At 47.3% G+C, this 66,061-nt stretch overlaps 4 protein-coding genes across 9 annotated transcripts; 2 read left to right on the forward strand and 2 right to left on the reverse strand.

The window, feature by feature from the left end:
• The first annotated feature begins 7,745 nt into the window (after nucleotides 1–7,745).
• Nucleotides 7,746–8,584, forward strand: LOC140588164 (protein myomixer-like). Its single transcript, XM_072709480.1, has 2 exons — nucleotides 7,746–7,805; nucleotides 8,346–8,584. Exon 2 carries the CDS (start codon nucleotides 8,355–8,357, stop codon nucleotides 8,580–8,582), a length of 228 nt encoding a protein of 75 aa, XP_072565581.1. The 5' UTR covers nucleotides 7,746–7,805; nucleotides 8,346–8,354; the 3' UTR covers nucleotides 8,583–8,584.
• A 151-nt stretch (nucleotides 8,585–8,735) lies between these two features.
• Nucleotides 8,736–49,945, forward strand: mymx (myomixer). Of its 5 annotated transcripts, none has more exons than XM_023796247.2 (34): nucleotides 8,736–9,239; nucleotides 11,454–11,555; nucleotides 14,942–15,103; nucleotides 20,029–20,175; nucleotides 21,383–21,574; nucleotides 22,878–22,964; nucleotides 23,455–23,573; nucleotides 24,044–24,158; nucleotides 24,573–24,650; nucleotides 25,133–25,248; nucleotides 27,112–27,274; nucleotides 30,768–30,913; nucleotides 31,265–31,361; nucleotides 31,834–31,983; nucleotides 32,467–32,616; nucleotides 33,244–33,500; nucleotides 34,760–34,898; nucleotides 35,125–35,307; nucleotides 36,383–36,535; nucleotides 37,786–38,003; nucleotides 38,645–38,825; nucleotides 39,038–39,193; nucleotides 39,579–39,929; nucleotides 40,600–40,719; nucleotides 42,990–44,858; nucleotides 45,300–45,452; nucleotides 45,707–45,784; nucleotides 45,918–46,004; nucleotides 46,898–46,989; nucleotides 47,137–47,222; nucleotides 47,605–47,671; nucleotides 48,306–48,460; nucleotides 48,669–48,782; nucleotides 49,156–49,945. In XM_023796247.2, the coding sequence occupies exons 1-34, from the start codon at nucleotides 8,736–8,738 to the stop codon at nucleotides 49,407–49,409; spliced, it is 7,041 nt and encodes a 2,346-aa protein (XP_023652015.2). In that variant the 3' UTR covers nucleotides 49,410–49,945. The 5 variants fall into 5 exon arrangements, with proteins under 5 accessions (XP_023652015.2, XP_023652016.2, XP_023652017.2 ...); XM_023796248.2 differs by having other exon boundaries at nucleotides 45,324–45,452; XM_023796249.2 differs by lacking the exon at nucleotides 40,600–40,719.
• A 5,368-nt stretch (nucleotides 49,946–55,313) lies between these two features.
• ntpcr (nucleoside-triphosphatase, cancer-related) lies at nucleotides 55,314–61,591 on the reverse strand. 2 transcript variants are annotated; one of them, XM_023796231.2, is made up of 5 exons: nucleotides 61,487–61,591; nucleotides 59,085–59,247; nucleotides 58,889–58,991; nucleotides 57,702–57,869; nucleotides 55,314–56,418 (listed from the first exon to the last, which is right to left on the reverse strand). In XM_023796231.2, exons 1-5 carry the CDS (start codon nucleotides 61,518–61,520, stop codon nucleotides 56,341–56,343), a joined length of 546 nt encoding a protein of 181 aa, XP_023651999.1. In that variant the 5' UTR covers nucleotides 61,521–61,591; the 3' UTR covers nucleotides 55,314–56,340. The 2 variants fall into 2 exon arrangements, with proteins under 2 accessions (XP_023651999.1, XP_023651998.1); XM_023796230.2 differs by having other exon boundaries at nucleotides 57,669–57,869.
• Nucleotides 61,592–61,967: 376 nt separating this feature from the next.
• map10 (microtubule associated protein 10) lies at nucleotides 61,968–65,340 on the reverse strand. Its single transcript, XM_023796229.2, has one exon. It carries the CDS (start codon nucleotides 65,102–65,104, stop codon nucleotides 62,456–62,458), a length of 2,649 nt encoding a protein of 882 aa, XP_023651997.2. The 5' UTR covers nucleotides 65,105–65,340; the 3' UTR covers nucleotides 61,968–62,455.
• Nucleotides 65,341–66,061: the final 721 nt, after the last annotated feature.

A 66,061-nucleotide genomic window follows, 5' to 3' on the forward strand; every position in this document is an offset into this window, starting at 1 on the left:
GCTGCCTCGCCTCCTCAGATCAGCTTGCTAATGTAGTCTGAGACTCAGCCACCCAAAAGCAGATGCCCCCGCCCCCCCGCCAACGGTCTCATTATGCTGGTGCTGGTGCCCACCGAAGCCGGGAAATGTTAAATTATCAAGCCCGGTGGTCCCTCGTCATCACAAGGACAGGGTGGCCCTCACTGGCACATGCTGCCGCTGCCGATTCTCATGCGCTGGGGCCGCTGTAATCATGCTGACGGCCCCCAGTGCACTGTGGGCCGGTCTGGCTGTCCCCAGAGCGACTGGGCCGTAATGCCGACCTGACACTCGACCTGATGTACATTGTCCCTGATCCTGGCCTTTTCAACAGTCGGGTTTCTTGCTAAACAAAAAACATTAATATTGTTGCCCTGACTTAACACTTATAATTAACTGCATATCTATGTTACTGCTCCACAGAAATAACCAGTAATAGATAGATAGATACTTTATTGATCCAGAGGGAAATAACAGAGAAGAAAGCATCAAAATACAATGAAATTAATTAGCTTGACATTTATGCATAAATGGTCAATAATGTGAAAGACTTTGAATGTGAGATGTTAGATTTTTTTCCCCTTTATTTAAAATCCTAAATTTCAGTCTTTTGAGTGTGACTCAGGTTAGTACTTGAGCAAGGCAAGTTTTTTTGGGGTGTTTTTTTTGGGGGGGGGGGGTGGGGGTGGGACATCTGCATACAAATGAACCTGTACAGAAATCAGCACATTTTCTGTGCGTCTATACATACATACATACATACATACATACATACATACATACATACGTGTGCTCTATTTGCGATGTGTGTGGGTGCCTGTTAGTTTAACTTTTATCCAAGACACCTTGAAGCTGTGCTGTTCTGAATTGCTTGCATCCTCGTGCCCCCCCCCCCCAGAGTGCGGGGAGGTCTAAAGGCAGCTAAAATGGCGCAAGATGAATGCCGTGATGGGTTTACACTTCACTGATTCACGAGGCCCAGGCCAGGAAGGTGTCTCACTCAGCCATGCCTGTGAACAATAAGGTATTACAGAGTGCTGTGGTATTTCTCTGGTGGATGATGTCACCTCTGTGCCCCCCCTCCCCCCCCCCAAAAAAAAAAAACAAAGATAAGAAGAGCAGCCGTGTGAAATGAGATCCCACAGAGCTCGCACTACAGGTGCGTGACGACGTCAGCTATTGAGTATGCTGCCCCCCCCCCAACCCCAACCCACCCCATACTGCTGTACGGACCCCCAGACCCTCCTGCGCATGATCAAAGGGTGAGGTCATGGTGAAGGCGGTATGCGGAAACGGGACGGTGCACCCAGACTGTCCATCAGCATCTTCGATTCTCCTCCCTGTGAAATAACGTTCTCAGCTAGCTGGTATGAAATAAAGCCTTTTGTCCCTTTTCAGCAAAAATCATTCCTCCCTGTTTGACCACCGGCATATCAGATTGATGAATTCATGGCGGGAGTAAGTCACAGCATGAATTCATGGCGGGAGTAAGTCACAGCATGAATTCATAGCAGGGGTAAGTCACAGCATGAATTCATGGCGGGAGTAAGTCACAGCATGAATTCATAGCAGGGGTAAGTCACAGCATGAATTCATGGCGGGAGTAAGTCACAGCATGAATTCATGGCGGGAGTAAGTCACAGCATGAATTCATGGCGGGAGTAAGTCACAGCATGAATTCATAGCAGGGGTAAGTCACAGCATGAATTCATGGCGGGAGTAAGTCACAGCATGAATTCATAGCAGGGGTAAGTCACAGCATGAATTCATGGCGGGAGTAAGTCACAGCATGAATTCATGGCGGGAGTAAGTCACAGCATGAATTCATAGCAGGGGTAAGTCACAGCATGAATTCATGGCGGGAGTAAGTCACAGCATGAATTCATAGCAGGGGTAAGTCACAGCATGAATTCATGGCGGGAGTAAGTCACAGCATGAATTCATGGCGGGAGTAAGTCACAGCATGAATTCATGGCGGGAGTAAGTCACAGCATGAATTCATAGCAGGGGTAAGTCACAGCATGAATTCATGGCGGGAGTAAGTCACAGCATGAATTCATAGCTGGGGTAAGTCACAGCATGAATTCATGGCGGGAGTAAGTCACAGCATGAATTCATAGCTGGGGTAAGTCACAGCATGAATTCATGGCGGGAGTAAGTCACAGCATGAATTCATGGCGGGAGTAAGTCACAGCATGAATTCATGGCGGGAGTAAGTCTCAGCATGAATTCATAGCGGGAGTAACTCATGTTTATGCTCCACAGCCGCCCTCGCAGGCGGAGGAAAGAATGCTAACATTGGTGAGGATACTAGAGGGCTCTCAGGGTCCGGACACAGGGGCTGGACTGGGGAGTTTGGAATTCCAGATGATGTAGGTACTTGAGATGTTTCATCTGCAAACTACAGCCCAGTCCCTCCTTTCTCCGGCATGGCTGTACCCCTTGGCATCCTGTTTTTGCAAACGTCGCCTGGCTATACTGCTCACGCCCTTGACAGACCAAATGCCGCCCCCACGGCCCCGCATTGCGTGAGCACTTGCCGTTGGCAGGCAATACTTAAAGTCTGGCTCCTCGCCGTCTGAACGCCGAAATGAAAGGTTCCGAAACTGCCGGCTGCTTGTTTCTCGCCTTACTCTGTTTACACGGGTCCGTGGCCAGGCCGCACAAAGAAGATCACATGACCACACACGTGAAATATGACTTATATGTGTGTAATTCTCTACCACTGCAATGTAAATAGTGGCCCAATGCGTGTCTTTGTGACCAAGCACCGGTTCACTACCCACAAGATCGTTGGCTCCCAATTCAAGGCACTATGTGACTGTTATATTGACTATAAGTCTAGAAATTAATTTGTAAATCACAGTAGTTCTCGTTTTGAAACTGGATCAGGTTTTAGGGATTTTTATGGTAATTACTTAAAAAAATCTGGGCATTAAGAGGAATCATTTTCCACCATCTAATTTTCATTTGAAAATCCAGAGCTAAGAAGCCAATGATCTCCGAAATCACTGTGGTCACTTGTGGGAAGAGGTGACCACAACGGGGTGAGGCACAGGGGCCGGCACCGCTGGACTGAAATGCTTTTATTAATACAGCCATACATAAATCCTGGGCTGGACCTTTGCAGAAAGATTAACAAAGAGAACTTGTGAAAACAGAGAGCAGAACACAGCAGAAAAACCGCTGCAGAAACACAGCAATGCACTTCACAGCAGCTCATGGGAGTTTTACTGACATGTCTGAGGGCAGACAGGAACAACCAATCAGATGCCTTGGTCCTCCCTCCTCTAGTTGCTTGGACCCACCTCCTCTACAATCTGATTGGTTATCTCTCTGAATCAATCATTTTTCATTCTGCCCTCAATTTTTTTTTTTGTATAAGTAAAACTCCCATGAGCTTCACACACAAAGTGTCTTACTCTCCTTCTTCCTTTACCCATTTTAAATCTAAGTTGGACCAGCTGTCATTAACGGACAGTTTGCACAAGCTTCTACATGTTCTTAGTGGCAGGTCCCACTGCTTCAGACAGATAGACATCCTACCTTCTTCCCACCTATTGCTTTCAGGGAGACAGATGAGGAACAATCATGTGGGGGGGGGACTTGGGTGTCATTACAATAATCTTCATTCCAAAAAACACCCCCCACTTGGGAATTTTTTATCGGGAAATTCCAGAATAGTTGCTTTGTAAAATACCGCAAAAATACAGTGAATAGTGCTATAAAGTCTGAGCACTGTGATGGTATTAAAGATGACATGCTGGTCAAGCCCAGCGCTTTTTGACGGCCATTTTTACTGCCACTGAATAGTGGAACGATAGATTTGTGGAACATTGTGCATCTTCAGTGTCAAGAGGCCTGCTGTCAGTTTGTGGGAACTTTCGGAAGAGATGGGATATCTGCGTATGTGAGCGAACATCACAGGAATGTGTGGTCGGGGACCCCGGGCCGGGGGGGGGGGGGAGGGGGAGTTAGGATGACTCCAAGGGACCTTGAGTGACAAGGGTGCTAAATAATTTGGAACATAATCCTTAGTGGTACCCCTGTGTGTTGCTTGGCGGGTAGGAATGCTGTGCCTGTGATCAGATGGTCACCAGATCAAATCCCAGGGATGGCAGTGTGATGTCACCATTGGGCCCCCCCCCCCCCCCCCCCCAATAGCCTAACCCTGCTCTGAATAAAAGTTTCTGCTGGATAATGTAAACATAACAATATACTACAGACATGAGGTACTGGTGCCCTACAGCCATCTACATTATGGTTCCATTAGTGCTTCACTTGCACCTGTAGCAGTGCTGGGTCTTACTGGGACCCTAAGGAGCAGAGTCTGGGTGAAAACCATCACACCTCAGGGCCCCTGAGACCCAGAGATCCGCGTCCTTTGCAGAGACGGAAACCCGTCACTTTCACCACATATCCTCAGTTCCTGAGTGCGTTTAACCATAAGAACATGGAATCTATACCAAGGCTTCACACCCAAGAGTGAGAGCAAAAGGACTGGAATAAAAAAATGAAATAAAATGTTGACAAACTCACCCCCCTTTTCTCCATAATTTCGTTTTATGGGGGTCTTTCACCATGACATAATCACTTGTGCCGTGCGTACGATGGCTGCCCTTCAGAGCAGCTCCATAAAGCACATCTAACAGTGCCTACCGCCAGCCAGGCCTAGGGCTAGTTTACCGTGCTTTTACGACCGATCTGTGCCAGAGCCTGGCCGCGTTTCCGCCGTTTCCTTTCACTGGGAAAAGCGCGGCGTGTTTCCCCCATGGCCCCCTCTACCCAGAGACATAAATCCCCCCCCTAATTATCAAACGTCCTGCCCTCCTGACTCCTCCACCCACAGCCCACACCAGGTGCGTCATTTAAGATGCAGACTCGCACTAGCGCACTGGCATCATGTCCCGACCTCATCATCCCGCGCCACCGTAGGCGGGTGTGTCCTGTCCCGACCTCATCATCCCGCGCCACCGTAGGCGGGTGTGTCCTGTCCCGACCTCATCATCCCGCGCCACCGTAGGCGGGTGTGTCCTGTCCCGACCTCATCATCCCGCGCCACCGTAGGTGAGTGTGTCCTGTCCCGACCTCATCATCCCGCGCCACCGTAGGCGGGTGTGTCCTGCTTTTACATTTTTTTTAATTCTCTCCTATGGCGGACCACCTTGCGCACCTGTGTCATGTGACCTCAGGCTGACACAGGTAACCCCCCCCCCCCCCCTCTCCCCCAGCCATGGACTTAATAAAATCCATGCCGCCAGTGAATGGCGCCGAGACCAAGAGCTAAGGGTCACGCCTGGGCGGGGAAAAGGAGCAGGAATGCGAGGAAACACACTGTCTGGAAAAATCCGGAAGGTGTTACGGTGGTCCAGACCAGAGTTAGCGCTGGACTTTGGCACCTGGTTCGCATTAGGTGCTGTAATATCCTTGCAAGCTGTAGGAGTTTACCCTCCTGCTTTTCGCCAAATGTTTACGTGACAAATGTAAAAATAGATTCCCGCCTGTACTGAATAAATGAGGAAACACTGCTGGTTTATTTTAACACCACATTAAACCAGAGGGCCCCTAACTTTTCAGTCCACAACCCCCAAAATAACAGCGCCACAAACTTGTGACCCCCATTTTGTCAACTGGACATGGGCAGTGGGGGGGGGGGTCCTCTCGGTAGATTTATCGCAATCGACTGGCTGCGTTTATGGTTAAAATGACTGAGGAATGATGGTATTTTCTTTACACTTTTGAATATTTTATTAATTTATTCTGTAAATACTCTTGCGACCCCCTCCCACTTTGTCCAGCGGCACAGCAAAGAATAATGCAAGTAACATCACGATAACCATAAAGGTTACAGATTAAAGAACAAATTATACTACTTTACAATAAGACTGCCCTTATAAAGGGTTTATGAATGGTTTATAATCAAGTTATTAATTGGGTTATAACACTGTGTAAAACATTCATCAACAATTATAAACAGGTTATTTTTTTTTTTATTAATGAGTTACTCCCATTTATATGTGTAAAGTGGCACCGAATAGATAAGATAAACTGTGTGAAACAGTGTATCACTAAGGTAAGGCTCTAAGAATATTCATCCTTTCATTTTTGAGTATTGCTCAAATTAATTCACTGACTGATAAAACTGTAATGACAATACAACCAAAAACAGCAGTTTTACGGAGCAGCTCACACCTCTATTTTTATGTCAGTTTCAAATAACGATGATTATGGCGATGATGAGCAGCATTGTGTTTTAAAGCTCGCTTTATAATGCCAGAAAGTGAATTTTGTCACCTAGTCAGTGGGATTTGGATTATTTGATCAGCATAGTTTTCATCCTCCTCTGTTATGAGGGTCATATTAGTTTGTACGGATTTTAACTCTGCCTTGGATTTAGATTTGGGGGGCCTACGAGGAAGACATTCAGCCAACTTTGGTCAGATTGATGTTTGGGTTTGAATGAAAACAGACTTTATGCGTGTCTGGATTTGGCTATATGGTAACTGACAGAGTTGAAAATGGCCTCAGAGTCAGCACATGAAGTAAGAAGATGTGGTCTACAAACAGGGACCTAGGGTCCGTCTGTCTCACTACACGCACATACGCCCCGTAAATTAAGGCTGCGGATGACTCAACTCTGAAAGCAGAGCTCCTTGTAATGCCATCGCCAAGATGAACTCGATCACATGGTACATTGTGGTGTGATTCATCTCTCTGTGGCTCTAGCCATGCTGAGGGGGTCAACAGGTCCGAGCCCACAGGGCACCGCGGTGACTCTACCGCAGAGACAACTAATTTGGCACCAAGAAAGATCTGATCTGTGTGCATGTGTTTATTGCATTGAGTGAAATGGATTCACATGTTTTAAATGAAGACTGCTCTGTCTCCTTATAGACATGGCTGTCAGGGAATTAGGCTAATGGCCATAGAACCCTTTGAGAAAGTTCTAGTTACGCCCAAACTCGTGTGATTTCTCAAGAAGGCATTGGGCTCAAGTTGCCCTGTCAACTGTGGTCCACCTGTTCTGGTAACACAAACAGACCAGGTGCTCACACTGGGTTTGAAATGAAGCAATGCTTTATTTGCCATTTGCACCAGTCAGAATACAGTCACATACAGGTGCTTCTGGTTTTGTATATTGTTCTCCCTTTGAGACATACACACACACACACACACACACACAGCAAAGCTTGGGGGCCTGATTACAGGTTAAGTGCACCCTGGCTGGTTAAGGGCCTTGCTAAAGGGGCCAAGAGAGACATTACTCTTCTGCTATGGATGGGATTCAAACCAGTGACCTTCTGATGACATTTACAGAGGCTTAGCTCTCTGAGCCACCCAATAACAAGAAGAAACCTAATTAATGGATATTTTGAGGTTCTTTCCATACTATTTCCACCCTTGTATTCTCTCCTATGCAACCCCCACTCACCCCCCCCCCCCACCCAAACACACACACCCATCACCGCTGCCCCAGTTAAGTCCACAAGTGTTCTGGTGTGAGCTCGGCCGAAAGTGTCGTCATGTGGAAGGACAGCGGGGTCAAACCTATCGATTTCCCCCAACATTTGTCCTTCCAGGCAGCCTTTCACTTAAAGCTGCCAGCGGAGGGGGCTTCGATCTTACATTCGCCAGAAGCACTCGACAACTGCTCCAGGGTCGGGGGGGGGGGGGTTTCGCAGCTGGAGAAGGAGAAACCCCAAGAGCAGGACGCAATATTCTCCTACAGCCACAGAGCTTGCGCCCTCCCGCAGAAGCAAGACACGCTCTTCAGGAGCTCCTGTGCAGTGAGTTTTCTGCTGTTTTTTTTTTGTTCAATTATCATAAAGAAGACTTTTTTTTCCTTTTTAGAAGAAGCTGTTTCTTGCCTACAAAAAAATGAATAGCTTTCAAAAGATCGATTTGTGGCATTTTAAAGAGATTTAACAAGACATACTTTCCCAGCACATTTTATTCATTTAATTTTTCAGGAAACTTTCCACGGTGGCAGATTTCTTGCCGCTCAGTTTGCATAATGGCGTTGTTTTGTGTTTATTAGCTTGCCATTTTTCATTGTGTTCCTATTTTCATTCTTTTTTTTTTTTGGTGACACTGTTTAAGGCATTTACTTTATCAGTCACCATCCCTGCTCGCCTCTTGTCTTCTCTCCTTCTGTTCTTAGTTACCGAGGAAGTTTTGACAGGCAGAGTTTACAACCTCCTCTCCCTCAGTCACTTTGCACATGCTCTGACAGAAAACAGTGACTTAACTCCTCTCTCTCTCCACTCGAAACATCCCCCACCTCCCCCCCCCACCACGTTTTTTCCCTTTTTTTTCACCCTGCGCAGCCAGGAAGCATGCCAGCAGTCCTGCTCTTCGTCCGCTCCCTGCTTATCAGGCTGCTCAGTAGCAAATTAGCGAGCTCGGCCGCGCAGCTCATCCGGCGAATCCTGGCCGCTGCGGCCGCCCACCTCGGCTCCCTGCTGCGCCACATCTGGGACCGCGTCCGATCGCAGGAGTCGCGAGAGGCCATCCTGTCCTGCGTCCTCTGCATACTCAACATGAACAAGAAAGTGGATAACTGAGCCTCACGTCTTTCTCACCCCTCTGATCATCCACCCTCTGCTTGCTGTGGACTTTTGGAGGGAGAGTGAGAGGGAGGTGGACATTATTTTTTAAATTTGTTTTGTTTTTTTTTGTGTTCTTTTTCGGGGTGTCCGGAGGTGTGATTCAGAACCATGTCTGAGAGTATAGTGCGAAAGATCCAGCCCTTCACCATCGGGACCAAGTTATCCATCCCGGCCGTAGCCAAATGTCCAGAATTCGCTGATCCCTTTTTGCCGAGCCAGCCGCTGGATAACCGGAAACTTCCCCGCAACCTGAACGACCAGGTGTCTCTGTACCTGGGCCAGGCTCAGGCGCAGGGGCGCCACGCCGAGAGCCGCTTCTCGCCCGTGGCGGCCAGGGTGGCGCAGGTGGAGCGGCAGCGGGAAGAGCCGGCAGAGGAGGATGACCTCAACAGGAACGCCGTTTCTCCCACGGCCGCGTCCAGATCCATCCGAAAGATCACCATCTCGGGCAGCGGGGAGACGTCTAGGGATGTGGCCAAACTGCCAGGGGCGCGGGCGTCCCCAGAGCTGGAAAAAATCAACAACAACAACAACAACAACAACATCGGCGTGAAGGGCTTCCCCAGGATCATAGGGGTGACCTGTGAAAATAAACCTCATTCTCACTTCAAGGTACAGACATCACACCCTTGTTTTCTGCTGATTAATACCTGTTTTGCTGCTTCATCCCATTACCTTCTTCACACATAAACCACATAGCTCAACCTTGCCAGAAACTGAAGTATAGTATCCCAGAAAATATAAAAGATCAATAAAACGATATATGTGTTATATATGTTAAAAACGAAAAAGATGGATATTGCCATATTGCTCTAGAGTTGTTTTACAATAAAGTGGGAAAATATGCAACACGTACTATGACAATAAGGTCTATGTTAGGTTTATTTAGCTGGGTCCAGTATACTTTTATAACTGGGTGTAGAGTGCTTTTCTCTGTACTGTACCTGCCTGGTGGGAAAATCATTTTTGAATTATGGAGATAACAGGACTGTTTGGTATATGTGTGTGATGAACTTGTTCATGTTTTTTGGCTCGTTATGGAGATTTTGTGCGCAGCTGCGTAGTGATAGCAGAAAATCATTAAAGCTATTCGGAAATTGAGGATAATGCATTTCGACCTTTTTAAAAACGTACGGTGCTCAGCTTAATAAAATTACCGTTACGAAAAAAAATGACTGAAACAAGTGAGAAGCAATACCGTTCAATACATTAAATATGGTGCTGGAGAGCTACTTATTGTGGGAGCAGAGAGACGCCGGACCAGGGGCACCGTCTAACCCACTGCCCGCTGCTGACCCGGTGCCCGGTGCTACGGTTTATTAGGCTTGTTTTCTTCAAATTGCGGCGGGATATTTAATCGCTGCTTGTTTTCGGGTCCGCCGGAGGGATGAAAGCTTCCTGCGCGCAGATGGGCTCCAGAAAAGACGCGCACCTTTCGGTAAATCGCGCCTCACACGCCCAGGGTGCGCGATCTGTCCCGCCTTCCCCTCATCCAAGCCGGCTAGCAGACAGCGAGGGAAAGGCAGCGTCGAAATGCCGAGTTTCCCCGATGTTCACATTCAAAAACGATGAAATTGATATAATAATAATAGTTATTATTATTATAATAATTGTAATTATAATAAAAACAATAACAGAAAGATTAACGATAACTACGTTAATGTAAAACATGAATACTGTAAAGGATGAAATGATTACACTGATGTTATATAAACTAAAACAGACTCACACTTATTAATAAATACCATACATTACGACAAATTATAAATCAGTACAAACAACTATGAAAGTTCATTAATTAATATGTAACATTTTCCTAAAGGTGACCTTATTTAATGTAGAATGAAATTGGCGTTTAGACCTGTCCCTCGGGGATTTTGGAATCTGCGACATTTGGAATATCCTAGAAGCACAAATTTAACCTCATGCCTACATTTGATATCTTACATATTCTCAGGAAAACACATTTTTGCGTGGAGCAGTATCAGTTAGTTACAGAAGCCAGAAAACATTACATCCTTGCGGGCTTTGCTCTTTTTCGCCGAACTGTTTCCCACCAAGTTTCCCAAAGCAAAAAGAAGTAAACAGGAATAGAGAGGCAACTTTCCAAGAGCAGAAATGCAGCCACAGGAATACAGGGATCGTCGGAGCGAGTCGCATTATAAACAATGCTCTCATTTCGATGAGATCACCGGCAGATTCTGGATATTCAAGACAACGGCACATTTGAAATATGTGTAACAGCCTGTAACGCGCCATGACACAACGGCATAAAAGTTAAAATAATGACGAGAGCTTAACATGCAAAGAGAGATCACGCACGGCGCGTCTATGAACAGTAACGGCGAATTGATAATACGCAGTCGGATATTTCCCGAAGTTGTCAGTAAATGGGTAAAATTTCACAATTGGCTTTTTCTTTATTTTTGAGGACCCTTTCACCGAAACACACTTCTTGGAACGGTGCTCAAAGAATTAATTTTTGTCTTTTTCGGTACTCATCCAATTAGCATACGCAAAATACAGCTTTGTGTCCGATGTCGTATCATTAATAAAATAAATTAAACTGAATTACTACACGGGAAAGAAAGACTCAAAAGAAAAAAAAACATCTGAACTACTTTTGTATTTACTGAAACATCGATAATCACGTGTGTTTATATTGGTTTTTAAATTTTATTTTCTGCATATTGAAGAGAGCATTCTCCACAAAACAATTCCCTTAACATCTTCAGTTAAGTTATAGTCCTTTTCCATTGAATATAGTGACATCCACGGGACATTAATCAGTGAAGATGTCATGCTGAATGCGCTTTTGTTTCTCAGGTTTTACTCAGGAAAGACGCAAAAGATGAGCAACAGAGTCAGACAAGCCAAGGGAGACTTGGATTACAGCCCTCTGGGAATAAAGCTGGGACTGCCATTCAGGTACAGTACAGCAAAACTGCACTCGGGGCAGAAAGTGGCACAATATCATTTTCATCACTTTATTTCCTGTGACTTCCAAATAACCTCACAGTATTCAAATATATCTTTCATCTCTACCACAACTTTAACATTAGCTTTTGAAATATATACAAAAATGTTATATAAATATAAAATACTTTGAGAGGATAGTCATAATTTTGTAGGAAGCGACTCTCTTTTTGAAGTCGAAAGGGACAAGCTCTCTCCCATGTTTGCGGTGTTCTGGATCTTTCCGAAGGAAACATCTGTGGACTCAACCCTAACACAGCTTGCTTTGTGTGTGTGTTTTTTTTATTTTTCTTGATTAAACTCTTCATTATATTGTGGTCTTTGCAATCACAGAGGATCGAGGCGATACCTAATGTCTTGCACAGTGCCACGGGCTAGTTGGTTTTCGGCGAATCGTATTCGAAGCGAGCAGAGCGGAGAGGCTTAGTGGGCAGTACTGCTGTCTGACATCTCGAGGGTGAGGGGTGCAAATCTGTGCCCCACTCTGTTTGTGAGGTTTGCATCTCTCCATGTCATGTAGGTTGACTCCAGGTATTCAGACATCCACACAATCCAAAGGTGAGCGGTTATGTTACTTAGCATGTAATTGCCCATATTGAGTTCACCCTGTAATGAACTGGCCGATCTTATGGTCTGTGCTGCCTGGGATGGAATCCAGGCACTTCTGACCAAGATAAGGAGTTGGAAGGTGTGTGTTCAGTTATGGCCAGGTGTACATGTGACTGTGGCCTTTAGGAATTCAGGAAGTGATGTAATAGTTAGGATCACCTAGCAGGCTGAAGAAAAGGCAACTTTTCAAAGCTCTGAGAGAAGTGACTCTGTGGTAAACCAGTGGTGAATGTTTGTGGTGGTCTGGAGGCAGAATTAATTGAAAACAAACAGTTTGCCCTTTGATTGCTATGTGCTGTGGTTTGACCACCTGTGATGCCATCGGAAGAAGGGCCTTTGGCATGCAGAGTGTCAGAGGCAGGATGAACTCAACAGGACGCCGCTGTGAATCCGGGGCTTGAGTCATCAATCGAATGAGTGTTTCCCTTAAGCTTTACTGTGTGCCACACTTGGAATAGGGATGCCTTTCTTCCGTACGGAAAACATGATGTCAGGATGAGTGTCTAAGAAGGACAGGACACAGTGTGACTGTAAAGGAAGAAAAAGAGGGGGTCGGACCCAACTTTGTACAGAAGTGTGCTGTATGGCGGCACTGTAAAATGGTCAGATTCATCCTAGAACAAGAGGATCCATTTTCATTCCCCTAACACGCAAGGACGATGGGCGGGCACGTGTTCACCACCTGCATTATGGGTAAACGCTGAGAGGCAACCGCTGAGCCAAAATGCTGGATATGAAGTGGTGCTCTGAGATGTCGGACTTTGTGTCGTGGTGCCAGATCGCTGACAGGAATGTGCACGGTGCTGAACATCTCTGTAACCTGACTGCCACTCCGACCAGGTGCTTCCTGCATGAAAAAGCGAGACGAACTCAACAAAGGAAACGATATCGGCCCTGTTAGCTTGTCCCCAGCACATGGCGTTGACAGTAATTTCTCCTAAGTAGGACTTGAGGCCTATCTCACACATGTAAGCAATGGTGTCTGATTGTGTAAAAGGTGTAATTAAGGGTTTAAAGGGAAGTTTTAACATTCCCTCCCATCGAGGTGATTACGGCCGATGCCCGGCTGCCCTTCCTCCTTCCTGGGCCGGGACTCAGCTGAATATTAGCAGCCCTGGCTGGGCCCCCTCTGTGGAGAGGGAGGTCGGGGCCCATCTTGACCCGGCGTGTCCTCTCTCTCGCATTTCTCCATCCCGCGCAGTTGCCTGGGCGCAGATGTGCAGCTCTCACGGCTCAGAAATGCGCTCCTTTAATATTTGTGGAAACCATATGCGGAGTTTGACAAGGCGCTGGGGTGGTGCACAGAAAATCTGGAATCTCTCACCGGCCCCCGTCAGACGGACCGGCCCAGCCTCGGGCAGGAATGCCGTCGTGTGGGAGACGGGGGGATGTAGGAGAGGGTGTCCTGAACTTCTGGGGGGGGGGATTGCATACCCACAGTATAAATGGGGACATTCTGAAACCCGGCTAGGGGGTGGACTTGTTACTGTGACAGTCCCGCTGTGCTGCTCGTGATTTCCGGCCTGACTCGCATGCATCCATCCAAAGCCGCGACCGAAGAGACGGTCCTCAGTGCGGTTTGTCCGGCTGGGGTGGCCTGCTACCGCGGGCTGGAAGGATGCGAGACCTCAGGTTGGAAGAAATTCAAAAATAGAGTCAAAGGAAAATTAATAATAATAAAACAAACATTTTCCTTGCCGCTTCTCCGCAGCTGAATTAAGCAGCGAAGCGGCCTTTGGGTCTGCCGGACGGGGAACCATCGTGGTGGAAAGTCACTGGGTCCCGTGCTGCGTACCGGCGCCGCTGCGTACCGGCGCCCGCTGTGCCGAGCGCTCTCGGGCCCCCGTCCGAGCAGGGGGCACATCTGGAGAGGAGCTGGATCCAGCTCGCTTCCGGCCAGCTTGGAAGCCAGCGCTTTTCTGGTGTAAACGTTTGTCTGGCTAATCATGGGCGAGACACAAGCGGTGGCCGGGGGGGGCAGGTGTCAGTCTGGGCGTACGTGTGGCCTGACACCGCGATACCGGCCACCCCTGTCAGTCCCCCCTTGTCCAAAATTAATTTGCTGGACTCCTTCTTTTGGTGACTTTAAATGGGAGTTTCTCCATGGGGGAGCCCAGACATCCCAGCTGGGAGGAAGCAAAAATGTGGACTGTCTGTAGGTCCCCGTGGGCTGGGTTGAGAGACACTGATAGAGCCGACCCGCCCCCCCACAGACACCTGGCACTGCAGCCCACTCCCAGGCATGGCGGTATTCCCATGGTCTGGACAGGGATCCGTAACAGCGCCGAAAACCACACTGGCACCGTCGTGCAGCTGGTAACCGACCCAGATGATTAGCGAAGGCGGCGCGGCTTAGCCGGTAGCCGGCCGTGACATCATCAGGATGAGCCAATGGCGAGGGGGGGTCGCAGCGCTTTGGAAAAATTCCCTTTTCCCCCTTTCTCCTGCACGCAGAGCTTTCCTTCTCCCCCCCACTAATATCCCTTCTCACAAACCCCGGCTTGTCCCGTGCCGTATGACCTCATAGGTGTGTAACTGGATACGTAGCCGTCGGTCGTCCCGCTTTCCGCCGTGACATCACCGCACCCCTGTGGCTTTGACACAGCAAACTTATTCTCGAGCTCCTCTGCTCTTTGTCGCAATTTTCCACACCGCCCTTCAGCTGCGTCATGCATCATCATGATTGGCCAGGCTCGCCCCCGGTAACCCCACCTTCATTTTCCGAACAGGCCCCCGAGCCCAGGCCAGCATCACCCAGGAGATGCCCACCGAGGAGGGAGAGTCCAACCTCCAGAAACACAGCCGCCCTTTCCGGCGTCAAGCCTATCCCGGCCCAGAAGGCCTGCAGCTTCACCCAGCGCAATGCCCTCTTCAACAAAGAAGTCCTGCAGGTATTTGATGGATGGCACTCTCAGCCAATCAGCTGCATCCTGGGGTGGTCCTGAAGCCCTGGGGACCTCTGCATTGGGTATAGCATAGCATGTGTAAGTGGAAGGCTGACACACAGGCCTACTCATATGCATGATTGAGAGGATAATGAAAATACTTCTAGTCATCCATCCATCCATTTTTTGGTCCTATTCAGGGTTCAGGGGGTCTGGAGAGGCAGGGAACAACCCAGAATTGGGCGCCACCCATCACTGGGCACACTCACACACCATTCTCTCTCTGTCACATACACACACACACAGGTTTGTAATTATATCTTTGTGGGGACTCTCCATTCATTACTATGGGGAAAATGTTAATCCCAACATGACGACCTTAACCCCTACCCAGCCCTAACCTTAACTATAAGTAATCAAAATACAAAATACAAGACTTTTGGCACTGTAATTTTTTGATTCCATTCACAGATTTTTGTGGGGACCTGAAAATGGTCAAAATAACAGGTTTTCATCATAATGTGGGGGATATTTGGTCCCCACAATGTAATGTACACCTAATCCTCACCCCCCCCCCCCCCCCCCCCACAATCTGGTAACTTGAGTAAACCTCTCGACGACACAGGAAGTACATGCAAACTCCACACACGGAGCCCTAGCAGAGATCCCACCGGTGTGAGGCCGCTGTAGCGTCTCTATGCCACTGTCTTAGAAATAAATGTAGAACTCAGGAATACATTCATATGTACATATAAAAAGTGGTTTGCAATTTGAGTTTGTGGCCCCTTTTCATCAACTGAATAATAAATGTGCAGATAAATTAAAGCTACATCTGCCCGAATGTAAAGCCCCCCCCCCCCCAAGGGGGTCTACGTAACCCAACCAGCACATGACCATTCCATCACTTTTTATCGGAAATTGGGATGTGCTGCATCCTTTGGTGCGAAATATATGCCCCCGGAAAAGGGTGTACAAAGCTCATGCGCGTGGTAGAAAGAAATTCTCAACTGACCGCTCGTCGCACGACGGTTCCGCGTGTAACCCGGAGGAACATGGTGATGAAGGACACTATCCTGGTGTCCAGGGTAACGCCATGCGGCAGGCATGACAAAGCGCGCCGTCAGAGCTGGTCCTCAAAGCGACCACTGGCTGAAACCATAAACTTTTTAACAGACCTTCGCTTATTGACAAATGAGGCACAGCGGCAGAGGAAAACAGCGAAGGGAGATGAGCTGTTTCTAGAGCTTGACCCGGCGAAGAGTTTCACGTTTTTTTTTTGTTTTTTTTTTGTACTGAGCCTGTGAGCCGAGTTGGGGGCTGGGGGGAGGAGGGGGGGGGGGGTTTAGCCTCCAGAGGAGCAATTATTTGGGGATGAGATCATTGTTTGGCTCTGTCTCTTCAAGCCTGTGGCCCGCCAGAGACCAGCCCGTGCAGCACGAGGCTCGTGTTATCTCATCACAGCACACAGTCCCGTACGCAAGGACATTTTTTTTGTTGTTGCATGGGTTCGGATTGGGGACAGCAGGGCCAGCTGCCGGCGCGAACCCCCCCACCAGCCATCTCTCATTTCAAAGGATGATTTAAGTGGGTGCAAGATTGCAGCGATTATACAAAAACGGAGACAGTACAAGACAGTTTCTGAAGCACGGAAGCAAAAAAAAACAAAAATAGCCCAACACTTGCATCGATAGCACTGCCATGACGGTTTGTTATTGTCGAGACCAGCCGTCGGCCCGGACTGCATGCTTTGCACGCTAAAGCAGTCTGGGTTTTGGAAATAGTCGAACTGAATGTATTTGTTTTGTATGCACTTCAAACCACCAGCACGAACTGAGCACAAAAACTCCTTTACGGTGATATGGTCTGCTGATACAGCTGATGAAAATTTGTTTTTATAGCATTACATAGTAGGAAGAGGAAGCGATTGTAAAGGCTGGGCTTCTTTTCCAGTTATTTTGCAAACAGAGCAGGGAAGGTCAGCGACACAGTGTAAAATGACCGTTCACAAGCTCTTGCCCAGAGACTGTCTCGTGGCTCTGCTGTAAAACATCTCAGGTTCTCCATATCTCCGTCCCAGAGCGAACATCCTCCGTGACTCACAGAAACCGGACTGCTGTTAATACGGCTCCAGTCGTCAAAGACAGGATCTCCGACGGATCTTGATCTTTAATGGTCCCGAGTCGTACTCGTTGAATATCACCTCAGAGTTTGATTGGAAGCTCTCGTGTGAAGTTACTTTGCTCGATATCCATGCCAGGTCCAGTGATGCAGTTTCAGTGACTATGACCTGAGTTCAAAGCCAGTTTGGGACCTTCCACATCCTTCCTTCCACACGTTAGGGGTCACATCCTAGAAGATTGTGGTCTATGTCTAAAAGCAGAGACTATCAAACTACACTACTTTAGCTGAAAAACATCTGTCAGGGTGTATGTTCCATGTACAAACCAGCTTACATTTGGTGTTTTCCAAGAATGCCCCCAGTCGACGTCAAAATACATATAAAGACTTAATGACAATTTTGACGACCACTGGACACTTTTGCCCAAACCTGTCCATGAATGGGTAACTTTTGGAGCATCATTAAAAATGCATAGATGAACAATCACAAAAAATACCTTTAAATAATGTAATGCAAGCCAAAAAAAATTCTTACTAAAAGCTGTGCTATGTGCTTGTTTTTTTAAACAAAAATATGTATATTTTCCATATAATTTATTTTATTTATTAGGTTAGGTTATTTAATATATTTTCAGACGAGGCAAAAAGAAAATTGATATCTACAAATCAGCTGTATTTTTAGACTGTATCTGAGTTTTTCAAAAGCAAACTAACAAGTGGACATGAATCCCCCCCCCTTATGGGTTCAAACTGTTCAGATGCATTCCATGGTCCTTGGGTACGATGATGTATCACTGACAGCTGTAACGCTGCTCGTGTCAGTACTAGGTACTGGGACGATGTGAGGAAGCGGTGTTACCTGCTGTGGTACCATCAAGATATCTTGCATAAGAGCTCCGAACGTTCTTGTTGCTAGCTGAGCAGCGGAGACGGGGTGATGTCAGACGTTTACGGTAAGGTGTGTAGGGTTCCTGATGAACGGCCCATTGTTTTGAGGGACAGGAAGAAACAAAGGCACAGGGACTTCCCGTCTGAGGTCATCGGTACAGAGAGGGCACCATTGTCCCGGGAGCCGGTGTGGGCCGATAGGAGCAGCCTGTTTGTTCAGCAATGTTGTTTTTTTTCCTTCTGCTTTCAGAATCAGGAATACCACGGTGCCGGCGGGAGCCATTAACTCTAATGAGTGCTCTGAACAAACGAGATGACATCACGTTTTAATTTCATGCAAGGGCTGAAGTGTTTTACCCGGGGGGGGGGCTTCGTCTGGCACAGCGAGCGGTTTTAAGGAATCCTTCCTTCAGGGGGGCTGGGTTTTCTCAGTCAGGATTCATCTCACATAGTCCATCCCCGAGGAGGCTAGTAATGCACGTGTCATCACCGCAACGTGGCCAGAAACCTCAGGAACAACAGCAATCCCAGAATGCCCCTTGCCTAAATGGCACCAGGTCCTGTTCGTCTTGTCAGGTTCCCTTAAAGTTGGATGGCATGAGAGCTACATGGTGTAGATCGACGTGATGAGCGCTGATGCATAGACAGCCTTTGGCAAAGATCTGACACGTTCTGTGCTGCATGTGACCTTGCAGGCTGCAGCTAAGTTGTGGGAGGCTGCGCAGCTCGAGCAAACGGACCCGTGTGGGACTGGCTTCTATTTCATGCTGTCCCTTTATAGGCAACGAACGAAAACAAAAGCAAGGACACTTCACAGATCTTCCCGAGGAAATCAGCTTTGGCTGTTGAGAGAACAAATAAAACAAATCAGAGTTTAACGCTGTGACAGCCTCTGCAGGTCCATCTGTGGGTCTGGTCCCATTTACTGCCAAAACACACAACAGACGCACAGATAAAAACGCAGAGGCGAGGTGCAGGTGGTAGGAATCAAGCCAAACTGGGACAGTCTGCTGCCTCGTGATGGACGGTGACCTTCTGTCTCCCACACACACATTCAAACAGGCATAATTAAGAATTGCAACACATGTGGAAAAGTAGCACTTTCTGTCAGTCTACCTTGCTCTCCATGCATGATGGACTTTTCTACTGTATGTCTTCCTCGGCCCTGGAATGTACCACAAAATGTACTGTGGGGGCCCAGAATTATTTGCTATGCCACCACCTGATAAGCATCGGGGTAGTGTGATACGTGGGTTTTGTGCTTAACAGCAAACCTTGAGAGAAATGTTTAGCAAAACCTTTTCAGGAGACGGTCAACTGGGGGTCAGAGGGAAAATGAGATTCCCAGTACCCTTCCGCACTCTGAGGTGTTGCTACGGCGACACAGGTTGACTCGACCTCACGTCAGACGGGGCCGAGAGGCAGCTCGTCCACAGCTTGGAAGCCGCCTCGAGCGACAGGCCCTCTTAGCCAAGCCAAAAAGTAAATAGTGTCATGTGCTCGTGAAGCGGCCTGCGCTGGTTTCTATCATCTTGTCGTTGTATTTGTCCACTTGTCATGTTTGGACGTGCCCGTTCCATGGCTATTCTAGGGGTAGGAAGGATGGGGCCAGATGCTGGCTGAGTTCTTAGTGGTGTTGCCTCTGTTTCCATGCCAACAGTCTCACATGTGATCGTGTTATGCCGTTTCTTAAACAGACACTGAGCGCAACCGCCAATGAATGTGGTACATATGGGTAATATTGTGGTATACAACAATGGCATGATGGGTAATGTTCTGTAATGCAACAATGGCATGATGTCATAATAACTGAGAGATGAAGAAGTTGGCCTTCAACAAATTGTGCTCTTCTGTGGAGTTCCACCAAGTGTCCAGCATGCCCTGTACCTTCTCCCTGGGGGCTGACATGTCTCTCCCACCTACAGGCGGAGGAGTGGATCAAGGACAAGCTGAGGGACCTGAAAGATGGCTGCAGTGTACAAAGGTGTCCGTTGCAGGACTGGGAGGAGGTATCCCAGACCCTCCAGAGGGATCTCAAGGACTTTGAGAACAACCTCATACAGCTGAACCAGGTGAGCTCCCGTCCCCTTCCCTGCTGCACTTCTGCGTATGAAACTTTTAAAGTGACATTTAAGTAATTCTTCAAAATTATTCATTCATTCAAGTGTACTTTGCATAGTAGAAATAGAAATTTAAAACATTCTGCCATATTGTTCACAACAAAAATCAATTGCAACTTAAATGTTTATAGCTTAAAATCTCCATCAGACAGAATCCTCCAGTTGGACTGATTTGCCATGCAGAGCACTTTGGGTCAAAAACAAAGCTTCTCTTTCTTCATCAGCTAATGTGTGAATCAGAATGACATGCCTCTGCACCAAATTAATTTGGTGTGGCCAAGGTTTAGGCCTGGAAGGAGGGCTCCTCCCTGGGTGTGTATCAGAGGTAGAATGATTGAAGCCATTTAACCTTCTAGAACATTTTATGAATGGAGTCATTTTAGAAAGGCAGGCCCTGTCATTAGACCAATCTTCAAATATTACTAAAATAGTATGACAAAGAGCAGGACAAAAAGTCATGTGTGACACTTACTGTAAAATGAAGGACAAGGACTTAAACTGCAGAACTGATTGTGTAATAGCAAGTAACGTCAAGTGGGATCTATTGTCATACCAACCATCTGTAAGTATACAAGACAGTGGCCTGAGATAATGTTCCCCCAGGATCAGAGTGTGACATACAGACAGCATGTGGCAAAAGGAGGGATTGACAGTAACGGTAATGGGTGCAAAACCAGGAGGCCATGCAAGACTAGGGCGGCTGGACTTAAGGCTGTATATACATAGTGCCAAAGTCAATGGTAATAAATTAACAGCATATAACCGTAAAATAGATACAACAGTGTCAGGAAACTGACAATGCAAAATATTTTACTGCAAGTGCTTTGCGAGAACTGCATCTTTGCAGAACTGTAGATTTGCAGAACTGTAGATTTGTAGAAGTGTAGATTTGTAGAACTGTAGATTTGCAGAACTGTAGATTTGCAGAACTGCATATTTGTAGTACTGTAGATTTGTAGAAGTGTAGATTTGTAGAACTATAGATTTGTAGAACTGTAGATTTGCAAAACTGTAGATTTGCATAACTGCAGATTTGTAGTACTGTAGATTTGTAGAACTGTAGATTTGTACTGTAGAACTATAGATTTGTAGAACTGTAGATTTGCAGAACTGTAGGTTAGCAGAAGTGTAGATTGCTGATTATTCTGCTTCTCCTGAGATGGGGGAGCAGCTGGTCTGCTGGGCGAATCCCACCTCGGAGCTGGTGAAGAAGCAGCTTGCCCAGCTGCGGGAGCAGTGGCAGGCGCTGAAGCAGACGGCCGCTGGCCAGGCCAGGGCGCTGGGCGGGGCACGCAGCCTGCAGGAGTTCAACCAGAAGGTGGACCGACTGGAGGTCTGGATAAAGGAAAAGGTATTGCAGCTTCTGTCGGCACGGATCTAAATGTTCCAGGGGATGTACAAGAGCATATCCTCTCGGAGAGTGGCTCTCTCAGCTATGCTTGGTCACCCGGGGTTACGTAATGCGGAAAGAAAGCCGTGTTTTGGGTCTGTGAGCCGTCATAGAGCCTTGAAACCAAAATAAAATCCATCAGGAGATCTTCTCACAGTTTCCTTCCACTCTGTGCCGCAGTTGAAGCGGCAGAATCATTTTGGTTTTTCTTTTTTCACTCGAGTGCATGCATCCTGTCGGTACGGTCTGACTCATCATTTTTACGCCCGTGGAAATAAACGAGAGACAGAGAGGAAGGCGAGGATGAGAGAGGAAATGCGGGGCGTGAACCGCAAGGTGCGGCCCGGGAGATGTAGGTATTTTCCAGGGGATTTTTGCGAGAGAGAACGCGCCGGCCCTTTTTGACCCATGTACCCAGGCAGGCACCCAGTGCTGGAGACCACAGTCCCAGAGGAAAGGGTTACCTATCCTTGAGAGACAGCCTCACTCTCTCTGCTTATTTGGCCAACCTGTAGGTGGGTCTAAGTGACAGAATGCCTTCATGTCCTCTTAAAAGCAGAGGGTCCACGTGCTGATGCTTGCGGTTAGCATGCAGAGGGCCGTGTGTCTGGGATAAAGGGGCGGGGTCGGCACTTTTGTGAATGAACAAGGACGGCTATGTGACTTACCCATGATGCCTTGCAAATGAAATGAGATGATGCTGTATTTGCCATTTGCACAAGTACATAGGAATGCTTCTTTTTGCATATCCCATCATGCTCTCCTTCGACACACACACACACACACATTCAGGTGTGAGCAAAGCTTGGTGCCTGAGTACAGTGTCGGCCATTTATTCAACACCCCCAAACATTTCAGGGGATCAAGGGCCTTATTCAAGATGTGACTATTCTGCCAATCCTTGAAAGGGTGACCCTTTGATTACAGGGCTGACCCACTGAGCCACACACCACCCCCTAGTGGTAGTGCGAATTGTTGCATTTGTGCATTACAAAAATGACACAGTGCCAGCTTGCTTGTAAATACCCACAAACTGGGTACTCGTCCCATCTCCCTTCCTTATTTTGAATCTCTTAACGTCTCCATCTGGTCATGTGACCTGAATTTGATGCCCGTCATTCACTCATTGCCCCCTGCCTCCTGTTCCCTCTGACACCCCCTGGTAGCAGGGATAATTGAGAATAACAACCTCGCTAATGAAAAATTCATGTTCCCAGTTAAAATGGGCGACGGCTTTTAAGTCTTCCCTTTTATATGCGAGCAGCAGGAAGAGGAGCAGTCGCTGGTGAAAGACCTGGGGGAGAATATCGACAAAATGCAGCTGACGAGAAGAATCCTGGATTTGAAACAGGTGAGTGTCGTTAAAAGATGTTTGTTCCCCTCCTACTTCAGCGCTTGTCTCATTACCTTGTGTCTGGGCTTTTATGGAAGGGAACCGCAGTCCGTGTTTGTGTTTCCGCGTGATCTGTGAGGTCTGCAATTTTGAACAAGGCAGACTGACTAGATGATAAACATTTACACTTCGTTTTTAACAGAGAAATGACCTAGACGGTATTAAAACTTGAAAATCTACACAGTTCCATTTCAGCTGAAGCTGAATAAACTCGTATCATCTGAAATTTGTTTGTATAATCACGAGTAATATAATGATCTGATAAGATCTGCACTCCATCAGATTTTCTCACAAAATCCATCAGTTAGCTGTGATGCTTGTAGCACCTTCTGAGCTGTAATGTCCCAGTCTGGTCTAATTCACTGGCAGCCGATGGGGCAACCGAGTAGAAGGAAGTCGGAGCAGCTCCCCTGTGGTGGTTTTGAAGCTCTGTTAACATTTTCCACAGGATGAGCAGCATTACAGGGCTCTGCATGAGGAGATCAATCACTTGGCGTTAAAACTGGAGAAGCAAGGCAAGATGGAGAGCAAGAACATCTCTGTCAGGAGGAAGCTTATCAATAAAATGTATGTGCTGTCAACTATTATTATGTTGAACAAATTACTGGTAATTTTGCCAACAGTTTACAGGAGTGTCCCAAAAATACTGAGGGACGACATTTCCTAAAGATCAAGGCTCATTCGTCAAGGAGAGACTACTAGGAAAAGTGGGATGCCTGTATTGTATTATGCGTTATATTTTTTTGTATATTTTGAATTAGATGAAAACTTACTTCTCTTAATACCTCAAGGATGTGATCTTAGTGCCTCTCATAGGACTTGACCTAAAGGACCTGAAACCTTCTGGTGCAACTTACAGTTAAAATGGCACCTGACTCTCATACTGTATGCTGATTCTCCGCGAATGATCAGAGGCGGCCTCGTACCCTCTACTGGCAAAATAATTATGTCAAAGTAGATTAAGTAGATTGTTGTTCAGCTAGGCCAGTAAGCAGTAGGCCAGGGCACCTTCAGGACTTCATGATGTCTCCTCACAGGTGGCTAAAGGTTCAGACTCTTCTTAAAGACTACCATGAAAGTCTGCAGCTCGCCTTGGAGGTGTCTTCCATCTACCAACAGGCAGACAGCATCCTCTGTGCCATTAGCGATAAGGTAAAGACTGCAGCGGTTTCCTGACCCTGGACAGCTGTTGGTTTTCCCAGCACATGTGTTTGCAAGGGTTGGCAAATGCTCGTGCTAACAGTAGCCCATAAATAATTCACTCATACACTATGGCCAATTTAAAAAGCTTGGCATTTGTACTGAAGTTCTTCAGGATAGGTCAAGGGTGCAACGGTAGTTCCCCCGGTATAATGGTTTATGGGAACTGGATCCCAAGGATTCTTGGGATTTGACCCTACAACCTTTTGGTGTCCACTCACCTGGCCAGTACATACACCCATTTCCATCCTATCTGCAGCGCTGCTCCATCATTTGCTTTTGCCCAAAATGTCTGGAAACCCCCTGCATGTTGATAAGATTCTCTTCCTCATCTTATCTCCATCTGCCTTTTTGTCCTCCTTTCAGGGTAAGAGCACTTGTGCCCCCGATGAGCGTGGGAGCAGTGGAGACAGAGAGATCAGGGATATTGCCAGTCAAATCATGGTGAGTGACATGAGCAGTAACCACAATGAACCATAACAATCACTGATGAAAAGCGTAAGTAATAGGAATTTCCCTCTACTAGTCTCACTGAGCAGGTTGCATTTGCTAACATCCTCTGAAGGGTTTATGCTGGTTTGGAACATTCTGGAAAGTAAGCCAGGCAGGCTGAGAACACTCTGCTGTGGTCAGCTTATGGTTCAGCATGGCTGACTCCCAACCAGGAAAATCCAAACTTAATCTGGGCTTTGTGGGGTTTCCTCATGCCACAAGACTCCACTGTGGATATGTAAAAATGATTCTTTTCCATCTTCATAATAGCCGTGTTTGACCTAACGTTTTAAGAGCATAAAGTGTATCTTGTTCCAGGCCTATAAATCGACACCAAACGCGTTGAGTAATTTCCTTCCTTACGCCGCACCCCACACACACACCCCCGACACACACCATCCATCCTGTCTCTCCCCCCACCTTTTTTTTCACAGATGCTGGACGTGACCGTTTCTCAGTTGTCGAACCCGCACCCGGCCCTGGCGAAGAGGGTGGTACAGAGGCAGAGCAAGGTGAGGGAGGCCTGGGCCGCCCTCCAGAAGGCCATCAGGTAGGACTCTCCCTCTGCCTCGCGGTTCCCACACCGTGGACATGAACCATTTCACTCCCTAATGGAATCTTAGTGGTCTCGACAGACTGGGAAGTGCTTTTCAGTGTGGTTATTATTGTACTTCATCCCCTTCAACCGCCCACAGAGAGCCAAGGGGATCCTGTCCAAATAATAATTAGACCTCTATAAAAAAAAAAGTCTGTTTACTTTTTGACTGTTACCAATAACTTTCCATCCACGATTAGTTCTGTGTTTGGTTTGGGTTTTATTCAGAGAAACATATACAGCATTTATTATTTTTTTTGTGAGCTCCGTGAAGAGCACTGGGAAGAAAATCTGCCCTGAATTAAGTTATCGTTGATATATGAGCCTACTGATGTATTGATCCTTAGACCTTAGCACAGAAATCCTGCCTGAGTCTTAATGGAATTCTCTGCCCGCCTGATAGTAGATCATTATGGATCACTTTGTTAAACTTTCCCCCCACTTTTAAATACCACGGACGGGCAGAAATCAAGTTTTATTTTTTCCATGTCCACGCTTTGTGACATGCCCTGAAAAGCATTTCCCATCTCCCGGCATGAAGTGAATTGTTGGCATGGATTTTCCTGTTTTTCTCAGACTTCAATCGCCGAAGCATCGCTGTTGTATGGTTTTGGGTCCCATGTCCTTTCGCCTTTTCCAGTAAACAGTCCTTAGTTAAAGCCAAACAAGGGCTGTTTTCCTCAAATATCTGACCCCTTTCAAATCATTTCCTGAACACTGACAGAATGATTTAAAAAAAAAAAAACAGGAATCTAGCATTACCGAACATCCCATGTAGCAAAAATAACCAGTTTCCAGGCAACCGTCCTGGGACAGGAAGGCGGGACCCCCAACATTCATGTGCATTTGTAAGTTTGGAGGTGATGAGCCAGCACTGGGATTTCCTTCTGGTGCAGCTCAGATGTAGATGTGGTCGGGGAGACACCATAAGTCAGTCAATACCTGCCCCACCCATAAGGGGAAACACCTGATAGCCAGTTCTGGGCACATAATCGAAAGTCCTTCTGGATTCTGTTCCTGGAGTATTGCTTCGCATCTTTCGGGGTTGTTTTTAGAGCCATGGAGTGGCCGTCTGCCTTCATCGCTTTTAGTTAGCGAAAACCTCCAGATTCGCGTCATACACAGACGCTGCCATGTTCGAGTCACGCTGTGAAGTTTCACACGGCTAGTATTTCCCTAGTTTTACCGTAGGCTGTCACGAGCAGGCGTCTCTCACCTTCTTTTACACGCTGTTAGTTTCACTTCTGCAAACAAGTCACGTGCACGTGCTGGAACATATCTGTCAAGTACATTCATGGAAAGAGTGAATGTCTAGATAAGAATCTGTATAGCTGATTTATTTTTGTTTACGCTTTGGGTTTTTTTTAAACACGAAACTGAACAAAATGCTACGCCTGTTAAAATAAACCGCGTCTTGTTCCGCTATCGGTCCTAGGCATTGTAGGGGACATTCCTGCACTACATCACATGCTTTTATGAGTAGATAGCACCCTGACCTTACGTCACCCTCCACTCTGTCAGCCGCTTGACTTTTAGGCAGACAGGAATATTTGAGAAAGCGTTACGTGATTAGTCGACGCCCTTGTCCAGGGGATGTTTAAATAGCAACCAAGGTTAAGCGCTTTGCCCCTAGCATACAGAAGCGACATCCCACCAGGAGTCTGAACCTGCAGGCCGCCGGTAACAAGCTCGCTTCCCTTTCCACTACCTCATACTGCTGCCGAGTATAATTAGAATCAGCCACGGGGCCCCCATGCGGTCTACTTGCGCTCATAGGCACTTCTGGGTTTAGATCACAGCCTCCTTGCCTCTCCCCAGGAAAGAGAAGCCGGCCCCTCCCTCGCCCGGCTCCAATTTCACCAGGGAAGATGGTGACCCCCTGACCCCGGCCGGAGAGTCCCAAGGCAGCGTGGGAACGGAGACGCACAGGATTATGGGAAAAGAGGTCAAAGAAGAGCAGAACCGACTCAAAGGATGTGTGGTCAGTTGTCCCTCCCTTTTGTGGCTGCTTTTCGTGTGATGTCCCCCTCCCCGGCCACCACCATTCACATTACAGATAGATGAACATCACAGACGCTTTAACACTCCTGGATAATGGATTTACCTCCATTTATTTTGCTAGATGACAAAGTTGTTAAGACCGTTAAATTGGCTCATTACATGTGCAACACAGAGGAAGAACTTTTAAAGGTGATATTTGGACTGGCACATAGGATCCATGTGCTTCCAACTAAACAGTATGCTCACCGACGGGGTGCCAGTACAAATACCCACCTCTTTTAAAGTTAAAATCTAATAGTTTTTGTATCCCCTCGACTTGGGTAAATATTATGGTTAGAGTAACGTCTATACGTGCTCGCCTGAGAAAGGGAAGCTCATCAGGGCAAAAGATGTGGTTCAGTAGGGTGGTTTTCCTTCAGTGCATCCTCTGGATCTCCAGCCTTTATATGACTGCTACCACACAGTTGGTTCCTGGACCATGACTGAATATTAACAAAGCTGAGAAGGATTTTGTGTTGCCAGCCCGGTTGTTTCGCCTCCAATTACTGCTGGACGACTGGCAGGAAATGGAAATGTTCCTGAGATGTTTTTTAAGGTTGGAACGTCTGCTCGCAGCCCTGCTAGCTGTTTACTCGTAGGGACATGTGTACACAGAGGGAAGCAAGGCCAAGCACTTTCTGGAAAGGTACAACAAGAGCCGTCTGTCTGTCTGAGGTGTTAATGAACAGCATCTTGGTCACGTGAGGGTATCTGAACCCCGATTTATCCGCGCTGACCCAGAACGCCCTCTCAGCCGGGCTTCCTGCTTTCCAGTACTGCTTGGACGTTTTACTCTCCTTTTAGCCTTGTGTCCGCAGCTCACTTATATCAAAATAATGGCGTTTCCGCCATTTTCCATCAATCATGGTGAGCCGTTGGTCGTGCACGCGGCGCTTTGACCCACGCTGTGATCCGCAGCAGCGCAGTCCATGCCGGCCGCTCAGGAGCCGCAGTCGGTCGTGGGTACAGCCACCGGTCGACCAGAAACGGACTTCTTCTCATAGCTCTGGGAAGCCGGGGGCTGCGGCCAGAATGACCTTTGTGCCGGAGAGAATGAACACCGCCAATGCCCCCTGTCCGGGTTGGGCAACCAGCTCCATCTTTCGCAAGCATCCCCACCGACCTTCAGCATGGTGCCGATTTCTAACTGTGGCAGACGGGTCAGCCGGGCATAGGGGCGACGGCAGGGCCGGGCTGCGGTCGGTACTCTGCGCCGGTGGCGTGGCGCAAACACGCTGCCGGGGCTGTTTTTCCTGCCTAATTATGTCCAGATGGGCGAGCCTGTACCAGATGGGGCGTGAGAGGTGGGGGCCGCGATGCTTCTTGGCTGACATCACCCCACAACTTGACGCTGGGAGAGAGAAAAGACTCAGATGGAGCCTGACCACGATTGGACGGAACGTTCGCTCTCGGGGGCAGAAGAAGTCAGGGAGCTATTTTTGCCTCCGGCAACATAATTCTCCCTTTTTTTTTTTTTTTGCTGCTTTTCTGTGGAGAGTCAAAGAGCTTGGGGCCATCATTTAGAAAAATGCCTGATGTTGTTTATAATGGAAGCCAAGGGGAGAGATGAAGGATGTGAACGAACGTCTGGAGACCAGGCATCACAGATAGTAATCGGCACTTTTGGCCTAGCTGAGCACGGCCATGATGCTGGGGTTTATAAATAGGCGAATGTGCCCCCTTTTGCAATTAAGCACCAACAATTTATGGATTGACGTTCACAAAATTGCATGAGACCCCATACATGTCACCCTCTCCCAAAAGAACACGCTCATTCCCAGCATTGACTGACATCAAGTTGGGGAGGGAAAAGATAAGACTAAAGATGTCCCTCTTGTAGCACACTCTTGCAAAACCTTGATATCGAGGGGATATTGACTTACTATGTAGTCACATTTCCATAATATGAACATTTTAACCCTCGCAGGTACCCAGCCTAGCTTGACTTTTAAATCTCCAAGCATTATAAACTATAAATATATCGTCAGAGGCTCGCTGCCATTTTCGGGTTGTTCCTGCAGCTTGACTTGAGTGTCCCAAGCCTGAAAGCATGGATTGCTGACCTGGCTGCGCTGCCTTGGGTCTCATCAATGACATCAACTGCAGCCCCAACCAACTTGATCTTGCAGCTGATGGTCCTGTCGTCAGGTGCCAGGAAAATGGATATTCAGGAATATCCTTGAGTGCGTAAAATTATACATAACTTCAGGCGGGGGGACCAGAATTTTTGTCAGGGGGTCCAGAATTCCTCCTTACGCTCCTGCGTGCTGTACTTACTTGGCAGAGAGGGGGTCCGCTAAGGCCTCCACACTTTGAGCTCCTGGAGCCTCTTACTGCTGGCAAGAGGCTGGTAGCTGCACCAGGGCTGTGCAGAGACTCTGGCTACCCTCCCCGTCACACGACCCATGACACCATTAAAGACTGAAACCCGGTGCTGGGTTACACCCCCACACGCTTCTGAGGAAGGGGTACAGTCCAATCAAGTGTTATTACGCCCACCCAGTTCCCCCTGGCCTTCCCTGACCCCTCCCTGCCGAGCCAAGGCCAGGCAAGGATGGAAAACGGGAACATGCCAAAGCAGAGAACCTTCCGGCTTGGAGAGGGGAACGGGCAGCCTGTGGAATCCGTGGGGCATAAAGTACGCCGTAAATCCGCCTCTTCAGACAGGCACCACAATGAACCCTTCTCAAAGCATAGAAAAAAAATCAGTGCTCCCTCCCACCCAGGAGAGGGACATAAACACTTAGATCTTCACTATTTGAAAAGGGGTGAGAAGGCACTAATCCACAACTAGACAGCCCTAGTGAGTTCTCCACCAGAGACGTCCGCAGTAGAACCAATGGGCATCTCAGACCCCAAAGGCTGAGGGTTAGAGTCCCAGGAGGCCCTCGCTGAGCATGACCATGGAGAGCTTCCGTAAATATCCTGTCAACAGGGCAGAGAAGTGGTAGGCAGGATGCTTTAAGTCACAAGTCACTGTAAGTAAAAGCACATGAGCCAATGAATCACTTAACATGACAGCCCGGCAGTGTCCTCTCGGACATGCGTGTGCGTTAGACGTCCCGAGGCCCGACTTGTTAAATCTGTCCTCGCCTGTTTGAGCGGGAGGCTGATGTAATGTTTGATACGCATTTAAAGGATCCCTTCTGGAGATCAAGGCGAAGTGAGACGCGCTGTTGAAAGGAGGATTATAGGGCATGTTTAAGTTAATAAGTGAGACGACCTGCTGCAGTTCCGCCTGCAGCCTGCAGGGGCTCCTTTTGGCTTTCCCCACAAAAAAAAAAAAATGCCAGCGTCATACCTGTAAATGCCAGTCATGTATGCAGTTATACAGATTGCCCACCTACATTGCCAGATGGTTTTTATCCACTTTAGTCTCACTCCAAACAACTTCCAGGTTATGGTGACACCAGGTTCGCTGTTCTGTCTTGCAGGGTGCGAGAGACGCTGGAAGTGAAGCAATGCCGGTAGACAGCCAAGAAGCGGAGGCAATTCTGAGGAGCTGCGCCACTCAAGTGCCAGGAAGTGGCTCCGGTCACGCAGATGATGTCATCAGGAAGAGCCAAGCAGAAGGGGAAAGGTGATGCATTCCCATGCCATATAAACAAGCACACACACACACACACACACACACACAAATGATGTCATCAGGAAGAGCCAGGCAGAGGGGGAAAGGTGATGCATTCCCATGCCATATAAACAAACACACACACACACACACACACACACATAAATGATGTCATCAGGAAGAGCCAGGCAGAGGGGGAAAGGTGATGCATTCCCATGCCATATAAACAAACACACACACACACACAGATGATGTCATCAGGAAGAGCCAGGCAGAGGGGGAAAGGTGATGCATTCCTAGTCGCAGAATGTACAAGTTTTGCTTAAGGCAAGTGGTAAAATCGAGTCTGTGTTTGATTTACAGAGCAGTGCCGAGGGAGACCAAGCCTGGAGTGGCGGCTGCACGTGGCCAATCACAGCTGTATACACAGCTTCAGAAGTTCACCGTGTCTGCAGATAAGGTGCCCGATCTGGCTTTGGGCCCCACACGTCTGTCTGAGCAGGAACACGAGGGAGAGGTTAGAGTATCTTGGCTTCCTGCTGGGCTGCCTAATTGTGCCCTGAGTTGAGCCAGCAGCCAATGAGATGCGAGAGAGATGAAGTCATGCAGGCCTTGACTATGGGGGGGAAGTTGTCACCTAATACAAAGAGTGATAGGCTTGTTTGAAAGAGATTGAACGCCAAAGATCTGCTGGTTCGGTCAAGCTGTCCGGCTTCCAGGAATTGTCCAGGGCGATAGAGAGAATGTTTCTGGGGGGTGGACAAGCTTGGGAGTGGGGGCAGAGGAGCAGATTTTAGGAGCAAAGTTGAAGAGGTTGGACCATGGTCCCCTCCCAAATAAGCCAGATGGCAGCGTAAAATATCATCCCATTTGCAGAATGTTGGCCTCACTGCTGGTCCTGTTTTTTCTCTTGTCCATTTGGCCTCTGTAAGACTCTCACTTGGCTGAAAGACAACGTTGCCATGGCGACCCACATCTGCTGTACCGCCAACCTGGATGGGTTCGAGGCTGCGAAGAGGTGCCAGGCCGCCCTCGAAGAGGAGATCCTGTCCAACGGTGCTAGAATTGAGGTGGTCAAGAAGGTAAAGAGTACAGAGGGCTCTCTTGAACTGTTTTACAGAAATTAGGACAAAAATCATGCCGGAATATCATGACCTGAATGCTGTTTATAGCAGCTGGGTTTCTAAAATGCTTTCAGAAAGGTATTTAATTCAGTAGAACTTGCAACATCATACCGACACAGGCCAAATATCTCAATGAAGTTCATCATCAGGTCAAATGCTAACAGAACATAGCACAGCTGCTAGACTCCCTCTAGCATTGGATGGAGTAGACGTGTATATAGACCTTGGTAATCACACACATATTGCTTAGCTAATCCTTTAACCCAAGGGGGATCTTACAAATAGGCAGCAAGAGTGACTCAAACACGACTCTCAGTGGCCCAAGAGCTCTGCTTCGTCTATAATTTAAACACAAAAGTCAGGAATCAGGTTCTTTAGTTACTGCCGTGAGCTGCCACCTCTACCTGGAAGACGATCCTGTACCCGAATGGCCCTTTACAGGAGGGCCGGAGTCTGGTTCGAGCCCAGCATCCCGGGAGTGCCAAGATCGAGGAGTTCCTGGGCCAGCTGGAGGCGCTGTGGGAGGAGCTGAAGAGGAGGCACCAGAGGAACGTGGTAGTGCTGCAAGAGTCAGAGAAGCTCAACGTGAAGGTAAGCTGGCCAGCAGCAATGCACTGCACATGTCGCTCTGGCACGGCCTCCAGCTGTATAAGAAACAGCCCATCCAATACCAGCCTAGAGCAGTGTTTCCCAATCTGGTCCTCGGAGACCCACAGCCGGTCCACGTTTCTGCTCCCTCTGAGCTCCCTGCCAGACAGTTCACATTTTTGCTCCCAGACCAGACTGGGAAACACTAACCTAGGGGAAAGACGGCGCCTGGTCTTGCCGCGACACCTTAATGCCATGGGCGTTTTCCACAAAAGTTATTCTTTTTTGGAGGCCAAGTCTATGAACTGACATCACACAAAGATTTTATGATGGTGTGAGGAGGCACACAAAAGCCGGCCAGCCCAAGTTCTGACTCAGATCGAGTCGGGTCCAGTGTTTTACTGGAAGAAAAACTGAACTTGACCTTGATTGCTCAAAATTTGCTTATCTCTCTTCTCAGTCCTTACTTGAACCTCCATCTTCAAAGACGAATTACAAGCCCTTGGCTTCGCAATAAAATCAGAAGAATTCTCCAGTTGTTTGCAGAATGAGCCATGTGAGCAAACACCTGTCAAACTTCTACCATATATCCCCCCTCCCACCTTCGCTCCTCCTCCCACCCCCGGACAGGCCATGAACGTCCTGAAGGACCTGAACACCCTGGAGACTTGGCTGCAGTCGGTGGAGCGCTCCATCCGGCAGTCCTCACTCGCCGGAGACCCCGAATCCATGAGCGCGGCCGAGCGGGAGAGCTGTCTGCTGGAGAGGGAGGTGTCATGCCGGGGCCTGGAGCTGCGGGTGCTGCGGCAGGAAGTGGACAAGCTGCGCTGCCGGCGACACGTCCACGCCGAGCGGCTCCCGGCGCGCATGGCCGAGGTGGAGGAGAAGTGGGTACCTTGGCAGCATGGCGCCAGTCAGCTGATCACACCCCCCCCGGAAAGGCGAATAATACAAACCTATGACCATACAGTGTAAAAAGGATGCTGTCCCGTTTCGTGGTTACAGCCAGGGTTTTCGTGGCTCAGAAACTCCGCAGACGTCCATCTCCATGGAGATCGGTGTCAGATCTCGATTTCAGCTGAATAGAGGTTAAGAATTACGTGTTCTGTCACCCCTTCCAACGACCGGCGCGTTTTGGCCTAAATCCTTAGCATGAGCCGTAGACTATAGATAATAGTTGAGCAGATTCCAGGACACTCACATAAGAAAAAAATTCTCTCTATGAAACTTTTTTTTAATTCGTACTCTATCATTTATAGTACGTGCAAATACGGTAATAATTCATGCAGTTGGCACTGAGTCTCCTGTTCTCCCCCATACCGAGAAAGTAACTCATCCCAGTTTTCTAACTGGCCAATATATCTCTGGTAATCACACAGACCAGCAGTCTTAATGGATTCATAAGCTGTTCATCAAGGACTGGAGGCACAGCCACGGACGGCCTGTGTCTCGGTGAAGACAGTGTTTGCGCATTTCAGGATTACGGCGTTGAGTTTGGTCGGGAGATGTTTTTCTGGTGGCCCTTGTAACAGTATACGAGGCGAGGTGTTCTATTAGACACATGTCTATATGTACGTCTGTAAACACAAGACACGCTCTGTTAGAGACAGAGAGCGTCCCAAGGAAAACAACACGGTAGAAAAGGTTCCTTTTACCGGTTTCCAGGGAGCGTGTTTGAAAAAAAAAGAAGGAAAAAGCCACTTCAGGATACATGTGGATTTTTTTTTGCCAACAACTTTGGATTTGGTCAATTGATGTAATTTGTTTGCCGTTTCACGATCCAGGGGCCTCATTGATGCGATCGGGATGGTTGTCATAAGATAATCCCGGACTCGGGGATTTCCCAGCATGACCGTAGAGTGGCATGACGCAGCTTGCCTCTTGGTCAAACTCAGAATAAATATATAAGATCAGTACAGGAGGAATATGAAAGCAGAGAGTGGGAGGGGCTTATTGTAAAACTGTTGAGGGTAACTTCTCGCAGCCTGTACAGCTTAGGCGTTCCCCAAGTAAGTCAAAGAATAAGAACATCAGGTACATCTCGCCTATAAGGCGAGTGGGCCGAAATGTTCTTGCCTTTAACAGGGGTTTTCCAGGGGTGGATGGTGTCGCCCCATTGGCTGATGGAACTTGGCCTCCCGTTCAGGTTCCGCAGCGTGCGCAGCGCCCTAACACAGCAGAGTGCCGAGCTGCAGGACACACGCATGCTCACAGAGTTCCTGGAGCGTGTGGAGCTGGAGGAGGGGCAGGTGCTGCACGGGAGCCATGGCGACAACCCAGGCCAGGTGGGAGGAACCTCTCGCCTGGGGGTGGGATGACTGATGGGGGGAGGAGCTGATGGGACCTATTCCCTCGTTGTCAATCTGTTGAACAATTGTTTAAAAAAAAAAACAATGGTAAAATCATTACTAACTATTTGCTAATCACCAAGAATAAAAGTTTTCTCAGAAAAAGGTGTGACGAGAGGGGAAGCAGGAATGTTAAGCTGACTAAGCGCCGTGCCTCTCCTAGCCTCTCCAGCATGACCTGGAGGGGGGGCCTTCCCTCACGGGCCCGGCCGGCATGCCGCTTATGGAGGACATCGGCGACCCTGTGGAGGAGCTCCGAGAGGCTGTGGTGATGCTCAATGACACGGCGAGGGAAAGGGGGCGCTCATTGTCCCAGGACCAGGGAATTCAGGAACTGCTGTCCCGGGTAGGAGTCAGAGGGGGATGAGGTCAGCATACCTGCCTCATCATCGCCCTTCCTCAGCTGGACACTAGAGGGCCATCAGCCCCTGTTGCTTTCTAACAAGGAGAGATGTTGGAAGCAGACATGGTGACGGAGTAATGGAGACTGAGTGCTGAGCACATTGCTGCACCCAGTGAGAACTTTAACCTCTGCCAGGCCAAGTGAGGCATCCCTGTTGCTAAGGACACTGTCACAACACATATTGACCTGAGAAGATTTGTTAGAGAACCTTCACACAGTGAAACCATTGTGTGAAACCAGATCAGCAGAAACTGGTTTCTTCCTTCTAGGGAGTTTTTCCTTGCCACTGTCACCTCTGGCTTGCTCACTGGGGGCTCTGGGCGGGGATAATGTAAAGCGCTTTGAGACAATGTAATATTGTGAAAATGCGCTATACAAATAGAACTTTTTTTCAATCAAGCTTGAATATTTTAGCGGAGGTGGAAATTTCAGGTCCAGAAAGTAAAACTCCAGGCCAAGATCTTGTTTAAACCAACCAGTTGAGTCCTCTGTGACTGTGACTCTTTATGCGCAACTGGTTGACTGAAACAAAAACCTGGTCTGGATTTAAACTTTCTGGACCTGAAATTTCCACCTCCGTATTGCAGATGGTCACGAATGGTTTGTATGCGCATGACATGGTGGGTCTCCAGCAGCACGCTGGAGCGTGTGCCCTCCCTGCGGCCCTAGGGGTACCAAGGAACAGTGTGCGGATTCACAAACACACTGGGGCTTTTGTGTCGCCGCTGCCCCCTTCTGGGTACCGGCCCGCACGGCTGGTTGGTCTGGCTGTCTTGGTTTGGAGCCTCAGCTGCTCCTCCTCCTAGTTTGACCCACTTCAAAGCTTTTCATTATCACTAACGGAAGGACAATGTCACATACTCACCACAAAATGAAAAAAGGCATTTAACTTCATCGTCTCAGTCCATTACGATCCTTATGCACTCAAGCTAGAAAAGCTCTATAAAAAGCTACATAAATAGCTGCAGGAATCGTGCAAGGGGCACCCAGGTAACCTGCCATTTTGCCTGTTCCGCAGTACTCCTCCCTGGGCGTGCGGCTCCAGCAGGGCCTGTCGAGGAGCGAGGAGCTCAGCGGCATCATCCAGGAGGCCGAGACGGACATGGCCGTGAAGTGCGAGCCGCACCGCTGTGGCCTGGAGAGGCTGCGGGAGCAGCAAGATGAGCTGGAGGTGACCTCCTGACCTCTGACCCTGTGAACCCTACTCCACCATGCCATGTGCTGTCCAGCTTGAGCTTTGGGTGTTTCTGCTTGGGGGCCATTAGTCCGCCGAGAAAAATGGATGCAGATGTGTGAGCAGACACGCTCGGGGAAGGACACAGGACACGCGTGCCGGACCCCTGATCCAGTCGTTGGCGGCAAAACGATTGGAGCTTAAAAGGGACTAGTGATGGGGGGGTTGGGGGGTCGGTCTCTTTTCATATGTCTTCCATGGCCCGCAGTCTGTTTCCTGTTGCACCGAAAGTCCTTCCCATCCAGGCAGTCCACGCTTCGTTTAACATTGGATTCAATTATGTAAACTGCTGCATCTGACCCCACGCAGAAAGAGCCTAATTTAATTACCCACAAAGGACTGCATTATGCGTGCATGAGGGTCTCTGGGATGGTGGGAGGTGATTGTGGTGGGCCCCGTGTGCGTGGTGGGGGGTGTATTCTGCATGAGTCATATTTGGGCAATGTTGTGTTTATCACATGCACGCACAGCTGTCTGGATACGATACCATTAAAGAACAAAAATGATCTCATCTCTCATACGAAAATAGCGCCATGGTCATGGAACTGGCATCTAGCGTCCTGTGTAGCCCGGGGGGGGGGGGGGGGGGGGCGGGGTTACTTGCAAACAAGTGGTGAATCGCTCTCCCCCTCCCACCGAAACCATGGCTCTGTTAATTACAGTCTTGGGTGAAAAAGATGAAAAGATGGACATATTCAAATGGTCTGGTCTTCTTAGCATCAAGGGGACAGAGGTGAATGTGTGCACTGGTGGGGTGACACCCTGCGTCTGGCTCATGGACCTGAAAGGGGGGGGGTGTCACGTCTGCTTGCTTTTGAAAAACTCAGGTATAACGTTTTGTTTTAAAAAAGCACAGATATAATTCAGGCCTTAATTAATAATGTGCTGTTGATTTGCATCAGACTATTTCTAGGTACTTTCTTCGTGATTAATCCTTAATGATGCTCCAAAAGTCCCCCTGGTTCCACAGTCCAGAGTCTGGCCCCTCACTTGCCTCATTTCCACCAACACGGAGGCAGTGCCTTTTGAAAACATTCCTGTGTTTCCACCGACTTCAAAAAGGAATGGAACGGAAATGTTACACAGGCAGAAGCGAGAATCAAGTAAAGGTTGATGGTGGAGCGACAGAAGCAGCAGAAGCTGACAGTGCTCAGGTCAGCGTCCATGTCCCGGTTCTTCCCCTGCAGGTTGACTACGAGGTGCTCAGAGAGGACATGGAAGAGGCGCGGCGGTCAGCAGCTCAGCTCCAGGTGCTCTGTCCGGACAGGATGCACGCGCTGGACGGCGAGGCCCGCGCCACCCTGCAGGCCTGGGAGAAGCTGGGTGCAGCCATGGCAGAGAACCGGGCACGGCTGCAGAACTTTGCGCGGCTGCAGGATTTCTTCCAGAACTACCTGGCCATGATGTGAGTGACTCGGGAAGATGGCCGACGCTCCCCCTCTAGCTCTCGTGAGCTAGACAGCAAATCCTAAGCCAAAAACTGAATTAGAGCCCACGCAGCGGAACTCGCCTCTCACGCGTCCCACTCAGAGAACAAAGCATTCTTTCACCGTGACTCAGCCCATGTTCAAGGACAACTGGTTTTTTTTTTTTTTTTGGTCAGGCGACACATAACTGAGTCTTTTAATTGTGTTCCAAGATTGTCATATTATTTTTTATCACTCATACATCAATTATTATTTTATTAATAATGCAATGTTACTCACTTCAATGTCTGTGAATCACTGAAATACTATTTCACAAATCAAAATGGAAATGCATGGGTGCATCTATGTGAAATACATCATTTGAATGCAAAACAGAGCAGAATTTCACATTTTTAGTCAGCCACCATTAGGTTCTGTAGGACATTAACTGATTCTCTCTGTGAATTAGGTTGGGAAGTGGGGGCCTGATTTCTTTACTTGATTAGTTCTGAAGTTGCTGTGGGTGATTTTATAACGGCTGGCTTGCGATAGAAATCCTGGAAGCTAACGCCTGGATTAGCATCAGCGTGACACGGTTTGCATCGTGTTCACCAACCCTGTCACGTTCCCCCTGCTCCAGCTCATGGACAGAGGACACCCGGGCACGTATCTTTGACAACGTCGGGCATCGTGGGAGCGCGAGCCAGCAGCCGACCGTCACGGAACTGGATCTGATGATCGAGCAGAAGTTTGAGGAGTTCGACGTCCTGGCTGCAGCAGGGCAGGAGCTCATTGATGAAGAGCATCACCTTACCGATATGGTAAATGTCTGTGCTATGCCTGATGTAGATTTCAGGGAATTACATAACGAGAATTCACTCAGAATTTACCTCTGGAAATGGAAGAGTTACCAGCTCATCCTAAAAAAAAAAACATGTGCTCTCAAAGTATTAAGAGATCTACCAAAATAGGTTTAGGGTGGCTTTTCTGTTGTCATATACATTGACCTCTTTGTTGTGTGTGACATCTAAAGATCAGAGAGAGGACAGAGGAACTGCAAAGCATGTTGGGATGGATCCTGGTGCGCTGGAGAGCACAGAAGCACCAGTGGCATCTTGGGAAACCGAAGTTGGAGCCTAAGGGAGATGTGATTTACTCAGAGGCCACAGTTTGTACTCTAGCTCAACAGGTAGAGACCATACTCTTACAACCTCAGCCTTCCAGGAAACAGTCACCCTAGGATGCTGGCACTGTGGAACTGGGCCTCTGTCAAAAAAGTTTAACATTTCCATAAGGGGAAACTCCATTTTGTAACCTTGGCAAAGTTAATTGAAAACCTGAGTTTCCTCTTAAAATTTCCAGCTGTAAAAGTGGGTAATACTGAACACTGAAAGCTGTGTTGCACCAAGTTAAAATTAAGTACATGTAGAAAAGCAGAGGGTATTAATATAAACACGAAACATGGGCAGGGAGTAAAAAGGAGAGGATTGTTAGCTAATATCTGACTAATCTTCTTAGACAGCTGGCTTTAGTTTTTCCTCCGCACACCAGATTCCACTTTCCGTCCCACACAGAGCGTGTCTCCGCATTGCGGGACCCAGCAGACCGCCAAGATGGCTGCCACTGGAGACACGAGTGGCCAGCATGAAGGATGCGGCCGGGAGCCGTCAGAGAGTGGATACGAGGTGATGGGCGGCATCAGTCCCAGCGGGAACGGGAGCAGTGCAAGCTGCCCCGCTGAAGTCCATCAAGGTCCAATGGCCACCGAGACACCCAGGTCACCCTTCCTTGTCATGAAAGAGCCAAGCACCCCTGCACTGGGAGGCACAGTCAACCTCATCCTCAGTTTCGGTAAAATGGGGGACAGCCAGCTGCAGATGCAGGAAGCCACAGAAGAGGCAGAGGTTACCGAGCCGCTTCATAGGGTGAGTATCCTGGCTGATGGCTGACATACTGCAATCCACAGAACATGCTGGACAGGAAGTGACACAAAAGGAAATGACAAGGAGTCTAACAGAGAAACACTTAAGCACAACATCAAGGTTGTGCTGAAAGTGGAGTTCCAAGTAAGGAGTGTGCTTCACGCCCCATGCTCATGTTTGTTGCTGGAACTGGGGATGGTTCGTTGCTCAATATCCATAACCCATCCGAGAAAGTCAACCAAAGCCACAATGAATGCAGCACAAACTGGGGGGAACGTTTCCTACACATCAAAAGCAGTAAAAATTCTTTCATATGTCATTCTTGCAGAGCAAATAAAAACAATACCCTTCCTTGCTAGCGAGAAAATATTCTCATAATGCCTCGGGTTTAATAGATCAAGAGCTTGGCGTTAGGTCTTAAGCTGACAGTGATTGGTAGGCCAGATAAAAACATGTTTGAGAACCCGAGGGCATCCATGGATGGTTCTGATCTGTGCGTTAAAGGGGAACCAGGAACATCGCAGCCTTTGGGTATCGTGTTGATCTGACATCTGTATGTTTTTCTCTGTGCAGTGATGAGTTTCATCATCTCCACAGCCCCTCCCTCTGGCCGCCCCTCCACCCTCGATATTCTTTATTTTGTTCTCCCTCTTCTTCTCTCCCTTTCCCTCAGCCTGCTGAGTCTCCCTCCTCTGCCTGTAAAAACTTTTGGAGCCGTTGCCAGGGCCTTTTGGGAAATACGTTCGGTAGTTTAAAGCGAAAGAGAAAGATTTACCGGCAGAGTGCAGACGAGGTAAACAGCGTTGCTGCATGTCCAGGGTTGGTGTTGCATGGGCGTTGGTTGAGGGACGGGGGCTTACTAACAGGGTGAGGGGGAGGGTGTCTCCTCGCCCCGTCTTTGTCGACTGCATCTCTCACAGCCTCCCTTGTCCAACTGTTGCCACACTTTTGCTCTGCCATGCATGGGACAGCAAGGGCGAAGGTGGTCTATTGCTACCCTTCAATGGGTTCTCTTGGTCATTAAAACGAAGGTTGATTTGCAGTCAAAAGAACCGGAAAGTGTGTAATTAAAAACCTAGCAGTTACACATCAGTAGGGTTGACTGTGTTACTATTTTGTAGGTAAAGGTGCCAGTGACTGGTTGTGTTTGTTTCTGTTGATGAAAACCTTTTGCATGCAAGGGATGAACTCAATGGATGGTGCTTCTGTTCCTTTCAGACTGACATTTCTATGACATGTATTGACTCACCAGACTTCAAAACCCTAAAGCCCACTTTTACTCAGTTGTCTCTGGCACAGTTATTTCTACTCCTGACCTACTTCCTTACCTCACACAAAAAGCACAGATTTAAAAACGGGTCTGTACCCCACCTCCTTGCTTCATGGGGCTATTCGCCTAATGCAATTATTACACTGAGTCTCTCGTAGGTCACAAAACACATGCTGCTTACTGTAAGTACTGCTTTTCCAATAAGCCATAGACTTGGTTAGCAGTTAAGAGAAAACCCATCACCTGCAGGGGGCAGAGTGTCCCGCAGATCCAGTTAACGAGGTTCCCAGCGTGTTTTGACAACACAATGGTGGGAGAGCAGACTGCTGTAGCCTTTGGTCAGTGCACAACACAACAAGGCCTAGCAGAAAGTGAGGGATTGAGTCAGGCACATCAGAAGACGAAACTGTAGCAAACGATGGCCCAATTTCAGACTGCTTTCATGTCCCAACATACCTGAAAATATCATTAGGAATCATTGGTTAGAAAACAATAGAAAGTATATACCTTGGAACAGTGACAGTAAACTTCAGATTTATAAAAGATAACGTATAAACATGAACTCCGGATCTGTTTTAAATGTACTTCACAAACCGGAGTGGTGAGAAAAAAACGTAACTTTCCAAATTGTGCATGTTTTTTTCCCAAAAATCTTACATTCTAAGCTTGCACAGCTTACAGTTCAAACATTTAACCATATGTACATATGGTATGTAAATATGGTATATGTGGTATGTAAATACACATGTATATTTCCTGCTGAAGAAATTTAGTTTAAACCCCATCAGGATTTAAACATGTAAGCTGACGGTCTTGAATGCAGTTCCCCCTACACTATGGGTCCTTGTGGCGATGCAGGCTTTCACATATATGTGATATTTGTGGTGTCCCCAAAAACATTACAACACAGAAGCAGCGAGGACAAGAACAATTACTCCTGGCAGTTTTTGCCTACGCAGTTCACCACATGTCAGTTCCTGCCTCAACCACTGTTTTATGAGCATTTGACTCATATTGTTTTATATGGTTGGCCAAAATGGATACGTTTGAATCGAATAGTTGTTGTTCCAGGGAAGAACTTTGACATATTACTGTTAACCGCTATAGACATGCCAGCATGGCAAATAGATCCAGTCGCTATTTGTTTACTATACTTATCGTCTCTCATCAAACTCATTCTATTCAGTCCTCGGGATGCCATGGGCCAGACATCAGGCCAGATGTGCTCAGTGTGCCGTCCTGTGGAGTGACCGCGTGCATCACTCCAAATGAGTAGCACCTTAACATGGTCCTTAGCAAGAGATGGCCAAGGTGTGATGTCAAGATGAGAAGAATATATGGGAAAGAATATAATTTATGATTTAAGAAAGTAAGCTGCCAGGATTAACACAGACACAATCAAAACAGACTGTGTGCAGGCATGTGAAGGGCATGTGACATGTTTCTGGTGAGGTTCTGATAGGAGACTGTTGAGTATCTTCCTCTGGTGACTCTCATCTTGACTTGGGACAGAACAGGCTGTGTCCTGTACTTATCTTTTCCGTAGTCGCGAATATTTCCAGCCAGTTTTCTTGTCGATCTTACTCAGGTTCTCGTGTCTTGTACAGCAGTGTGGCCAAGTGTTCCTGTTCTGGTCTGATGTGTAATAAAAACATGTCTGTCTTCAGAAGAATGCAGGGCTGCTATTGTGAGCATGGGGATTTTCTTGGATAACCCGGAATAATCGTATTCACAGTAGTTATCGGGAACCCAGAACGTCAGTACTGAAAAGTGCTCTTTTCTTTCCATTTCAGGTGAGTACCTATTTGCATGTTAAGGACAACAAAGCCGCCTCGCCTGAGTACGAGAACATTACTCTGCCCCGCAGTGCCACTAAGGTTAAGGTGCCAATGGCTTCCTCATCCTCGTCCTCCTCGGGCTCCTCTTCCTCCACCTCTCTGCTTAAGAGCAGCCCCAGCTCCGTCATCGACAGCCTGAAGAGGAGGAGCAAGAAGCGGAAGAGGAAAGGGGAGGAGAGGAGGCACACCATCCAGAGGGTATTGGGGGAGGAGCTGGCAAAATCTGTGCCCCCCTCTCTGGTCCAGCAAGTTATACACAGCACTAACACTTGGCCTCTTAAGGAGAGGAAGAAGGCCTCAAAAGAAGCAGCCGCCCCAAGTGGCACGGAGACCCAGGACTATATGAGGAACCCCCTATTGAAGGACATAGATGCTGAATGTACAGGAGACTCACTCCTTGTCCAGCCTGGTGTAGAGAAAACCCCAGGTTCATCCCCGGCAGAGCATGGCAAGAACCACTGCAGATACCTGTCTCTGGGGTCCGTGCTGAGCTTTGACCTGCCCAAAGATTTCAGCCTGATCCCCAGCATCCCCGATGTCATAACCATTTGCCCTGCAGATCCTAAAGGAACAGACCACCTCAGAAATTACACAGACCCCCTTGACCCCAACGGCCGCTACTCTTGCACGGAGAGACACACGACAATGACTATGTTCAAACAAACACGTTCACCGCCTGTATGCCCAGGAGAAGCAGCCAAACCCAGCCCGACAGGGAAGTTGACCACTTCTGTTGTATCCCATGGCATTGGACCTCCAGAAAGGTTTAAGCCTTCTCAGAATCACAGTCAGACCACAGTAAGCAGTGACCTATCAGATCTCCGGTTGAGTCTCTCAGATGTCAATGGCCAACATGAACAACTAGGTCAAGAACAGGACAAAATGGCTGTCATTCTGGACTTCAGTGGACCCATGCCCAGTGAAAGCTTTATCCCATGTGTGCTTAGAGAGAAAGAACACCTTAACAAGGATGTTAATGGCGAAAAATCTACTGTAGTTTCTGCGAGCCATATGTGTCCAAGTGTCCACACTAAAGTTCAGGACCTCAAAGAGCATCGGTACCACAAGAACTCCATTTCAGGCTCAAATGTAGCCTCCAATATTCTCAAGAGCCCCAGGGCTTCTGCAGGTGGGACAGAGAGTTCAGTAGGCTTGGGAGCACACAGATCGGAGAGCATGACGATCTGCACTGAAGCAGCACACCAAGTGCCGTCTAACCTCCTTAGGGGGACGGTGGGTAAAGCAATATTTGTACAGACAGATAACTGTGATCGGGACCCTACTGGCTTCAAGATGAAGGTATTACCCACTGCAGAGGACAATGTCCATCCAGACCATCAGCAGTTTGAGGAGGAGGAAGAAGAGCTGCAGGACATCTGGAATCAGACCAACGGCTACCGGCAGAGCATATGCTCTGACATCATGTACCAGACACACCAGGAAGAGATGGCAAACTCTCCAGCCAGCCAGCCCCAAGAATCACGCACCCAGGGTCAGGCCATGCTCTACAGAAAACTTGTTACTGCCTCAGCACCCAACCTTCTGGTAGCAGAGTTCAGGCTACCACCTTCGGTCCAGTCTCTATTAGGCTACAACAAAGACCCAAAAAGAGAGAGCAAGAGCCTTTCCAAGGGAGACAGGAAATCCTGGGCTGCATTCCCCGAGAAAGAGCCAATGAGCGGGCAGGTATCACTGGTAAATGAGACAGCCTCCAATTCCATGAAGCTGCCTGACACAGAGGACCAGGAAAAATACATCTACCATTACAGAGAGGAGGAGGAGGATGAGGAGGAGGATTTGAAAGAGGGCACAGGTTGTCCGAAGGTGAGGGCCATCTTCGCGAAACATCAGTGAAATCCCCACATACTAGTTGATCCACCTGCAGTGTTTCTGTGGCAACAGTTCACAACATAAACACAAAAGGACGTCATAACAAAGGTGTTGGTTTCATTAAATATGCCAAATTGCCAGTAAAGGTTGATCTTATTCTAGGTCTATTTGTATTTTATAGCTATACAATTTCAAGTTTATCAATGTTACCATATTTATGTCCAAGACATACTGGAATATTTACTCTATCAATGTTTTGTGTAAATGATTTAATGTTTCAATGTTTTACCTAAATAATCGCTCTTCACTTTCTATATCCTCGCCTTTTCATAATGCACCTAAAAATGTAATATTTGAATATTTAATCTCTGGCGCCATCTAGTGGTCAAACAAGAGACAGATTTGACTGAGTATTTTCTATTTTGACCTTACAAGTTAGAACATCTGAACACTCCACAGGACCAATCCATGAGCCTGTTCTCAGTTCACATGGGTCTAGAGGAAGCTCGCTATCCGGCAATGGGCTCGGACTGTGACAGAGATGAACATGGAAATACAAACACCCCAGGAAGGCACTGTAACTCAATGGTATGAAACAACCCCTCGCTTTTCCGATAGACAATTCACTTCTACGGTGAAATTTCAAACTAAGATTAGAATAAAAAAAAATTATTTGAAGCGACCCCCAATTTCAGATTCAAGGATTAGAACCGTTCTTGTTCCCTTAAGTGTGGTACCAGCCAGCCTGAGTAGATATCGATCTGTACAGAAGGCAAAAAAAGGCCATACACTGCTAAGAAATAAAACATATAAATAAAGTTCCGCATACAATCCTGTTTCAGAATGGGGGGAAGCCTGAGTTCCAGTCAATGGAGGGGACGTTGGAGAGGAAGCACAAGCTGCAGTTAGGAGGGAAGAGGGTAAGAGGAAGGCCTTCGCAGTTTTGGTGGGCGGGAGCCTGTTTAATGCAGCTACATTTTATCTCCAGTGATTCTGAAACCTCTTTGGTCTCTTCAGCCATTTGTCACTGACCCGACGCTCTACTCCCTTCAGGCTCCATGTCGTGCCTGGAGCACATACCACGCCGTCCTCTTCAGGCAGACACTTTGCTTCTACCAAGACCGGAAGGACACACTGAAGGTAAACCTTATAGATGGGGGCTGGGGGACCGTGTGGCTGGGAGGTGTGGATCCTCAAGCTCCATCAGGAGCTGCCCATGCTCTTGTATGCTCACAGAGTCCTTATAAACATGGCCACAGTGACTGTGCAAGGGTGTATAGACTAACTCAGTGGGTATTTCTGTGCAAGGGTGTATAGACTAACTCAGTGGGTATTTCTGTGCAAGGGTGTATAGACTAACTCAGTGGGTATTTCTGTGCAAGGGTGTATAGACTAACTCAGTGGGTATTTCTGTGCAAGGGTGTATAGACTAACTCAGTGGGTATACTCAATATCATGAACGCAAAGATCGTACCTGCGGTCTTGACAATATTGGTCTTGCTTAACTGCCCTCCAAGAACGAACTTGGGGTGCAATGAATCATGGGATTGGTCTCATTTGGCGAGGATGCAACTGATGTATCCTTGATATTTTGGGCAGAGTAAGAATAAATATTTGGGGATTTTGACCATCCTCTGTTTTGTGTTCTTAGTATTGGAAATGGTCTTCGGCAATGGAAGATGACATAAAATAGGTACACAAGTACGGTCAAGTACGCATAACGAGATTCACCCAGAGTGTCTCAGCTCAGTCCACGTGGACCCCCCAGACAGGCCACATTTTTGCTCCCTCCAGCTCCCAACACACCTGAACCAAAAGTAATCAAGAAAACGAATAACTGGTACAGGACTGTCTGGGTGGGTCCCCAAGCACTGGTTTGAGAAACACTGCTTACAAAAGTTTACCATAAATTAACATTCATGAGCTGTTCCCATAATCAGAACCCGGTCTTGTCATAAAACCTAGTTAATTAAAAAAAAAAACAGCTCCACACACCACGTCTGTAACTTTCCCCTGCTGTGGTCATCGCGCAGAGCTCCGTGGCCGGGCTGCCCCTGCATGTCACCGGGGCCGAATGTGTGCCAGTTCCCGAGTACAGCAAACGGGCCAACTGCTTCAGCCTACGGTGAGCGAATGAAACCTCCCTCAGCCATCCATGACCCTCCACCACGTCGTACACCAGCCTCAGTTTGACGTTTCCATCCTGGCTGAGTTAATGTCCAGTCCCTGGGTGCTTCGACCCTCCAGCCAATATCACTCTCTGTCACCCCAGCCTACGTGATGGGTCTGAATACCTTCTCAGCGCCTCCTCCCGGTTTCTGATGAAGAAATGGATGCTGAAAATCCAAGCAAATTCAGGTACAGAATTATCAGATCACAAAGCCATCTGTGGCATCTGTACTGCAAAACTGCACAATATGTTCTACAGCACAGACCTTCAGTTTGTCTAAATGCTGTTGCATGAATTAAATACCACTACTTCTTATATATATAACAGATCCAGCATTCGTATGTTTATGTTGCCGAACTTGCACAGCACATGCACTGACTAATATAGCTCCTGACAAACTGTGTTTTTTGAGGAACTCTTTGTAGAAGAGATCTTTCTTTCTCAAAGAAACCAGGCACCTTTGTGACTCATATTCACCTACTTTTGAATTTTTGTTGGAGTGAAGTGCAAAAAAATAAGGCAAAAACATCCCCGCAAAAGTGTAAACAGGCCTTCCTGTGTGTTTGACAGTACTCAGTGAGGCAAACCCCCCCAGACCCCTGCCCCCAGCCTCGGTGGAGGACCGCACCCTCGACACGTAAGAGCCGCCACTCCGCATGCAGGCAACCTCCAGGATAGTGGCAGCCAATTGCCATGACTCGCCACGCGACGCACACCTGTCACTCAGCGGCACACCTGTCACTCAGAGGCACACCTGTCACTCAGAGGCACACCTGTCACTCAGCGGCACACCTGTCACTCAGAGGCACACCTGTCACTCAGAGGCACACCTGCCCAGTACAGGACATAAAAACAGAGATGCACCTGCTGCATGCAGTACACCAGTGCACAACAACTGAGAATAAAGTGCATAAAAATTTGGCTATTCGTTCACATAGGTGATTGTTACGGTTATTTTTAATGCCAGGCTTTCAGTAAGGCCCCTTTTAAGGCTGTTTAACAACAGTGCAATTCACATACTGAACACTAGCGGTAGTATGAGTGCTACAATTCCGTAGCTGACGCTCTCTGAGTAAAACATCATTCACCGTCTGAGCCGACGGCTTGATCCAAGTCGACTTCTCTCTATTCACGGCGGCAATCGAGACCGAGGGCTTTTCTTTGTTGGAGATGTCAATTTGATTTATGAGCGGGGCGACTTTGAAACGGACTTTCATCCTGCTTCCGGCTGCTTTCCAACCGCAACCGGTGGACAAAAAAACGGACATCAGGGGTGGCGTCGCGCCGTCCTCTCCACTGGGGTGCAGCCAGGCGGGCACAGCCAAAAGAAAAGAAATCGTGGTCCTTCCCAGAGACAGCGCTCAGATTCCAGATGGACACCGCAGGAACCTGCAGGACCTGTCGTCAGCCTCCTCTTCACACAAAGGTCATTACACAGTTAAATATTTAACACTCAAAACCGTCAAAACACGTCTGCCAGTTAACACGTACGCCTGAATGCATTCTAGAATGTGATCGGTCCATCTCTCTGCTCTGATTGGAGGAAAACAGTACCGGATTAGTCCTCATTGGCTGGCAGGTACTGTAATGCCAAAATGTGACTGATGACCAGTGAACCCTCTGGCCCTCCACAGGATATTACTACGGCTCCCTGAGGCAGAGGCCGCCTCAGAGTCCTACAGAGGCCGCCCCCTCAATCCCACGCACTTCCCCAAGCAGTAAACGCCGCTCTCACTCCTTTACCTCAGGTACCCTCATTACCGCCAATGCCAACGCCATACCACATAATAAACAGCACAGACACCCTCTCCTCACTACTACAACTCCCAAGAAGAGCTACTCTGTACTGCAGCTTATATGTACCTTTCAGTTCTTTATCATTGAAAGCTACGGCCGAACAGTTGCCTCTTACCCCATGCACTTGCCCCCTTGACAAAGTGGTACAGCACATGTAATTCATCCTTATACAGCAGGGGGCGTAGTGGTTAGGGTACAATTCCAGGTAGTACTTGGAAAAACTTGTTTTGAGGCAACAGCCAGCTGTAAAAATGGGTGAAGTGCAATACTGTTGCCTTGGGTTCTGCTACACAAATAAATGCCGGAATCCGATCTCCCCGACAGCCACATACCAGAAGATCACCCCCGTGACTGTGCCCCCAGGCAGCCGCGATGGTGGCTCCAGCTACACAGTGACTCTGTTCATCAGAGACCAGGTCTCGGAGGCTGAGCCCGCCAGTACGGGTCCAGATCTGGCCCCAGCGACATCCTGGACGCAGGGACCGCTGACAGACTCACCCCACGGCAGGAGCTACGCGTCTCTCCCGCGGCCGCGGAACAAATCCGTCTTCAAAAAGTTCTTTGGGAAGAGGGAGTGACCGCGGCGCGATCAGCCACGTGATCTCCAGCCTTTGCATGGGAAAATGGCGAATGAATCCATGTGAAATCACTGATGCCGCTGAGTGTTTAAGTTCCTGTGTGCAGAGCACATTGAGTTGCCTTGTTTGTTTTTTGAATATTTATGTTTGACAAGGAAAATGGTTGAACCCACACATTTGCTGTTGCTTTGTTATCATTTTTGTTATTCCTGCAGTTATGTCACTTGTTTGTTCCCTTTCTTGACATACACTCAAAATGTTCACTTTGCGTGTACAAATTCTTAATTCATTTCAAGCACATACTCAGCTACTAAGTAATCGTGAAACTCGATTTAAATCCTACTGAAAGACTAATTTAACAGAATGACATTCACTAAAGCTTTGTGATGGACCAGCGTGAATAATATGAAGAGGAAATATCCAGTACAGCTTCATCGACTTGCCATTCCTTCTCATGTTTTTATGATGTTTTGTTTGATGGATGCATTTTCCCAAAACTGTGCAGTTGATTCTAATTAAATACCAGATTTGTGTAATAGAGACTTGTATGTTGTTTGCTTCAGTCTGGGCATTTGGATCTAAAATCCAATGTTCACAAAAAAAAACATTCTGCACCCCCCCAGCCCACCCCATTATCTTCTTTGTAACACTGAATTAGCTTTAGCTTTGCACATCGTATAAAACAAACTGAGCAATGTAGATCCCACGTTGATGTTTTCTGCTTTGGCAGCGCAGGCTCCTGCCTGCAGAGGGCTGATTCATCTCTTCGTCGCTACGAAAGACAAGTTCCAGGATCACAGCTGGCCACGTATGTTAAGAGGCGACATGCAGTTAAGAGCCATAATTTTTCTAGCTTTGAAGCGCATTTCCTTACAGTGAGCCACTCCAGTTCTCTGTGTACATGGCAGTTCCCGGATCATTTAAAAAGACAAGCTGTCTCTAGCCCTTCACACCCAAAGTTGTATGTTTAGCTGTCTGAGATGAGCATCTGACCCGGAATATCAGTTTAATTTTCAAAACAACGGGTCCCTGGATATAATATGAGTCAGAATCTCCATGCAGTGATTAAAGAGAGCTACAGAAGACAGAGAGGGTCACAGGAAAGCTTGCAAGAAGAAACTTGCATGGACGGGGGCGGAAAAGATCCATTTTGGTACTTGGTACCCCTGTTGTCAGGCAGGTGAAACAGCAAACCGATCAGAGAGGCAGTGAATAACAGGACAAGACAGCCTGCAGGGGCTTAGATGAGTAAGGGCCTTTTTGTTTTGTCAGCAAAGGATTAAAAGTTTTGGGGGGGTTGTGACATTAGCTCAATTGGAATGTGCCGTTGTACAAAGAAAAGCCTGTACCTGGCAGTTTTTTAGTGGCGGAGGCAATCAATATGCCTCAGCACCGCGAATGCAGATGTGCATCCCCCTGGGGGAGGACGTACGCTCGTACCTCGGAAAGGAAGGCCTGCTCACACAGCCCTGACGTGGTGAAAGTCAGGGAAAGGCAGATTTGTCACAACAAACGAATGGTAACAACAACTAACGGAGAAAGAGGGGAAAAAAACAAGGAAACAAAAAAAGAAAGGAGAAGAGTGATGGCTAAGGGGAGAAAAGAAAGCTGAAGGGGAACAATGCCCCCCCCCCCCAGGATGCCGCTTATACACCAGTGTTCCCCTGTCTATGGGGACCCATGGATGGTCCATATTTTTGCTCCATCTCAGCTCCCAGCCAATAAAGACACCGAATACCTGGTACAGGTGTGTTGGAAACTGGGAGGGAGCAAAAATGTGGGCTGTCTGGGGATCCCACAGGACAGTTTTGAGAAACATTGCTCTAGACGGCGATGGCACAATGCGGCAGCCGTGCTGCTCCAAAGCATCTCCTTTTCTCACTCATCACCCAGAAATATAAAAACTGTGAAAACCGACGAGACGACTGCGGCACGATGTATTAATCCGGAGGCCATCGTCCGACTTGAGGCAGACTTTAGTACATCAGTACTGTCACAGCAGACAGGCACCGTGATGATGGACATTTCGTGTCTGGCTAGAGGCCGCATGCGCAGACTGTCCCCACCGTTCATGCACCGAGCTGTCGGCCGTTATCTGTGCTCCCTGTCTTTTCCTCAGGTTAAAAACAGAATTGCATCTCTGCGGCTCTCAGTGCTGGAGATTGTGCCACTTTTTACAGTGTGTGAAACGTGGGATTGAGGCAGCTTCCTGTCCCATCTGCCAAACGCCCAATCTATTACCAGCAGGACAATAGGAAAAACACAAGCATCCTGTCAAATCCCAGCTGTTGGACCATCATGCACGTTGGTTTAAAACAAACAGAAGTAAATAAATAAATACTCTGCAAAGCTGTCTTTGATACCTTGCCTCAGTGTGTAGGTTTGTACTTGACTAGTAGATTTTCTAGGAGAGCCTGGTTAGGGGCCCTGATGGAGCAAAGAGTTAGTCTCTAGTTACAGAATTTAGAATTTAGTGATTAATTGTCATTGTTGACACACCTCAGCACTGTGCACAACAACGAAATGTGTTCTCTACATTTAACCCATATGTGACAATGTGACATAGCAGGGGGCAGCTAATTCAGCGCCTGGGGAGCAGCGCTTGGGGGCGGTACCTTGCTCAGGGTACCATGCTGGTCGGGGATTCGAACCTGCAACCTTTCAATCACCAGTGCGCTTTCCTAACCATTAAGCCACCACTGCCCACAAAGACTGTGTCTCACTGTATTGCTCAGGCTGCACTACAGTGTCTATTTACGGGCACGATCACACTACTGAGTGGCACGGGGGCTTTGACCTGCTCTGTTTCTGACCTGGGCCGGTTCACCCCTCCTTAGACGACCTGGTGGTCCCGGGCTCCCCCAGGAGCACCATATCGGTGCCGAACTTAGTGCGGACACCCGATCCACGGCAGCCCAGACCCCTGAGCTCAGGCGGTCCGCCAGCCTCACCCTCCCAGTAGCTTGGATGGCAGGCACACGCCACCGCACCCGGCAGTTTTAGGTCAGTTACAGGCAATCCAGTCCTGAGCAGTGTCCTTAGCTCTTCCCATAATGCACTGCAATAAAACCCCTGACGGCAGCCAGAATACAAAGACCTGACTTGAGGGCAACAGCGGTGGTGGTGGGGGGGGGGGGGGGACTGAGATCCTGATAGATATACCATCAAGCTTGTAGTTTTCCCTGGGTTGGGAATGAAAAAGGAAGAGGGCAGGGTGGAGCGGGGTCGTTGACCCTGAAGGTCAGACGACTGATGCTGTCAGACTGTCGCCCAGGAAGTGAATGTGTTCTGTCATCTATCGGTCAATCATTAACACAGCCTGCGTCAGCGGGGACAGTCCACTGATAGCTCAGCGATTTTGGTAAAGAAAAAGACAACAGCACAACCCCCACCCAAAATCCTAAGGGCACAAAAACACAGACAAGCCTGACAAGTCAATACCTCCAAAACACGGACAGGCTTTTCATCGTAATGACCTCTGCTTCTCCCAGGACAGTGCGCACTCATCACATTCAGGGAATTCTCTCAGTCCCGAAGGGTACCAAACACATATGCTAGCTATGTCATTGCATGGCAGCACCACTAGGGGGCAAAACTTCACTTCTCCACACAATACCGGTTCAGCGCACTCGCAGAAGGCGGACCCTTTATTTAAACAATCAGCTCTGGCTACCAGAACACATTGTCTGGATCCACCATTCAGAATGAGCAAGGCAAATAATCATAATTACACATCAGCAAGACCTTGCTGCACAGCTACAGTATCACGCCGAAGTATCTGAGGCCTCGTAGGCACATTCGGAGAAAACGGGATCTGATCCACATGGATCAGCGGTAGCTGAGCAGCCACACCCGCCACCTGCGGTCACCGCAAGACGGTCGCTCAGTGAGATCTGTGACCTGATATCGAGTGTCTGATTGATTGTGACAGACAGGTGCGCTCTCATATGGGGGGGGGATGGGGGATGTGTCGGGAGTGCTGCAGACTCCACATTCAAACCAGTCTGGATCGATTTCAGAGCAGGAACCTGACCAGAGGCGATCTTTCTCTGCGTCTGAACGGCGGCGGTGGTGCTGGGCACAGGTCGAGCCGTTCCCTGCGGCCGCAGTGATGAATGCGACATAAAGGATCTCATGTGTTCATGGGTGTCACCCCTATGGGGGGGGGGCTGAGCATGATCGATGGCCGCCTGGGAAGCGTAATCTATGCCGTCATCCAGCTCCATGACCCTCTTTTCCTCAGGCTCTCTGCAGGACACCCTAGGGGGCCTAGAGAAATGGCCAGGATGCAGTGAGGGGCAGCGAAAACAGCAGCCATCAGTTGACAGGAACTGGGATAGGATGACAGCGATTAGAGCTACAGAGGTCAGATTTAAAGGGACAAGGATGCCCCTGGGCACCTCCTGTCTTCCTTTTCTCTGACGATAACCACGGAAATGTGCCTCGAAGGGCCACAAACACTATGGTGATACGGGAACAAAGCCCACCATCAGAAGCTTGCAGGCTTAAATCCAACCGACAGTTTAACTGACCTGTTTAACCGACCCATGCACTTAACCTCAGTTTGCTCAGGTGGGAGGACAGGCAACGCGGTGTTGCCGTATAACTCAATCAAAGCCTTTGAGCTGTTAGACTAGCTGCTCTGTCGTTCACACAGAACAGAAAAGCCGGATCCTCAGAATTTAGCTGATAAACCTTATCTTTGGTTATATATTTTTTAAAAATGGACAATATTTAACTTCCCATATGGCAGCTTTTTGAATACCTGACCGACGGAGAATGCAGACACCAAGAACAATACCCTATTTGTTTAATTCTGCCCACCTCTTGTGGATGGAGTGGGGGGGGGGGGGTATGCCTGTGAAATGTCCGTCCAGGACCACCCAGAACCCGGCTCAGTATTTGTTTAACCGGCAGAACATTCCAGCAGCCTATCACAATCATGCATTGCGTGTTGCCCCTGGCAACGAACCGCTGAGCTACGGGGGCTTATTGGGACCTCCGACGTCAAGCAGACGGGAATGGCTCTTGAACTGGGTTGCCATATCCCAGAATCCCCTGCTGTTCTGCAAGGTGCCCTTCGCACAGCTGGCAGGTGGACGGCACGGCGATGTGGACACTTGCATGTTACAGGGAGAGGATCTGCAACACCGAAACACACAGCTTCAGTCTCAGAGCAACGGTTAACTCTAATCTCTGCTATAACGACACGATTAAAATCACTTTAGCTCAAAAAAGGCAAGGTCGCCTGCTGCTGGTTTAACTGAAGCAGCCTGATTTCCCGCAGACACGTCAACGAGACTTAGCCAAGATTCCCACGGTTCTGCACCGCACGTGCAGCTCTATGGACGGGCGTGTTAATAATGGATTCTCACAACACATCTGACTAATTAGGGCCCCGCTCCGTCATCTGAAGGGCCACTTCCTTCCTTCAAAATGCTTCACGCACACACAATCGCACACGGATGTGCACACACACCATTCAGCGGAGCAGCAGTGACCCCACCCAGCATACTGTTCTCAATCCCCAACACGGATTTTCATTTAACACTCCTGTATACTGGGGGGAAAAAAGGCCCAACCTGTCCAACCTGTGATATTACCCCAGATGGCACTTTTCAAAAGTCCTGCCCCCCGCACACACTTCTCCCCGAGCAAACCTGTGTGTAAGAGACACAGCTGGACCGCGGACACCATTAAAATCTCATTAATCTCATCCTGTCTAGTTACGGCAATCCAGCTGTTTGCAAAGCATGATCTGAGCAATCCAAACACGATCACCTCAACTGTAATTTGCCGAAAAATACGTTCCTTGTTTTCAGAATTGTTGTTTTTTTGCCTCCCCCCCCCCTCCCCCCACCCCACCCCCCAAGGTTCTATTCACCACATGTCCACAACTGCGTCTCCGACATAATGGAGCAATTTTATACGAACACACAGATACAAACACCATTTATGCAAATACAGAGAACAAAGGGAGGTCTTTAAAGGCAGACGCATGTTTTATGCATGCAAAAATCAAGGGATGTTTTGTAACAGAACTGACATCCATATTACATCAAGCTAAACCATCAGACAGAATGCTGCACAGATTCCAGCTCTCGACCACAGAACCGCTGGTACTGTTCCTATATGGTGGTCTACACACATATATTTTTAATCATTTCCTACAAAACAAAGCAAAAGCACGCTCCCCAAAAAAATACAACCTTATGCATATAGAAAAACATAATCATGCTAACAGCCACAATATTTCTGACTTCAACTAATCTGTTGAGAAATTTAAATTAACCTGTGGGCTTGTTTATGAACATGAACTAACATTTAACTTAAAACCTACTGCCTTTAAATGTCCTCAGAGGTCAGTTAAATGTGCAATTTCTCCAATCATAAGAAAAACAAAAGTTGCAGAACCGGTGGTTTTACATACTGACTTCTTAAATTATGAAAACCCACAGGCTTTGATGATTATGTGAAAGTCAGGTCACTGCACTTAACCACCTTTTGCCCTCCACGCCCAGAGCAGAAAAACTCATCCCTCAGTTGAAAAAACAGCCCGGAGATTTTCTAACAAAATGTCAACAAGTGGTTTATCGGAGTCATACGGGGAGCAAATTTGTTGGCTTTAAGCACCAGCCGGCCTGGTGCCTCTTATGTCTCACGCAACCAATAATTCATCATCATGGAGCGTGAAGTACCCTTCGAAAACAAATAATAAACACATATCACATATTTTGTAAGGGTGACGTGCAGACTAGGTTCCGCATACAGGGGGAGATTTTTTAAACCTGTGTGGCGCCTTCAGCTACAAATGAAGCCATAAAGCTATTTGCTGCTCACATGTTGGATGAAAGCCTATTCAGACGCCTTACAAAAAGATGCAAATTTGGGAAAGGCGTCGAGCATTCGACTTCTCCGTTCTTCCTGTTAATCACGCCGTTTGTCCAAGACTCTCCTGCAGAGCGGCCACAATGTCTTGTAAGATATGGTTTCTGTTTTCTTTGGTTACCTAGAAAGAAATGGGAAATGCTGAAATGTATGCCTTGTCCAACATTGAATCCCATGTACTGTCCTTGTCTTAGAGTGCCTGGCTGGATCAAACCCCAGTATTGGTTGGACCAAACCATATCCTTCACTACCTGCGCATGACTGGAGGTCCTCACAGAGCAAAGTCAGAATGGCCAAAAAACAGAGTGGAGTGGTTGGTCGGTCATGTTCTGATACACATATGAGGTCCGGTGTGATCAGGAGCCAAAGCCTAACGCTGCATGACCCATATGAGCTGTCAACATCCCATAGAAGCGTCAGCCATTCAGACGTTCAACCAACCAGCTCCCACAAACCCACATCTGCAACTGCCAGCCCATGAAATAGTCAGAAGTGGCCGCCTGGTCTGTCTGCAGAGGAATGAGGATATGTGGTGAAACACAAATGCTTTTTCACTCCATTTCCCTGACAGTTATCTTGCCCGCAGACATCTGAACAGAGATGAAGTTGTTTGTTCACTGCTGGTAAGAGACTTCATGGGTCTCTCCATAACAATCGTGTAAATCTGCAGCGGGAAAGCCTGGAGGGTCAGATTTTTGATGTTTTTTGGCTGTACCTCAGCTCTTATTCGCCTTACTAGAATTAGTACCAGGACAGGACCTAAATTGACTTGAAGCTCCATATCGGGTGCCAGCAAAATCTCCAAAACCCTGTAGATGCAGAGACATTCATGGAAGTCCATCACAACCTAATTCCCCACTAGCTGTATTTTGACAGAATGACCCTTGATTAAATGTGAGTCCTGTTATCGCAAAATCAAGCTCTGAAGAACATGGAGACATCTGATAATGAGCAAAGCTCTCTAATGACACACTGGAATTTGGGCTTTCTACATTTCGTAAACCTGAAACCCCCAAATAAAATTAGAATTGAGCTATGAACCTCTGACCACTGTGGCAGCATCACATAAGAAAAACATTCATTATCAAAAGAACACCATTGACTGACAACCTTGACTAGGGACTTGTCACTGACTGTTTTGTAGCCTATGCTGTACCTGTGCACTACGATGACAAAACAATGACCATTTCTGGAGATCTGGCTCAAAATGCATTAACCATCAAAAGCCCAAATAACCTTCTAACACTGGATTAAGGCAGACAGTGGAAGCTGCACAAGTGCCTTTCTGCTGTTACTCCCCACAAAATACTACACATTTAAACAGCTACATAGGAGATCCGCAGGAGAAAGGGTAGAATCGAAGGTGCTCACAATGAAAAGTTTGACATCCGACCTGCTCCGCACCTCCTCCACCAGCCCCAACGGCCTGCCCTTCGGAGCAGGAATGGTGCCAAGGACGGGCCGCCCAGAACTGCCCAACATCTGCCTCACCGCCCGGATGAAATCCTGGCTGAAGAGCTCCATCTTCCCGATCTCGTCGATCACGAAGACTGCCCGGCCCCCGGGGCTCGCCTGCGGGGGTCCCAAGGAGGCGTGGAAGGTCAGCGGTGGACGGGAGGACTGACAGACAGCGTCATCACCACATGAGCACATGACGGTGGAACAGCGTGACCGTGAAGCATTAGACCGTAACAAACACGCTGCGCACTCCACAGACATTAAGATATGAACACGTCAGTGCTCACCAATGGCATGACTCAACACAAACAAAGAGGGAACATGCCACGTACGCACAGGCAAATGAGTCACCCCTTAGAAGACCCCACTCCCATCACCACCACTTAAGAGCTCAACCCCGCATTAATCACTGTGCAATTTTCTACTGTCAAGATGTCTTACTGCCTGTACATCACTGCTGCCCAGGATTAACGGTGAAAAGAAACGCGTATATAACATGTCTGTGAATCACCCGAAAGCAGCTCTCACTTTATAAAATAAAACTCCTAAAAGCTGGATAAAAGCTCAAAGTGCAGGTTGTTTGTATACCGGTGGCTGAGTTTTTTTTTTTTATTAAACACAGGGAAAATGTTTTTGGAGGCTGAGGTTAGTAGAGCTTCTGTCCACACCCAACAGTGACTGGTGGGCATAAACATATCACATTTTAAAATATTATAATAGTACATTTTTCCGAACAAGACAGAAAATGTGTTGTTTAACGACTATAAAATTTTATTTCATTATTTATTTTATTTTTATTTCAAAGTTACTTGTTCCATAATTTAATCTCAAAAATAGAGGAGGTTTTACCAACCAGTCCAATAATAAAATGTTGGTACTGTTTTCTGTCTGTAACGGTGTTTCCCAACCCAGTCCATGGGGATTCCTAGACAGTCCACATTTTTGCTTCCTCACAGCACCCAGCCAATCAAGAGCACCTGGTAAGGGTACAATGGGAGATGGGAGGGATCGAAACTGTGGGTACCTGGGTTCAGAAACGCCGGTCTAGAATTATGGCAAGTCCACGACAGGCAAGCTCAACCGTGGTTTTACTGCTGGGATGGTCTGAGGGAGAGAACCTAGAGTGGACTTACGTTTCTGAAAAGTGGAAGTGCCAAGCTTTCAAAAGACACCAGATCTACCAGATACTGGCCAACCCTGTGCTCGCGTCGTCCTGCAGACGAGCCAGACGAACACCTGGGGGAAGCAAGCACAGCGTGAAGGTCAACCAAGCTGAAAGGAAAGCTCTGTCGGAGACAAAAACAGTAGCAAAGGAGAAAGGGAAGGTACCCAATTCTGGAGAGGATCCCTCTCTTTCCTGTCACAGAGACAACATCAAATCCAACTCTTCTCCCTCCTTCCCTGACCTCCTCGGTGTAAAAGCCTTCAACAGCCACTCCAGATGATGTCAGGGCTTCACAGGCCTTCTGGACCAAGGTGGTTTTACCCACACCTAAATAAAACAAACACGCCATAAAAAAATATATATCACATTTAATGCAGTCACATGGCTGTTGTACAATTTTATCCAAGATGAGTCACATGACTTAGAATATCCAATTTTGATATATCGGCCCAGCTGTATATTTTTACTGCTGCCTGGGAGATGCTCCAGTTAAAAGATGGACGGGCGGGCGGACGAGCGGACTGATACTTTTACTTACATACTTCAGGTTAAATAACCAGGAAGTTTATTTTAAAGACACAGATGACTTTTTCATCAGCCACTGTATAAAATGTTACTGGAAACAGCAAATACTGTATTTATCAACATTGTCTGCCATACACTAAAACTAAAAATAAGTCATTATTTTGTTACTGCTTATTCGTGATGATGGCAGTGTTTGCATCTTAGACCTGATATCAGGAAAGGTCACCTGTCAACACAAGTCGACAAATAGAGAACCTAATTGAAATATTTCAGATAGGAATCGACACCATTTCTGGATGGAATCCGTGCAATCCAGACCACTGGTGCCGGCTACACGGCGGCACAATAAACAACGCCTGTCCGCGCTGGCGGCACGCTAATCACGTACTGCTTCCAGAAATAACTTTCAGCTGAACTGTCATTTTCCAGCATCAACGTGTCATAATGCTGCCTTTGATTCGCCTGAGAGGGTCCAAAACGGAAACCAGCATCGACCACAAGTCAAAAGGGAGATAAACCCAGATCACAATGCTAAGATACCAATGTGACAGCGATAGCAACAGTACAAAAACACTTTCCGTGGCTGCCGTCAGAGCTGGGGGAGAGACAAGCAGATAAGGGAACTAAAAGGATTCCAGTCTGCGATTATTGCACAACTCATGTCTACAGTTTACAGCTAGTGTCAACAATGAGCAAGGTATGATTGGAAGCCAGAGTATAGTCACCTGTCTTCCAAACTGAGTGGATTTAAATGTTAAAAATATTTAAACTTATAGTATTTAAGATTACAAATGCAAGGTTATTAAGCAAGTTCACTTAGCTTTTTTTCTCCATAAGGAAATTACATTTGTTACAGGTCACTCACTGGAAGCTTAGCCTAGTAGCACTAAGTTGGCTGAGTGACAGCTGCATGCTTGTTATGTGTTATGCGTCTTTTGTCACTTCTGGACAAAAGCATTTGCTCAGTAAATGTAAAGATTTGAAATATCTTAGTTTCTTGTTGTGCAGATGGGTTTTCTCTGACTCTGTCAGGTTCCCTTTCCAAAGGGAATGGCAGAGGTAGCCAGTAACACTGATGGCGTAGAAAAATCTTTTTGTCAAGAGTGATCCAGAATTCTCTAACTCGTGCAACTGATCACACTAGCAAATAACTGCCCACCAATCTGGTGGGAATGAACATGCATTGGTTTTCATTACTGTGGTGATATCAGAGCCTTTCGCACAACACACAGGGCACAATGTAGGGCACATCTGAGACAAAATGCCAGTTCATCACAGAAAGCATGCAGTCATACTCCATCAAATGACAGGGCCAATTCAGAGACACCTATCTACCCTGGCACTGTTGGAGCAAACTGTGAAATAAGCTGGCAAAGAAACACACAAACATAGGGACTGTATGGACTCAGGACACAGGAGCAGAATGATGCCTTTTCAGGTGTCACAGGTCAACTGATACATTCTCCCTATGTAGCGGCACACAATTGTTCCATACTTTGATAAAGGCAAATACAATATTTGTGAGCTGGATTTAAAGGATTTTTTACAGGATTTAAAAAAATATTTCCATACCTATTTCAGTTATCTTCCCTCAACCTGTCAGTCTGATTAGTGAGATGTCTACTGGTCCTTAAACGTCCACTCCAATGGACCATCGTTAACATTAATACAACGCTATTAACCGCGACATATTCTAACCCACAATAATGTTAGTGGCGCTCGCGCTGGTAACTCCTGAAAAATCGAGCGCGAGCGAAGTTGTCATGTCTTAACGCTGGCTAATAGCTGAAGTCAAGTAATAAACGTAACCGACGTTATATCTCTTTTGGTTAATTAATCAGAAACAAAATCCCAAAGAGCAAAATGAATTGAAATAAGTCTGGTGCTACAGCTAAAACATGTTAACGTCACTCAGAAGACTCATACACGTGCATACATCTTCTAAACGCTTATCCTGGTCTTGGTTAGGGGGAATCAAACATGTGCGTTCAGTAAAGCCTGGGTACAGTCTCTCCATAAACCACGGGAGGATCGTATTTACCAGGGGGTCCCGTCAGAAAAACGTGCTTAAACATTCCCGTCACCCAAGTCGCTGCCGCCACTGCTCCTTCCCGGAAGTGCAATGCGCGGCCGCACCGGCGGATCTATCGGGGGCGCGCGCGTACACATTTTCCTCGTGCTAACTGTTGTAGGTTGTATTTTTCTTTTCGAATACGCAGGTTAAGGATTTTCTCATAAGTACACTATGATATATCTCAGCTGCAGTATTGAGTACTTCGTGTGTTTTATAGTTACAATAATAGGAAATCGTTTTCCAAGACATATTTCCTAAATTACTGTCAACTCCTTTTCCTATGAATTGTTTGATTATTGCAAGTAGTCACGTGCAATTATGTACAAGTATGGAACAATTATTTTAGTTTTCAGGTACCAAACTTTAAAATTGTGCATAGTAATATATTGTATGTATATTTCAATGATAAAATTCAACGTTTGTATTATTGAAATTAAGATGCTCAGTATTCTGTCAGCGTGAACTATACATGTTTAATCAGAAACAAGCTTTCAAATCAAAACAAGGAAATTTAATTATTTACAACCCCTTAGATAATTTAGGCCAGTACCATACCTGTAGTATTTCATATCAATGTCCTTGAATTCCATCAGCATAAAATAGATAAATAGACACTTGTAGAAGATGAGAAATCCATTACTTGAGACTTGGTGTATTTTGAGTAAAAATTCCAACAACTTAATCTCAACAGTACATTCACCATATAGTTCTATTCATATTATACTAATTCATTCGGGAAAATGCTTCCATCACAAACCAGAAAGCAGATTTCTTACAGTAATAAAATATCTAATAAAACAATTCAGTATCCATGTTTATTAACGCAAAGACAATAACTGAAGTGATGCTGGTCATCAATTTAATATTTGTAGCAAGGGCTTGTTAAACCGATCAAATACAATGACCACAAACAAACAGGAAGAAGTCAAAACAGTCTCAAAGAGTATATCCTGGGAGCTTATTAACTATGAGTTCTGAGACATGGTGGTATTCGCTAACAAATCCCAGCGAGCCAAGGGCATCTTCCATTTCCTCGTCTTCGAGATCAATTGAGGTCACCTTTGGGTCAGGTGAGGGAATAGATTCCGAATTGTCAGTGGGTACGGAGGAGTCTACCATCGATGGGGTGTCTCTGGAGCATCTGGTGAGCTGGGTGCCGGACCGCTTGAGAGGAGAGATAGAACGTTCCGGAGCAGCAGTGGAGGGAGCCTGGACTTCCTGTTGAGGTCTTAACCTACCAGAGTGGGTGGAGGCAGACATACTCTCACCATCATCCGATGAGCGGCTGACAGGGAATTTCTGTATCCGGGGTTTTAAGACATGCGTGCCTTGCAGAGACCTCTTGGGGGAGATGTCAGCTTTGACGGGGACAGGAAGGGCTGCTCTTCGACGACTCTGAGAATCACTGTCTGAATTGAAACGGTCCATTAAGACATCCTGTCTATCACTGTCCAAGACAGGATCAGGGCTGCTGAAAAGGTCCGGAGAACAACTTTCACTGAGATCAAAGCTATTAAAATCATCTGGATACTCAACTGGCTCTGGATTGCTGCTCTCAGAATGAGAGTATCGTGGATCTGGGCTGCTAACTTTGCCCATCTTTTCAGCTAAGCTGGTACTATGAACTTTAGTTGGATGGCCAACACCACTGTGAGACTCCTCTTCATCACTGGTGTCTGAGTGCTCTCCCAGTACAGACGGAATGCGGACCTGCACATCTTTGTCCTGCTGATAAATTAACATTTTTGTCTCTGGGTTTCTACTGGAAACAGCATGAAGAGGTGAAGAAGTACAGACTTGACTTCTGCCTTCAGGTTTGGAAGAACCATTCACCTGTCCGCTCCTGGTTAGGGAAGGAGTACAGTCCAGCTGAGGAGCACCTACTGCTTCACTGGAAATTCTCTGAACATGTTCAGCCATCTTATTTCTCCTATTAAGAACCTCTCCCACCTTCTGTTCGCCTTTGGGTTCTGCCCGAGAATGACGTCGGTTTTTAATACATTTTAACTTGTCCACCTGCCCCTTACGGCGCTGCTCCCTGCGCTCCTGCACCCTCAGCACCTCAGGGTTGGTCTGCTGCAGTCGGAGCCGGAGTGTGTTAGTCAGACCATACACCAGTGTCCTCTTTGGAGGTGACTGCTTCGGGGGCTTGGCAGGCTCTGAACGCTGTTCTGTCCTCCTTGTTTTCTGAGTGGAAGAGGATGGAAAGGCTTCAGAGCACACCAGGCATGTGCTGTGCCTAGCACTGGGACCACGTGACATCTTGCCTCCCAGCGTAGGTGATGCACTGGCATTGGGGGCCCTTGGCCTGCACCCCTCATCTGCAGCAGCACCACAAGGTCGGTCAGCAGACGGTTGGCACAGCCTGGCCAGTGGCTGGATGGGGATGGCTATCTGCTGCTGGGTCTGAATGTATAACTGAGAGAGTTCTGCCAGAAGCGTGTTCAGTAACGGCATTTGTCTTAAGGCATCTCCAAGTGCTGCTGTTGCAACAGTAGTCTGCTGAGCTAATGTGCTGTTTGTGGATTTTCCCTTTGAATGACATGCCACGCTCTGTGCATGGTTACCCTTTTCATGCTCTTGAATTTCATCTTCAGAAGAACTGTTCTCAGCCGCAAGAACTTCCATTCCGAAGTTTCCTGACTGGTATCCATTAGAATTGCGTTCCTTTTGTACTGTTTCTGAACGGCTATAATACAGTGGTGGAGGACAAAAAATATCGGGATTCATTTCATTTTCAAAGGTGTTTTGATTATAATGATGGTTAACAAGCTTTGTTTTCTTTTTTGTATGTTCAGTTTGTGTCCCGGTTGATTTAGCGCAGCCAGTTTTTGACTTTGCGTCCGATACGATGAGGTCGATCAATTTTCCTTCTATTTCAGCTTTTGGGCTAAGTACTGAATATTCATTAACTTGTGGTTTAATCGCTGCAGGATCGCCTTCACTATTTACCTTGGTATCAACCGCATCTGAAAATAAGCTGCGTGTAGGTGTCCTTTGCGCAGAACTTACTTTATAAATCCTGCTCTCGGGAATGTGGGGTATCAAACTCGCCCCCAGGCTTAAAAGCTTATATCCTAACGAAATATAACCTATTTTGTCTCCCATTAGATTGCAAATTGCAAACAGACTGCGCTCTCCGTGAGCCGACGGAGTGCAGATACCATTCTCGTTAACGTCCGCTTTGATCCTGTCTGTCAGTTTATCTAAAGGGATTAAAGATCCTCCTACAAATTTAGAAACATTACTTCGTAGATCTAAGACCATTACGTAGAGAGGCGTGTTGGATAGATGCATATGAAGTGTATCAAGGCGTATTTTGAACAAGCATGACTTGCCCCTTTGAAAACTATACTCAGAGCTTGCAGAATGAGGTTGATGCAGACCGTCGGACGCTGATATGTTTTCCTTTTCACTGTCGGAGTCGTCTTGGGACACGGATTCCTCAATATCTTTCGGATAAACGAGTAAAGTTGGGAAATCTAGAAGCCGCACCCCTACCGCAGGCTTCAGCTTCAGTTTGTCGATCCGTATGAAGTCCACCATCAACTCGAAGGAAAACAAGGTTTCCAGCGAATCAGCCATTTCAAGAGATCTGACTTAAAAGTTAATAAAACGCAAACTAGTTATATGAACACTTCGGAAATCTAAAATCAATAAATCACATTTGACCAGTGTAAATTCCGACTTGTGTGATTCATCTTATTGTTTAATAAACGATATTTCGATTAATAAAAATCAGACGAACACCCTAGCAACAAGAGCCGCTGCGTCGCGTGTTTACCTCGCAACCTACGCGCGCCTTAAGGCCATCATCGGAATTCTGGGAATTGCAGTTTAGGGATTAGTTTCAGATATTCACAACTGTGGAACTCTTGTAAGCAAGGACATGGTTCAGCATTGGAACATGGGGGGGGGGAGATCTCCACCCATTTAGGGGAGTCCAGGGGGTTGTATTGGCTGGTCATTACGGGGGGGTTACACCCCCCATAATTTACGGCCATGCTTGTAAGTGTACCTGAAATTCTACGACAAGAGATATTTCACTACATGTATGTGAAATAGGGAAATATCTATCAATATAATATTGACCGATAGAGACGACTTCACTAGATTCTACGCTAAATTATTGAAGTCATGCCTCACACTGATACGAAGTTGTCTACTGCAGTTTATGCACATGTGAACAAGATCTATATTTAGACCGTGTCTTGGGCCAAGTTGATAAATTTAACTTTTTGTTGAGAATAGCGATGCAGTTTTACTTGTATGTGTTCCCTTCGGTGTTTCCAGTGCTCTGACCGTTTATTTTTTAATGAATACTGTTTTGCAAAGTAAAATAAAGGTATTAATGACATATAAATGATCTGGACACAAGAATATTTTGTGGTATTTTTGTAAGAACATGATATACTTTTTGTCGCTCAGCTTTTATTGTGTCTTTATCCTTATTAGGATCAATGCATGTTACCTGTGGAAGGAAAAGTCTAAACATCGTTTTCATAATACATTAATTCAATGACTTGATTTCCATGCAAGAAA

This window comes from Paramormyrops kingsleyae, chromosome 3 (genome assembly GCF_048594095.1).
Source record: "Paramormyrops kingsleyae isolate MSU_618 chromosome 3, PKINGS_0.4, whole genome shotgun sequence".
NCBI classification, from domain to species: Eukaryota; Metazoa; Chordata; class Actinopteri; order Osteoglossiformes; family Mormyridae; genus Paramormyrops; species Paramormyrops kingsleyae.

Excerpts from the sequence above, each read along its gene's own strand:
- LOC140588164 (XM_072709480.1), top strand. The coding sequence starts at position 8,355 with ATGCCAGCAGTCCTGCTCTTCGTCCGCTCCCTGCTTATCAGGCTGCTC.
- mymx (XM_023796247.2), top strand. The coding sequence starts at position 8,736 with ATGTCTGAGAGTATAGTGCGAAAGATCCAGCCCTTCACCATCGGGACC. Across the intron at positions 20,176-21,382 it reads ACCTCATACAGCTGAACCAG|ATGGGGGAGCAGCTGGTCTG; the intron begins GTGAGCTCCCGT and ends GCTTCTCCTGAG. Across the intron at positions 31,984-32,466 it reads GAATTGAGGTGGTCAAGAAG|GAGGGCCGGAGTCTGGTTCG; the intron begins GTAAAGAGTACA and ends GGCCCTTTACAG.
- ntpcr (XM_023796230.2), bottom strand. The coding sequence starts at position 61,520 with ATGTTTAAGCACGTTTTTCTGACGGGACCCCCTG. Across the intron at positions 58,992-59,084 it reads GGGATCCTCTCCAGAATTGG|GTGTTCGTCTGGCTCGTCTG; the intron begins GTACCTTCCCTT and ends TGCTTCCCCCAG. Across the intron at positions 57,870-58,888 it reads CACTTCCACTTTTCAGAAAC|GCGAGCCCCGGGGGCCGGGC; the intron begins GTAAGTCCACTC and ends GGACCCCCGCAG.
- map10 (XM_023796229.2), bottom strand. The coding sequence starts at position 65,104 with ATGGCTGATTCGCTGGAAACCTTGTTTTCCTTCGAGTTGATGGTGGAC.